This window comes from Salvelinus namaycush, chromosome 8 (genome assembly GCF_016432855.1).
Source record: "Salvelinus namaycush isolate Seneca chromosome 8, SaNama_1.0, whole genome shotgun sequence".
Taxonomy (NCBI): domain Eukaryota; kingdom Metazoa; phylum Chordata; class Actinopteri; order Salmoniformes; family Salmonidae; genus Salvelinus; species Salvelinus namaycush.
In genome coordinates, this window is record NC_052314.1 from 43,794,507 (window position 1) to 43,866,595 (window position 72,089).

The 72,089-nt window shown below is 45.1% G+C and overlaps 1 protein-coding gene across 1 annotated transcript; it reads right to left on the reverse strand.

The window, feature by feature from the left end:
• Positions 1 to 9,769: 9,769 nt before the first annotated feature.
• Positions 9,770 to 40,521, reverse strand: LOC120052137 (rho guanine nucleotide exchange factor 18-like). Its single transcript, XM_038998976.1, has 16 exons — positions 40,100 to 40,521; positions 39,153 to 39,265; positions 38,360 to 38,500; positions 37,804 to 38,054; positions 31,046 to 31,168; positions 30,719 to 30,836; positions 23,918 to 24,172; positions 23,728 to 23,804; positions 20,053 to 20,231; positions 15,278 to 15,348; positions 14,886 to 15,071; positions 12,544 to 12,681; positions 12,087 to 12,205; positions 10,747 to 10,794; positions 10,214 to 10,399; positions 9,770 to 9,985 (listed from the first exon to the last, which is right to left on the reverse strand). The coding sequence occupies exons 1-16, from the start codon at positions 40,519 to 40,521 to the stop codon at positions 9,770 to 9,772; spliced, it is 2,643 nt and encodes an 880-aa protein (XP_038854904.1).
• Between the last annotated feature and the right edge of the window lie 31,568 nt (positions 40,522 to 72,089).

Consider the following 72,089-nt stretch of genomic DNA (forward strand, 5'->3'; position numbering starts at 1 on the left):
GCCTTTATTCAGATTACAATCACTCACTTTCGTTTTTTAGAAAACAAAATAACCTCCAAAATATCGTTATAAATTATCAAGTTGATGGCACAGTCATATAGCCTGGCACCTACATAAAGCTGAGTGACTCACTCATTAATGGCTTTGGATCAAAATAAATAAGTACCAACATTCTTTCTGATAGTCTTTAATAAATACATGTTTTGGTTATCCTGACCTGGACACCATGTACAGTACTACAGTACAGGACAATATACCTTTACCAACACCTCTCTGTATTTTGATACTTTGTGGATGGGGCCTCCCCAGTGGTACAAAATGTGTTGCTACAGATTCAGGTTCAATACCCGTGCCGGCCGCCACCGGGAGACCCATGAGGCGGATTTTGGTTTTAATTTAGAATCATCCAATCCTCTATATGTAATTATTGGCGGAGAGACACGTCATATTTTTCTATATAATGTAGGCGACATGAGTCTCACTAGTGTTGAGTAATGTGCTGTCAAAAGTGGTGTAGGTCTTATTTATTTAAATAGCATATTGAAGTTAGAAGCAATAGGATTTGAAGCAACAGCCTACAACTATTTTAGCACCGTTTCGCGCTGCTCTGAGACAAACATGGGGACTGGTCTTGATAAATCAATGAGATTTTTTTTTTTCACTGAATCTCCGTTTGGGTATTGGTTAGACTACAATTATTCAATTAGGGTGTGTTTAAACTAGACAAGTTAGGGTGTGTTTAAACTAGACAAGTCAGTTAAGAACAAATTCTAATTTACAAGGACAGCCTACTCCTTCCTCCCCATTGGGGAATTCAACCCCGGTCTCCTGCGTGCCCGCACGACACGGGGATTCTTTAGCTAAATAGCCCAGTACTGTAGTCTACTCCCGACCATCACGTTGTACAGCACCATATTTTAAGTTCCATGCTAACGGAAATACAAAGGGTTTTTCTTTTTTCTTAGAATAGAAACACCATAATATTAATCAAATAAATTAAGCAACCTTTCTTAAAATCAGTCCCATATACTATGTTCTTACAAAATAGGTTTAACATTTTCTAGTACAGTCACTATTGAAGGCTATGAAATGCTTTTCAAAGATACCCTCTGGTGGTCAAACTAGCACTAACTAGCATTAATGGTAACAGTCGTAGACACTTAAATAACGTGGCATAGAATTCTGCGACACTATGCAAGCTGTCCTGCAATACACTGTAAATTGTAAAGGACAAACCACTGTAAGAATGCTGCTCATTACTATAGCTCAGCATTCAACACCATAGTACCCTCCAAGCTCAATATTAAGCTCAAGGCCCTGGGTCTGAACCCCGCCCTGTGCAACTGGGTCCTTCCTGACGGGCCGCCTCCAGGTGATTAAGGTAGGAAATAACACCTCCACTTCGCTGATCCTTAACACTGGGGTCCCACAAGGATGCGTGCTCAGCCCCCTCCTGTACTCCCTGTTCACCCATGACTGCGTGGCAACGCACGTCTCCAACTCAATTATCAAGTTTGGAGACGACACAACAGCAGTAGGCCTGATTACCAACAATGACAAGACAGACTACAGGGAGGAGGAGGGTGAGGGACCAGGAAGTGTGGTGCCTGGAAAATAACCTCTCACCCAATGTCAACAAAGAGCTGATCGTGGACTTCAGGAAACAGCAGAGAGAGCTAGAAACACAAGCATTTCGTTACACCCGCAATAACATCTGCTAAACACGTGTATGTGACAAATACATTTGATTTGATCCAGTCGTGTAAGACACACTGGAACTCGGTCTGTGACATGTTTGAGAGGTTGGTGGTGCAGTGGTCGGCAGTGACAGACGTGCTGTCCAACCGGACCGTCACCAAGCTGCATGAGACCAGTACTCTTGAGCTCCCAAAAAAACACTAGCAAATAATGACAGAGATCAAGTATGTCTTGGCAACCCTAAAATGAGCAACCACCACCATGTAATCTGAAAGGTGTCCATCTTCAACATATATCCCATCACATTCAGGCTCCTGCAAACACATCTCCTCTGCGGAAAGGATGACAGTCCCTCGGAAAATACATGCAGGTATTAATGTAGATTAAAATTAGGCTATATTGTATGTAGGTTAATACAGTGTTGTTAAAATTAGCATATATTGTAGGATAATAGTAGCCAAATGTTGTTCCTGTCATTGAGAGTATTAGAATAAACAAAACCATAAATTTTTTGCATATTTATGAAAAATCTTTTTGAAGAACAGGATATGCAAAATTGTATAATATTTCTTTCAAAAATCCTTTAATATCGAATTGAAATAGCAAATGTTTTAATTTGGAAAATGAAATGAAAGGTTTTACAATTGGCGTCTTCTCAATGAAAATGTCTGTTCTTCGTACGCATGCAATTCACACAGGAGTAGGTTATCAGGGGAACCATTATTTTATTTAGTCAAGTTAATCTGCCAGGGTGCTAAAAAGGAGTAAAAATTTGCATTTGAATTTACGAAATGTCTGATCAATTTTATTCAAATCGTCAAAGAAAATTGTCCCTCAATTACAACAAAATTCTATGTTGATAAATCAAATGCATCAAAGGAATCAAAACCATAGCCTTAATAATATGTAGGCCCAATTGAAGCTAATTGAAATATAGGTTATCATTTCACAAAGCCGTTTCGAATGCCAACATCAGCGAATGCAATGCCGAACCTGGGCCGGGATTCATCACCTTGGAATCGACAGCGCCTCAAATGCAACGCCAAAGATAATCCGAAACAGGTATAGTCAGCGGAGCTCCGTGGTGAATGGAATGAACGGAAAGCGCCTCCATCTTTTATTTCGTATAGGTCATGTCATTTTACTCTGTGGAAAAAAAGAAACAGTTAATGAGGGTCGGTTAGTCGGCAGCAAAATTTACAGAAATTTGCATCCCTATTGTCTCATCTTTCAATGTAAACTGTAAATGATTTTGTCTGTAATGTTATTTAAATTGCGCGTCGAACCCCAGGAAGACTAAAATCAAATCATATTTGTCACATGCGCCAAATACAATTGATGTAGACCTTACCGCTTACTTACAAGCCCTTAACCAACAAGGCAGTTAAGAAAATATTTATTAAATAAACTAAAGTAAAACATATATTTTTTTAAATAACATTAAAATAACAATGAGGCTATATACAGGGGGTACTGATACCAAGTCAAGGCCTTCTGACACCGCCTAGTATATAGGTCCTGGATGGAAGGAATTTTCACGCCAGTGATGTACTGGGCTGTAAAGCACTACCCTCTGTAGCGCCTTACGGTCGGATGCCGAGCAGTTGCAATACCAGGCAGTGATGCAACCGGTCAACTTTTTGAGGATCTGGGGACCCATTCCAAATCTTTTCAGTCTCCTGATGGGGAAAGGGAGTTGTACTGCCCTTTTCATGACTTTCTTGGTGTGTTTGGACCATGATAGTTTGTTGGTGATGTGGACACCAAGGAATTTGAAACTTTCGACCTGCTCCACTACAGCCACATCGATGTGAATGGTGGCGTGTTCGTCCCTCCTTTTCCTGTAGTCCACAATCATCTCATTTGTCTTGCTCATTTTGAGTGAGAGGTTGTTGTCCTGGCACCACACTGCCAGGTCTCTCTGACCTCTTCCCTTTAGGCTGTCTCATCGTTGTCGGTGATCAGGCCTACCACCGTTGTATCGTCAGCAAACTTAGTGTTGGATTCGTGCCTGGCCATGCAGTCGTGGGTGAACAGAGAGTACAGGAGGAGACTGAGCACACACCCCTGAGGGGCCCCGTGTTGAGGATCAGCGTGGCAGATGTGTTGTTGCCTACCCTTACCACCTGGTCGATGAATACGGCTGCACAGTAATGTCTCTTATCGATGGCGGTTATGATATCGTTTAGGACCTTGAGCGTGGCAAAGGTGCACCCATGACCAGCTCTGAAACCAGATTGCATAGCGGAGAAGGTACGTTGCGATTCAAAATGGTCAGTAATCTGTTTGTTAACTTGGCTTTCAAAGACTTTAGAAAGGCAGGGTAAGATAGATATAGGTCTGTAGCAGTTTGGGTCGAGAGTGTCTCCCCCTTTGAAGAGGGGGATAACCGCGGTAGCTTTCCAATCTTTGGGAATCTCAGATGATACAAAAGAGGTTGACCAGGCTAGTAATAGGGGTTGCAACAATTTTGGCAGATCATTTTAGAAAGAGAGGATCCAGATTGCCTGGCTGATTTGTAGGAGTCCATATTTTGCAGCTCTTTCAGAACATCAGCTATCTGGATTTGGGTGAAGGAGAAATGGGGGAGGCTTGGGCGAGTTGCTGTGAGGGGTGCAGGGCAGTTGACCGGGGTAGGGGTAGCAAAGCATGGCCAGCCATAGAAAAATGCTTATTGAAATTCTCAATTATAGTGGATTTATTGGTGGTGACAGTGTTTCCTAGCCTCAGTGCAGTGGGCAGCTGGGAGGAGGTCCTCTTATTCTCCATGGACTTTACAGTGTCCCAGAACTTTGAGTTTGTGCTACAGGATGCAAATTTCTGTTTGAAAAAGCTAGCCTTAGCTTTCCTAACTGCCTGTGTATATTGGTTCCTAACTTCCCTGAAAAGTTTCATATCACGGGGACTATTCGATGCTAATGCAGTACGCCACAGGATGTTTTTGTACTGGTCAAGGGCAGTCAAGTCTGGAGTGAACCAAGGGCTATATCTGTTCCTGGTTCTTAATGTATTAATTTATTTAAGATGGTGAGGAAGGCACTTTTAAAGAATAACCAGGCATCCTCTACTGCCAGGATGAGGTCAATATCCTTCCAGGATAACCGGGCCAGGTCAATTAGAAAGGACATGCTCTGAGTACACGTCCTGGTAATTTGTCTGGCCCTGCGGCCTTGTGAATGTTGACCTGTTTAAAGGTCTTGCTCACATTGGATATGGAGAGCGTGATCACAAAGTCGTCCGGAACAGCTGGTGCTCTCATGCATGCTTCAGTGTTGCTTGCCTCGAAGCGATCATAAAAGGCATTTAGCCCGTCTGGTAGGCTCACACCACTGGGCAGCTCGCGGCTGGGTTTCCCCTTTGTAGTCCGTAATAGTTTGCAATAGTTTCCAGCCACATCCGACGAGTGTCAGAGCCGGTGTGGTAGGATTCAATCTTAGCCCTGTATTGACGCTTTGCCTGATGGTTTGTCTGAGGGCATAGCGGGATTTCTTATAAGCGTTCTTATAGTGTCCCGCTCCTTGAAACGGCAACTCTAACCTTTAGCTCAGAGCGGATGTTGCCTGTAATCCATGGCTTCTGGTTGGGATATGTACGGTCACTGTGGGGACGATGACATCAATGCACTTACTGATGAAGCAGGTGACTGAGGTGGATTGTATGAATCCGGGAATATATTTCAGTCTGTGCTAGCAAAACAGTCCTGTAGCGTAGCATCCGCGTCATCTGACCACTTCCGTATTGAGCAAGTCACTGATACTTCCTGCTTTAAAAAAAAAAAAAAAAAATTTTTTTTTTATTTAACCGTTTATTTAACCAGGAAGGGCAGACAGACAATTTAACAGACATAAGCCCATCAAATTGAGTACACTGAGTTCTATCAGACAGATAGTTAGCAAACCATGCAACTGCATGCTCTGAAAGACATACACTCGACAATCTCTGCCTTAGTATAGCATGATCAACTGTATCAAAAGCCTTAGAGAGATCAATAAAAAGTGAGACACAGTGCTGTTTTTTGTCAAGGGCTTCAGTGATATCATTTAAAACCTTCATGGCTGCTGTAATTGTGCTGTGCTTCTTCCTGAAGCCCGATTGGTACATTGATAAAATAGAGTTAGTAAATAAAAACTATTTTAGCTGTTCACTCACATGGGTTTCAAGTATTTTCACCAGGGGTGACAGCTTTGAGATTGGCCTATAATTAATTAAGAGTTGGATCTCCCCCTTTTAAAAATGGTAGCAAAAATGCTGATTTCCAGATTTTTGGAATTTCATTACATTCCAGGGTTAGATTGAACAGATATGTAAGTGGTTCAGCTATGAAATCAGCTGCCAGATTTAAAAAGCGGGGATCCAAAAGATCAGGACCTGCAGGCTTTCTCTGATCTAAGGATTTCAGGGCTTTATGTACCACCTGCACTGAGAATGGTAAAAATCTAAAAGTTTGACCAGCTCTCACTGGTTCATCCACACAGGGTTGTACAGAGACAGAGGACACTGAATCAAACAGCCTACCAGATGATACAAAGTGCTCATTGAAACAATTCAGCATTTCAGTTTTGTCATATACAGCAACAGAGTCCTTCAAAACACATGACGGTAATTCATTAACATAATTTAGTTTTTGCTTGTAAGCAGGAATCAGGAGGATAGAATTATGGTCAGATTATCCAACTGGATTGCGAGGGAGAGCTTTGTACGCGTCTCTGTGTGTGGAGTAAAGTTGGTGTAGAGTTTTTTCCCCTCTGGTTGTGACATGCTGGTAGAAATGAGGTAAAACGGATTTAAGTTTGCCTGCATTAAAGTCCACGGCCACTAGGAGTGCCGCTTCTGGATGAGCATTTACTTGTTTGCTTTTGGTCTTACACAGCTCGTTGAGTGTCGTCTTAGTGCCAGCATCGGTTTGTGGTGGTAAATATATGGTAAATATATGGCTATAAAAATAGGTAGATAGTGTTGGTAGATAGTGTTGCCTACAGCTTTTTATTTTATTTATTTAACTAGGTAAGTCAGTTAAGTACAAATTCTTATTTACAATGACTGCCTACCAAAAGGCAAAAGGCCTCCTGCGGGGACGGGGGATTAAAAATACAAATAAATAAAAATATAGGACAAAACACACATCACGACAAGAGAGACAACACAACACTACATAAAGAGAGAACTAAGACACCAACATAGCATGGCAGCAACACAACATTACAACAGCATGGTAGCAACATAACATGGCAGCAGCACAACATGGTAGATGGTAACTTGGTTGCTTATCATGAGTTACTCTACCTCAGGCGAGCAATACCTCTAGAATACCTTAATATTAGACATCGCGCACCAGCTGTTGTTGACAAATAGACACACCCCTACCCCTCGTCTTACCGGACGTAGCTGTTCTGTCCAGCCGATGCACAGAAAACCCAGCCAACTGTATATTATCCGTGTTGTTGTTCAGTAACAACTTGGTGAAACGTAAGATATTACAGTTTTTAATGTCCCGTTGGTAGGATAGTCTCGAACAAAGCTCATCCAGTTTATTCTCCAGTGATTGCACGTTGGCCAATAGAACGGATGGTAGAGGCGGGTTACCTACTCGCCCACGAATTCTCACAAGGCACCCTGATCTCCGCCCCCTGTATTACCCTTATTTTCTTCATGCGAATGACGGGGATTTGGGCCTTGTCTGGAAGCATTATTATATCCTTCGCGTCACCCTCATTATAGAAAAAAATCTTCTTCCAGTTCGAGGTGAGTAATTGCTGTTCTGATATCCAGAAGCTCTTTCGGTCATAAGAGACGGTAGCATCAACATTATGTACAAAATAAGTTACAAACAATGCGAAAAAACACACAAAAATAGCAGAATTGGTTAGGAGCCGTAAAACACCAGCCATCCCCTCCGGCGCCATTCCTACCTAGCTGTCATCATGGCATCAGCTAATGGGGGATCCTAATAAAATAAAATAATTAAATCACTTTAGACTGCTGTCTATCTGGTGGTTCAGAACATTACAGAGCCTGTATGGTGTCCAATCAAATACGCATCTTTCGATGTCAATTGTGTAGATAATCCTCGAAGAAAACCAATGGTCCAAACCTCTTATCATAATCCGTTCAAAAGTTATGAATTTTTACCCTTGTAGGATGGCCAGAATTAGAGTGACTAAATCAATAGAGGCCAGAAGAAAAAAAAGTGTTCAAAACAAATTCTGAAAATTGCATCACGTCAGCTAGGCTGGATTCTGTGAAAGAATGAAAACTACTGGTTACCTGACACACTCACTTTCCACTTGAACTCATGTTTCTTCTCGAATCCGCAGGACATAAAACAATATAGAGGTAAGATGGATATCGATTTTGAGACATGACATGTAGTATTTTCAGATTTTAGTATACACTTTTCATATTCATTCGAAATTCATGTTTGTTTTTTTTCAAATATAAAAAAAAGCATATTTCTGTTAAATGTCAACGGAGCACTGAGCGTATACCAAGCTTTTATTTTAATTTTAAATGCCTTTTAGATTTAATTCAGCTCATATCATGCTAATTTAGCTTTTTGCAATCAGTCGGAGTGACAAGTGTTCAGTCAAAAAAGGAGGGCCAGACTGGGAATTTACCCAAGACACAGGGGTTAACACCCCTCCTCTTATGATAAGTGCCATGGGATCTTTAGTGACTACAGAGAGTCAGGACACCCGTTTAACGTCCCAAACCGAAAGAAGGCACCATACACAGGGCAATGTCCCCAATCACTGCCCTGGGGCATTGGGATATTTTTTTGACCAGAGAAAAAAACACCTCCTACAGGCCTTCCATCACCACTTCCAGCAGCATCTGGTCTCCCATCCAGGGACCGACCAGGACCAATCCTGCTTAGCTTCAAAGGCAAGCCAGCACTGGGATGCCGGGTGGTATGCTGCTATCTGAACTTGCAGTAATCATGGTCGAATTACCAACCGGGGGCCCCCATTGACTTTGTTAGTCACTCTCTCTGATATCATATTAAAAACTGGAAAAAAATTCTACGCCCTATGGCAAAATGTGTATAATTGCAGGAAATGACCAGTAAAACTGCTAATTATTCTCTTCGACCCAGAGCAAAATGAGTAGAATTGCATGAAATTAGTTATGAAATTGCTAAATCTTCGATCCACCCCATGACAAAATGTGTCGAATTGCAGCAAACTTCCTTTAAAACTGCAACATTTACGGACGATGACACAATTCGACTTACGGTGATTCTGATTCTTTGTAGCCCCCATCCCCATCAATGTTGCCTATACTATCAGATCCTGGAAGTGAGGGAGGAGACGGAGGGAGGCCAGGAAGGAGGTGAGGGAGGAGACGGAGGGAGGGCCAGGGGATGAGGGCAGGGAGGGAGGGAGTCAGGGAAGGCAGGGGTGTGAGGGAGGGAAGGAGGAGCATGGTAATGGCTGAAGCTCTTTAACCTGTCCCTCTCGTACCACAGCAGTTTGGACATGCCTTATCTTGCCCAGGCATGAAATACACATTCACAACCACAATATCTGTGTGCCCTGTTCTGCTGTTGGTAAAGTGAACACTGAAACACAGAAGAAGTGTTTTCTTTGCTGGATGGGGTAAGAGGTGAGGGGGAAGAGAGAATCGGGAGTGTGAACTTCCAAAATGGCAGATCAGGGCCAACCACTCTTTTTAGGTTATGGCTTGATGAATTTGGTTTTGTTCACTTGGTAGGTCACCAGACAACTCCAAAAGTTTTCATTGGGAACCACCATTGAGTTGTAGGGTTGGGCCATGTAAGCCATGTGCAGGTATGGATAGCACAGCGATTCACATGGATCTAGGGTATAAGTGTGTGTATGCGTGTGATTGCGTGTGTGTATACGTGTGATTGTGTGTGTATGTTTTAGGGGCGGCAGGTGAGAGCATTGGGCCAGTAACCAAAAGGTTGCTGGATCGAATCCCCAAGCTGACAAGGTAAAAATCTGTTGTTCTGCCCCTGAACAAGGCAGTTAACCCACTGTTCTCCGGTAGGCTGGCATTGTAAATAAGATTTCTTAACTGACTTGCCAGGTTAAATAAAATAAAAACATCGTCACCCACCTCGATTGTCTTGCTCCAGGTGTTCCTTCTTCACGTTGCGGGTCGACTCCCTCAGTCTCTCCAGATCCTGTTGGTACATCTCCCTCTGTCTCTCTAGCTCCTCTCTCTTCTCCTCCAGCCTCCTGCACTCCTCCTCTCTCTGCCTCAGCCTGTCCTCTGCGGCCTCTGCCTGCAACCGGTGGCGCTCCCGCTCCCTCTCCCAACGATCCTGGGTAGAAACAAGATTCAACTTGACTAAATGCAGACTGGAATAATACTGCATTAAGTAAAAGTCATAGGGTGAGTTTGAGGTCGTCTTGTTTTGTCGGGAATTATCATGATCGTATTAATGTGGTTCCCTTTTACTAGTACTATGAGATTTAATGATCTACATAGTGCAATTGTAATGAAGACGACCTGGAGGGCGACCATAAATCTAATTTTGACTGTGTCTCACCTGCTCCTGTCGGTGCAGTAATTTCAACTTGTGGAAGCTGGCCAGCTCCTCCCTCTGCAGGGCCAGCGTCCTCTGTTTCTCCTGCTTCAGGAGCACATTGCCGCGGTGACGGCCGGGGAAGGAGGCATGCTCAGTGAGGGAGGTGCGCTGCAGCTTGATGTGGCTGTCTTGCTGGGTGATAATGGCCTAAAGGGGGAGGGGAGACCGGTGGAGAGGAGGAGATACGTGGGTCAAATTCTGGAAAGCATGAGGCTTGTGGTCACGGACCATAAGCAACCAAAAGCCTAGTCTAGTAGTCTCCATATGATGTCATTTGATCATTTTCATTGACATGCAGACAGACGGGGTCTGGCGTCTCGCATTGGTAAGTGTGGAAGACCGCAGTCCGATTGATTGTTCATGGCCCAGTCACGCACAGACACACAAAGGGTTGGAGCAGAGCCACATGCTGGAATGAGCATGGAAGTGGATGTGGAGAGGTTGTTACTGAGGGTATCTAGGGAAACGCGAGTGAGCAGTGTTGTTTTGTTCACCTGCAGGCTGTAGAGTCTCTGAGACAGCATCAACACCAGGTCAAAGAACTAGGGAGACCGAGACAGGAACGGAAAGAGAAGATCAAAATACAACTCTAGGTTTGGACACTATGGGATTGTACACCTGTGAGAGTATGCAGGTCATGGAAGAACTGGGACATTTCCAGCTTCCAGGAATTGTGTACAGATCCTTGCGACATGGGGCCGTGCATTATCAAGCTGAAACATGAGGTGAAGGCAGCGGTGAATGGCACGACAATGGGAGGGCCAGGGGATCTCGTCACAGTATCTCTGTGCATTCAAATTGCCATCGATAAAATGCAATTGTGTTTGTTGTCCGTAGCTTATGCCTGCTTATACCATAACCCCACCATGACATCAGCAAACCACTCGCCCACAGGACGCCATACACGCTGTCTGCCATCTGCCCGGTACAGTTTAAACCGGGATTCGGCCGTTAAGAGCACACTTCTCCAGCGTGCCAGTGGCCACCAACGCCAAACTGCAGTCAGGTAAAGACCCTGGTGAGGACGCCGAGCACGCACGCCGAGCACGCTAAACGTTTTCTGACAGTTTGTGCAGAAATTCTTTGGTTGTGCAAACCCACAGTTTCATCAGCTGTCCGGGTGGCTGGTCTCAGATGATCCCGCAGCCGGATGTGGAGATCCTGGGCTAAGGTGGTTACACGTGGTCTGCGGTTGTGAGGCTGGTTGGACTTACTGCCAAATTCTCAAAAATGACGTTGGATGCAGGTTATGGTGAGAAATTAACATTTAATTTACTGGCAACAGCTCTGCTGGACATTCCTGGAGTCAGTATGCCAATTGCACGCTCCCCCAAAACTTGAGACATCTGTGGCATTGTGTTGTGTGACCAAACTGCACATTTTAGAGTGGTATTTTATTGTCCCCAGCACAAGGTGCACCTGTGTAATGATCATGCTGTTTAATCAGCTTCTTGATATGCCACACATGTCAGGTGGATGGATTACTCTTTCATTACTAAGTAATGACAGCGTAAAGTCGCTTTTGTTCTGTCCCCATTTGGAATACTGGGTCATCTAATCTATTTATCTGGAAATACTGGTACAGTTCGCTACCTAACTAACAGTTCAGGTTGAGAGTAGCCCTGAAGAACATTTCTGAACGACCTGGTGTGATGCTCTTATCACTGTTTACTCAATATAAGCTACACTGCTGGCCCTGTTGTGGGGACAGGGAGTGTGTTGCCCTGGTCACCCTGGAACTTAAGTTGTGGCTCAGTCTGTCCTTTCAAGACATTTTCTCATCCATTTTTGCTGTGTTTGTTAACGTGAGTGAGTGTGTGTCTGTGTGACCCACCGGTGGCTGCTCCAGGGCCTGGCTGGCCTGAATCTCCTTAAGCTGGGTGTCAGAGCAGGCTCTCTGGCTCCTGTCTCTGGCCTTGTCACCTCCACTGTAGTTCTTCTTCTTCACACTGCCTTCTAACACACACACACACACACACACACACACACACACACACACACACACACACACACACACACACACACGTTTGAATACACTATGGGAATTAGGGCTGGGACGATACCAGTATTGCAATACTCGTTAGTATCGTGCCTAGGAAACAAAACACAAAGCGGACTCAACTTCTTTAGGAAAACAGCCCTAATGTTGGAAACAAACATCCTTATGATGACATCCCAAGTCACATTTAAGCTATAGCACACAATGTTTTCTGGTATTGCATCAGCCCTAATGGGAATACAATGGTGATAGAGCACATGTAGACCAGGGCAGGCAGGTGGAGGGGACTTACTCTTGTTGAGGATGTTGGGGCTGCTGTCGTAGCCCTCGAAGGTGTCTGCCCTCCTGGGCATAGCCCCGGACTCTAACCCCTCCTCTGGACGTGGCGCTAGCTCTGTCACACCAGACAACAGGTTCTGAAGGTTCTCCACTGGAGAGCGCGAGGGAGATGAAGGCAGGTAGAAAGAAAGAAATATTAATAATAATGTTTTAAGAAAGAACAAGAGTAGTGAGGACGGAGCTAACCTTACTATTTTTACAGTTGGGTAAAGTTGTAGTTTTTTTTTGGGGGGGGGTGATGCCTGTTTTGCATGTTATTTTGGCATTAATACGTGTCACATATCAGTTTGCAAACAACGTACATTTTGGGGGGGGGGGGGGGGGGGGTTAATAAAGCTGCACAAATGCTCCAAAATGCAGGTGTTTCAGCCTAGCTCAGTGCTTTCTGTGGTGATGGGGCAAGCAAGCGGAAAATACGGAGCGTAGAGGTTGGTAATGTTCTCTAGTTACGCTGTGATTGGCTCCGTGTTCTGTTACTCATGGGGACACTACGTCACCAACAAATCTAAGGGTAGAGCTCGAAAATTCAAGCACCTTGGGTGCTGCCATAGAGTTACATTAGATGTGGCCAACCACGAAGGCTCAAGGTCATTGGCCACACATAAAATGATGTCACATCACATATCTAGAGCAGCTTTGACTGGGCTGATCATGTCAACAACATATTTCAAAATCTTAGCTAGCAAGCTAGCAGTCATCATGAATCAGGTCGACAATCTACTGGCAAATCCTTTTTAATCCTTATCATATGAAGAGAAATAATGAAGAGAAATTATAGATAAAACGTATCGGTACTCATCGGACACTGGACAAACATTGCACAACAAGTTGGAAATTGCAAATTCAACAATGATTGGTTTGGAAGGAATCAGTGGCTAACTGCAAGCATTGCAAAGCAATCACTAGCCTGCTATTCAGTGGAGTGGGTGTGTGGTCCCAAGTCTTGGTTTAAGGGTCTCTTTTCCAAGCTTATAGGGATAAACATTCAACATTGGCCATGGTGTCAATCCAGCATGACTTCTGTCGGGCTCAAAAGAAATGGAAACTCAGAACTGGAAAATCTGATTTCAGTGAGTTCAAGACAACTGGGAACTCGGAAAAAACGGGCTCCGACTGGGAAAATACGTTTTGAACGGTCATCCAACTTGGAATTGCAAGTCAGGAACTAGGCCTCTTTCTAGAGCTCCGACCTGAAGATCACTGACGTCATTCATGATTCAACCTTGTTTTTTCCCCCAGAGTTCCCAGTTGTCTTGAACGCACCATAAATCCAGAGAATGGCAGACTTTGATAACAAAGTTTGAGGACAAAATTTGCCCACGTAGGACTGCCGCGCCACCTTCCTGAGTCCAAAAATGTCTTGTATGCTGCTGCATAAATTATGTAATATGCCAGGGATATATGTATACTGTAGCTAAGAAAGTAATACTAAGTGTATGTTGTGTAGTAAGCTGTTAGTAGCCCATGTGCCCCACCCTAATAATTTGGTCCAGTTTCCCCTCCTAATTTCACCTACTGTTTTGACTTGGTGGTGCACATGTAGCCTATAGCCTGTTTTAGAGAAATGTAATCATTGAATATTGTAAGAGCTTTCATTGTCTGCTTATATGCCCCCTTTATTTATCATACGGTTCTGGCTTGGTGTACAGGGAGAATACTGTAAGAACGGCCCATGTTCTTGAATTCTGTCGCTGTACATTTCAAAAGTGCTGAACAAATAGTTATATTGACTACATCCGTCCTAGCTCGCTCATTAATGTCTTAATCGAAATTACGGATTGCCTCTTATCTGCTCGTCGTACCCTTAAGCCATAGTTTGTAAATCTCAATTGTCAGTAGAAACCACATTTCTTTAAGCAGGTCAGCCATATCAGCAGTTTTTTTAAAGGCAGTAAATGAGGCTGAATTAACTGTTTTGCTGCCAGACAAGGCTCTGCTGATAGCCAGGTGTAGCAGTGGTAAGGTGTTGGGACAGCTTTACTTAGGTCCTAACAGTGTGTGGCCACTGTTTGTCACCGTTATAGTGTAATTAATGTATTGTTTAGTGTTGTGTTTTGTAGTGGGTTTGCGGGCATGCATCTCAAAAGTTTATATTTTTTTGTTTGCCCCACCAAGTTTTACATGCTAAAATCGCCCCTGGTTGAGTGTCTGTCAGTATGTAACACAAACTAATCTAATCAGTCTGAATGTGAATTACATTAATAATTTGTTGTCTTGTGTTGGATCAAAAACCTATACACTATAACAAAAGCCATTGTATTGTATTCTGTACTGCACGTGTTGTGTCTGTTGTACCTTCAGTGATGGCTCCCTTGAGCAGCGTCTCCCCCTGGTGGAGGTCTGAGGCATCACCACGCAGCAGCAGATGGGCCCGTGAGGCCATATCCTCAAGACCAGCCACGGACTCTGCCATGTCTGCAAACAGCTGCAGCTTCTCTGTCAGACCTGCCACTTTCTGGCCATCCTTCTGGCTCAGACTATCTGGGAGAGGAGAGAGGGACAGAAGAATAGAGTTCTCAATGATCAGATTCTCCTAAATAAATGGAATACAAGGAAGAGAAACATTGAGCAAATGTAATTGTTGTTGACTGGTGCATGAGCAAACCCTTATGGCCTAGCATCGACATTACACTACTTTACAAAGATAGGTGGTCTGTCTGACTGTCTGTCGTTCCGTCTTTAGTTACCTTGGAGCTCTTTGAATTTGCCGGCTCGAGCGTCCTCCTCCTCACTGAAGAGCCTCTCTGTGTGTTGACAACTAAGAGAGAGAGAGAAGAGAGAGGAGAGCGAAGAAAGGAGAATAGAGAGAGGAAAGGAGAGTTAGCAAAAGAAAGAGCGAGTAAGAGTGAGAGCAAGAGGGAGCGAGAGAGAATGAAAAAGAGAGCAAGACACAGACATACACTGAGAGTAAAAAACATTAGGAACACCTTCCTAATATTGAGTATCCCTTTGCCCACAGAACAGCCTCAATTCACAGGGGCATGGACTACTAAGTGATGAAAGTGTTCAACATGGATGATGGCCCATGGTGACTCTAATGCCTCCCACAGTTGTGTCAAGTTAGCTGGATGTCCTTTGAGTGGGGGACCATTCTTGATACTCACAGGAAAATGTTGAGTGTGAAAAACCCGGCAGCGTTGCAGTTCTTGACACAAACCGGTGTGCCTGGCACCTACTACCATACAACGTTCAAAGGCATTTACAGTTGAAGTCGGAAGTTCACATACACCTTTGCCAAATACATTTAAACTCAGTTTCACAGTTCCTGACATTTAATCCTAGTAAAAATTCCCTGTCTTAGGTCAGTTAGGATCACCACTTTATTTTAAGAATGTAAAATGTCACAATAATATTAGAGAGAATGATTTATTTCAGCTTTATTTCTATCGTCACATTCCCAGTGGGTCAGAAGTTCACACACTCAATTAGTATTTGGTAGCATTGCCTTTAAATTGTTTAACTTGGGTCAAACGTTTTGGGTAGCTTCCCACAAGCTTCCCACAATAAGTTGGTTGAATTTTGGCCCATTCCTCCTGACAGAGCTGGTGTAACTGAGTCAGGTTTGTAGGACTCCTTGCTCGCACACACTTTTTCAGTTCTGCCCACAAATTTTCTATAAGATTGAGGTCAAGGCTTTGTGATGGCCATTCCAATGCCTTGACTTTGTTGTCCTTAAGCCATTTTGCCACAACTTTGGAAGTATGCTTGGGGTCGTTGTCCATTTGGAAGACCCATTTGCGACCAAGCTTTAACTTCCTGACTGATGTCTTGAGATGCTGCTTCAATATATCCACATACTTTTCCTCCCTCATGATGCCATCTATTTTGTGAAGTGCACCAGTCCCTCATGCAGCAAAGCACCCCCACAACATGATGTTGCCATCCCGGTGCCTCACGGTTGGGATGGTGTTCTTAGGCTTGCAAGCCTCCCCCTTTTTCCTCCAAACATAATGATGGTCATTATGGCCAAACAGTTCAATTTTTCTTTCATCAGACCAGAGGACAATTCTCCAAAAAGTACGATCTTTATCCCCATGTGCAGTTGCAAACCGTAGTCTGGCTTTTTTTTATGGCCGTTTTGGAGCAGTGGCTTCTTCCTTGCTGAGCGGCCTTTCAGGTTATGTCGATATGGGACTCATTTTACTTTGGATATAGATACTTTTGTACCTGTTTCCTCCAGCATCTTCACAAGGTCCTTTGCTGTTGTTCCAGGATTGATTTGCACTTTTCGCACCAAAGAACGTTCATCTCTAGGAGACAGAATGCGTCTCCTTCCTAAGCGGTATGACGGCTGTGTGGTCCCATGGTGTTCATACTTGCATACTATTGTTTGTACAGATGAACGTGGTACCTTCATGCGTTTGGAAATTGCTCCCAAGGATGAAACAGACTTGTGGAGGTCTACAATTTTCTTTCTGAGGTTTTGGCTCATGTATTTAGATTTTCCCATGATGTCAAGCAAAGAGGCACTGAGTTTGAAGGTAGGCCTTGAAATACATCCACAGGTACACCTCCAATTGACTCAAATTATGCCAATTAGCCTATCAGAAGCATCTAAAGCCATGACATAATTTTCTGGAATTTTCCAAGCTGTTTAAAGGCACAGTCAACTTAGTGTATGTAAACGTCTGACCCACTGGAATTGTGATACAGTGAATTATAAGTGAAATAATCTGTCTGTAAACAATTGTTGGAAAAATTACTTGTGTCATGCACAAAGTAGATGTCCTAACCGACTTGCCAAAACTATGGTCTGTTAACAAGAAATTTGTGGAGTGGTTGTAAAACAAGTTTTAATGACTCCAACCTAAGTGTATGTAAACTTCCGACTTCAACTGTATATGTTTCAAGCAGACCACCATCCCTGTGCCAAGGAAAGCGAAGGGGACCTGCCTAAATGGCTACTGCCCCGTAGCACTCATATCGTTGGCCATGAAGTGCTTTGAAAGGCTGGTCATGGCTCACATCAACACCATAATCCCGCAAACCCTAGGCCCACTCCAATTTGCATACCACCCCAACAGCTACACAGATGACGCAATCTGAATCGCACTCCACACTGCTTTTTCCCACCTGGACAAAAGGAACACCGATGTGAGAATTCTGTTAATTGACTACAGCTCAGTATTCAACGCCATAGTGCCCACAAATCTCGTCACTAAGCTAAGGACCCTGAGACTAAACACTGCCCTTTGCAACTGTATCCTGGACTTCCTGACAGGCTGCCTCCAGGTGGTAAAGGTAGGCAACAACACTTCTGCCACGCTGATCCTCAACACGGGGGCCCATCAATGGTGTGTGCTTAGTCCCCTCCTGTACTCCCTGTTTACCCACGACTGCGTAGCCAAGCACTACTCCAACACCGTCATTAAGTTTTCTGATGACACAACAGTGGTAGGCCTGATTACCGACAACGATGAGATAGCCTATAGGGAGGAGGTCAGAGAATTGGCAGTGTGGTGTCAGGACAACAATCTCTCCCTCGACGTAAGCAAGACAATGGAGCTGCATTGTTGGTTAAGGGCTTGTAAGTAAGCATTTCACGGTAAGGTCTAAAGCTGTTTTATTCGGTGCAAGTGACAAAATTTGATCCCGATGTCAATGGCCACTGACACGCTGGAGAAGTGTGCTCTTAACCAGCTGAATCCCTGTTTAAACTGTACTGGGCAGACGGCTGACAGCATGTATGGCGTCGTATTCGAACGGTTTGCTGATGTCAATGGTGGGGTTATGGTATGGGCAGGCATAAGCTACGGACAACAAACACAATTGCATTTCATCGATGGCAATTTGAATGCACAGAGATACTGTGACGAGATCCTGAGGCCCATTATCATGCCAGTCATCCCTTGCCATCACCTCATGTTTCAGCTTAATAACGCACAGCCCAATGTCACAAGGATCTGTACAGAATTTTTGGCAGCTGAAAATGTCCCAGTTCTTCCAAGGCCTGCATACTCACCAGACATCTCACCCATTGAGCATGTTTGAGATGCTCTGGATTGACGTGTTTGACAGCGTTTTTCAATTCCCGCCAACATCCAGCAACTTCGCACAGCCATTGAAGAGGAGTGGGACAACATTCCACAGACCACAATCAACAGCCTGATCAACTCTATGCAAAGGAGATGTGTCTCGCTGCATAAGGCAAAAATGGTGGTCACACTAGATGCTGACTGGTTTTCTGATCTGTGACCAACAGATGCATATCTGTATTCCCAGTCATGTGAAATCCATAGATTAGGTTCTGATGAATTTATTTCAATTGGCTGATTTCCTTTTATGAACTGTAACTCAGTAAAACCTTTGAAATTGTTGCATGTTGCGTTTATATTTCTGTTCAGTATAATACCCTTTCCACACAACTCTGCCAACCTGATCCAAACCGTACTGACTGAGATATATATATATTTTTTACACATTGTGCTTTTCAGCACAGTTCTAGCCACTATGGTGGATGCGTAACAGTCCAGCTCAGTACAGCTTGGCTCAGCTTGGTTACTCTCAGCAGTGAGAAAAGCCCTTTGAGTGTTTAACACTGCAGAGAAACAGTGAAGGAGAAGGACGAAAGGAGACAGTAAATTATACAGTGTGTGTAAGACAAAGACATTATGAGTGATACCGTGTGTGTGTGTGTGACCCGTGTTCTGAAGGATGATGCCGCTAATGTCAGAAGTGACTTTTCGCAGCAGATAGAGAATTAACATAGCAGGTTAGGAAAAATTCTCCCCAACAGGACTCGAATATGCAAGTTTTGACATCACATTGACATTAAGTGCATTCCTTCTAGACATGACCCATCTCACCAACCATCCAATAACACTGCGGACACATCCCCTCTCCTGCCAACTCACCACACCTGAACTCATTCTACTAATCACCCTTCCTCTCCCATTTCTCTGTCCAGCTTGTTTTACCTCTGTGTTTGTGGTGGGATGGGGCAGCACAATTCCTTTGCCTTTTGTTGGGAGTGAGATGACTAAAGTAAGTACATAATATTGTGTAGCAGTAATTGTACTGTAGAACCGATGTATATTTATGTTGTTTGCAAACTCATAGTTTGACCTAATGTCTGCACTGGCCTAGTATGTTTTCTGTAGCATAGCCTTTGTTAATCCTAACTTGAGTATTGGTGTATTGCTGGTGTAGCCTACTTTATATACTAATGTTATTAGTATATAATAACACATAGCACTGGTCAGTCACTTATGGTAATGTAGTCTCCCCTTTCGTATTAATTTCAGACCTACCACTTGTATCACCCATTCCATAGCTCTATCCTCTCCTGTGTCCTTGTGCTATGCCTTGTTAGTTTAGTAATAAAAGAACCAGAACTGGGAAACCTTACCTTTGACCGTCATTCCTGCATTCTTATAGATGCACCATAGTGCCAATATCACTCCTCAACCTAGCTTAAGATACAGTCCACCCCAGTCCTTTTCTTTAACCTGTGTGTGTGTACCTCTCCACTGCCTGGCGGAGGTGTGTCATCCAGGTTTTGCGCTCCTCCTTGGAGGCGGTGTGGATCTCGTACATCTCAGGCTCATTGGGGGAGGCACAGATTAGGAACATGGCCTTCTCTTCGTGGGCCACCTCCCTCACAATCAACTTCTGGAGGGAGATCACTGACGGCTTGTTGTCCTGGGGGAGATACGGAAGGCAGCTAGAAGTCAAATTGAAAGAAAATGACACCAGAAAGTGATAAGGGAATTTATATGCTTAAAGGTAATGATTAAAGAATTCCACCCTGAAACGTAACTATTAGTGATTATTAGTTTATGTAGCATGTATAATGAATAATTAAAGTACTAAACGTAAGTCCAATGAGGTTCAGTAGAGACATGTGAGGGAGAGAAATGTGTGTGTGTGTGTCTAAGAAAATACCGACAACAATTCAACTGTGTTTGACCCGACCTGGCTAGAACTCTGAGAAACTTACGATAGGACAGAGAGTCCTTTCAAGGTTCCTCTAATCTCGGGGGAATGGAACTGTCGGCTTGGTAGTGATAAACAGTGGATACAACTCACCTACTGTTCGTGTGTATGTATGTGCGTAGGATATCTACTGTTTGTGTGAAGGTATGTGTGTAAATAGGGAGGGAGTTATAAAATGGATGTCTTTGTATTATGGACTTCAGAGCGCTCTCGTGAATAAACTGTACAAACCTTTTGCATAAGATGAGTCTTTGCCTAATTATTATTAAACCCAGGGTTTTACAAACCTCGGGGATTGGTCAAAGCTTATTGATTGTTAGTTATTATCATTGGGATCGAAAATTCTCATGACAGAAAGCAAAATGGAGACACTATTCATAGTTCTAGACCAGGGATGGGTATCTCCAGTCCTCGGGGGACTGATTTGGTATCACACCTTTGACCCAGCTAAGGGAAAGGGGGATACCTAGTCAGTTGTACAACTGAATGCCTTCAACTGAAATGTGTCTATGCATTTAACCCAACCCCTCATTCAGAGAGGTGCGGGGGCTGCCTTAATCGACATCCACGTCTTCGGGGAACAATGGGTTAACTGCCTTGCTCAGGGGCAGAACGACAGATTTTTACCTTGTCAGCTTGGGGATTTGATCCAAACACACCTGACTCCAATAATAAACGAATCATGATCTTCAGTTTAGAATGCAATTAGTTTAATCAGCTGTGTTTGCTAGGGATGGGGGGGAAGTATGACACCACTCTGGCCCGCGAAGACTGGAGTTGCCCATCCCTCTTTCTAGACAGATATGCAGACGACTACTGTATCTATACTGAACAAAAGTATAAACGCAACATGTAAAGTGTTGATCCCATGTTTCATGAGCTGATATAAAATATCCTAGGAATGTTTCATATGCACAAAAAGCTTATTTATTTAAAGAAATTGCACATTTGTTTACATCCATGTTAGTGAGCATTTCTCCTTTGCCAAGATAATCCATCCACCTGACATTTGTGGCATATCAAGAAGCTGACTAAACAGCATGATCATTACACAGGTGCAGCTTGTGCTGGGGACAATAGAAGGCCACTCTAAAATGTGCAGTTTTGTCATACAACACAATGCCACAGATGTCTCAAGTTGAGGGAGCGTGCAATCAGCATGCTGACTGCAGGAATGTCCACCAGAGCTGTTGCCAGAGATTGAACTTCTTAAGGCTAGGCGTCCCGCTAATTGAACAACTTCCGGGGGAAACCGGAGGGCGTGCAATTCAAATAAATTATGGATATTAAACATTTTGGTACATACAAGTGTCTTATCGGTTGAAAGCTTAAATTCTTGTTAATAATCTACCTGCACTGTTCGATTTGCAGTAGACTTTACAGCGAAAGCATGCGATTGTTTGAGGATGGCGCCTCACATCAAAATATTTTTCCACCGGCACAGGTTTCATAAATTAACAAATAGCGATTAAATATTCTCTTACTTTTTGAAAATCTTCCTCTGATTTGTCATCCAAAGGGTCCCAGCTATAACATGTAGTGTCGTTTTGTTAGGTAAAATCCTTCTTCATATCCCAAAAAGTCTGTTTAGTTGGCGCCATTGATTTTGAGTAATCCACTCATTCAACATGCCAAGATAGGAATCTGAAAATCTACCCCTAAACTTTGTTTCAACAAGTCAAAATATGTTCCTAATCAATACTCAGATACCCTAAAATGTAATTAAACTATAATATTTCATACGGAAAGAAGTATGTTCAATAGGAAAATGGTATTAGCAGGTGCGTGTCTTCTTCATCGCGCGCACACATACACAAATTTCCAAGTCTGTGTTCCTTTAGTAAAACTCATTATTCTTACTCGTTTTGGAAGAAACAAGCCTGAAACCTTGACCAAATACTACGGACACCCAGTGGAAGCCATAGGAATTGCATACTGGGAGATAGATCTAATAATTTCCCTATACGTTCCATTGTAAGAGCATGGGCTCTCAAAAAAAAAAAAATTCTGGTTGGTTTTTCTTTGGATTTTCTCCTCCCATATCTATTGTGTTATAGTCTCCTACATTATTTTAACATTTCTACAAACTTCAAAGTGTTTTCCAATGGTACCAATTATATGCATTTCCTGGCTTCAGGGCCTGAGCAACAGGTGGTTTACTTTGGGCACGTCAGTCAGGTGGACATTGAGAGAAAAAAAGGACCCTAGCCTGAAGAAGTTCTCTACCATAACCAGCCTCCGTCATTTTAGAGAATTTGGCAGTACGTCCAACTGGCCTCAGAACCGCAGACCACATGTAACCACCCCAGCCCAGGACCTCCACATTCGGCTTCTTCACCTGCGGGATCGTTTGAGACCAGCCACCCGGACTGATAATGAAACTGTAGGTTTGCACAACCAAAGAAATTCTGCACAAACTGTCTTGGGGAAGCTCATCTGCGTGCTCGTCGTCCTCACCAGAGTCTTGACCTGACTGCAGTTTGGTATCGTAACCGACTTCAGTGAGCAAATGCTCACCTTCGATGGCCACTGGCACGCTGGAGAAGTGTGCTCTTCATGGATGAATCCAGGTTTCAACTGTACCGGGCAGATGACAGCCAGCGTGTATGGCGTTATGTGGGTGAGCGGTTTTCTGATGTCAACGCTGTGAACAGAGTGCCCCATGGTGGCAGTAGGGACAAGGAACACAGTTGCATTTTACCAATGGCAATTTGAATGCACAGAGAAACCATGACGAGATCCTGAGTTCCTGCTCTGGATTGATGTATACGTCAGCCTGTTCCAGTTCTAGCCAATATCCAGCAACTTCGCACAGCCATTGAAGAAGAGTGGAACGACCTTCCACAGACCACAATCAACAGCCTGATCAGCTCTATGCGAAGGAGATGTGTCGCAATGCATGAGACAAATGGTGGTCATACCAGATACTTACTGGTTTTCTGATCTGTGACCAACAGATGCATATCTGTATTCCCAGTCATGTGATATCCATAGATTAGGGCCTGATGAATTTACTTAAATTGACTGATTTCTTTATATGAACTGTAACTCAGTAAAACCTTTGAAATTGTTGCGTTTATTTTTGTTCAGTATAACTTTCTGTTGAGTTAGTATGCCAGATTTGTCAGTGTTTTCCAGAGTGGCAAAGCTCAAGTTAGTTATGTTACATGGTGGAATTAACTGACAAAAATTATTGACTCACCACAGTAGAGAAGACATATCTCTGGTCTTTCTCTTGGAGTAACAACAGGACATCTGACAGCAGCACAGCGAGAATATCTGAAATGAAAGGAGTTTCATTTTTAGACCTGTGTGAGATCAATGCAGACAGAAGAGAGAAGAGGTCACTTCAGACTACGGAGATGCAGCCTGAGGAGAGGTAATCCTATTACCTTTGAGTCTGCCAGAGGCAGCCTTGTGGTTGACGGTCCCATCGTGCAGCAGCCTGCGTCTGCCCAGGGCCAGGTCCTCTCCGCGGAACACATGGCCATCTTTGATCTTGCCCAGAGACTTGGGCTCTATCTTGTGGGCGATGTCTCGGAGACGCGAGGCCTTCTGATGGAGGTTGACCTGGGCATCAACCTGGACGATGCAGTCTTTGATCAGACCCAGAGACCTCGTCAGCTCCTCATGCTCCTCTGTGCCCACTGGAGGGAGGAAAGAAAAGACCCAGGTCAACTTCAGACACACTGGGTCGATTGCAAAGAACGGGCAAAACTTAACATGGTTGAGGCTGTTCTGAGGGCAGAAGGCGGTTCAACTCAATAATAGGAAGGTGCTCCTAATGTTTTTTTACTGTCAGTGTGTGTGTGTCTTGCTCGCTCTTCTCTCCGCTCTCTCTCTCTCTCTCTCTCTCTTCTCTATACCCTTTCTCTGTTTTCCACACACAAGCTCTTTGGGGGGTGGGGGGCGCGTGGAGCAACTGTATTAGGAAGGTATTCCTAATGTTTGGTATACTCAGTGCTAAAAATTCTCTCCTCATGAACCATGCGTCAGATTCACTCCAGATTTTGTATTTTGACTTATGACTGCACATAAAGGAAGATACTGTAGTTCCTAAATGCTTGCTTTGTTATCCAACTGATATTGTGTCCTGTCATCCTGTGATCACCGTTCATTGCTGCTCGCAGCTATATTTGTATTACTTATTGTTAATACTGTCTTTGGTGTGATTATCAATGCCCAAGCACCTTTTAACCCACTCCTATCCGCGGAGGATCCGCAGAGGAGGAAGTGGAGGACCATCCTCCTCAGTGAATCTCAGAAATGAAAAGTCAAACGTCTCAAAAGTTCTCCTTTTTAGGAAAAAACTATACTAAATATATTCACGTCACCAAATAATTGATTAAAATGCACTGTTTTGCAAGGAAGGTCTAGAGTAGCCTCACCAGCACTCTGTAGGGAAGCACCATGGTATAGCCGGAGGACAGCTAGTTTCCGTCCTCCTCTTGGTACACTGCCTTCAATACAAAACCTAAGAGGCTCGTGGTTCTCAGCCCCTTCTATAGACTTACAAAGTAATTATCCTCTTCAGGATCGGACCCGTGTTTTCAATTTTAGCCTAAAAGTACATACCCAAATCTAACTGCCTGTAACTTAGGCCCTGAAGCAAGGATATGCATATTCTTGGTACCATTTGAAAGGAAACACTTTGAAGTTTGTGGAAATGTGAAAGGAATGTAGGAGAACACAATAGACCTGGTAAAAGATAATACAAGAAAAAAACAACCGTTAGTTTTTTTGTTTTTTTTCTACCATCTTTGAAATGCAAGAGGAAGTCCATGTATTTTTTCCAGTGCAGCTGCAATTTAGATTTTGGCCACTAGATGGAGGCAGTGTATGTGTAAAGTTTTAGACTAAACCATTGCATTTCTGTTCAAAATGTTGTATCAAGACTGCCCAAATGTGCCTAATATGTTTATTAATAACTTTTCATGTTCAAAACTGTGCACTCTCCTCAAACAATAGCATGGTATTATTTCACTGTAATAGCTACTGTAAATGGGACAGTGCAGTTAGATTAACAAGAATTTAAGCTTTCTGCCAATATCAGATATGTCTGTCCTGGGACATTTTCTTGTTACTTACAAGCTCATGCTAATCGCATTAGCCTACGTTAGCTCAACGTCCCCTGGGGACCCACCGATCCTGAAGAAGTTATGACAGGTTGGAGGATGTCCTCCAACCTATCAGAGCTTTTGCAGCATGAACTGACATGTTGTCCACCCAATTAAAGGATCAGAATGAATCTAGTATTGACAGCATAAGCTGCAGCTATCTAGTACTCAGAGAGTGAAAGACAATAGTTTTGAACAAATTAATTTCTTCAAAAATGAAGAAGTAAGAGAGAGAGAGAGAGAAATCTAGCTATTTTTTTTCACTTACTTAGCTAGCGAACGCAGTTAGCTAGTTTAGTCTACTCAAACACCCGGTTCAAACAGAGATGGATGAATGCTATGTGGATGCTATGGATGCTATGTTAGCTAGCTGGCTATGGCCATCCAGCACTGGAACTTTTCCAAGTTAATGTAAGCTTTAAGGTTTTAAAAATGTATTGCCACCAGGGCCCGCCGGTGTAACTACTTGCTGACTGTACTGCATGATTATAGCGGGTTTACTAACGCGTTAGTTCTAGTAGATATGTTGACTATGACATTATATGGTGACAACCGCTACACACAGCCTACATCGTTATGATATGAAGTTTTTTTTTTTTGCCTGGCCAGACAGCTGCTCTGTTGTGCACTGAAGTCCACAAGCGAAGGGAAAAGGTGAGAGGAGGAGTGCGAAGATGCTAGAAGGAATTCTACAACGATCAAAGGGATCGTGCTGTATGTTTGTGGCAGCTATGAAAGTTAACTGTGTTTGCATGTGATCAGGGGTGTATTCATTCCACCGATTCTGTTGAAAGGTTTCTTAAACGGAAGCAAATGGAACGAAACTGGGATAAACATACCTGAATTTGTCCAATAGAAGCTCTCGTTTGCAACTGTTGGACTAATGGTATTGAATGTGTCAATGTCTGTCACCTTGATTACTAAAAATTTTCTCTACCTGTGTACCTACATTGTAAACTTTAATTCATAGGCTAGGTTGTAGCAACCTCATGTGGGTAAATTTGAGTATCATGTAGTAGCCTAAACATATCAATGCTACATTGAGCTGTGTGAATGGAATATGAATAACAATCATCCAATATGTTGTAATGGAAATAAGGCCATGCTCATAAAAAAAATAATTGCATCCTCCCTCATCTTAAACGGCACCGACCGCCACTGACTATCGATAAAACAATTGTATTAAGTCATATAAAAGTTTTACTGTGTGTAAAGGTTTCAAATGCATCCTGTCATTACTGTGATAGTTTTTTTTGTATATTAAATACCTTTAATTAATAAAATATTGAATCAGTCTTCCTCAAATGATGACGCAATCTTTATGAGGGAGGGATTCTGACTTCATTGGTCCTCAACTCACAGATCAGACACTTAATTCAGGATAAATGGAGTTATCCCTGAGTTAGCCTGCCCAGGAGCAGGTTAGTTCTGAAGGATTTGTTGCCATATAAATGTACCTGGCTAAATGGTGAGCCACTTTCATGGTACCGATTTATCCAGAGTTGAACTCAGAGTTGGCCAGTTACCTCGCTAACTCCTCTAACAACTTAAGTTGTATAGGGTTCAGGTCTAAAAGAACCTCGACATCCACTTTAACCCTCTAGAGTCTGTCGGGGAAGAGGGTCCTAAGCTAACATATGGACATTTTATTTTTTAAAGATGGTCATACCAAGAACCATTTAGCTATTTGATATTTTAAGACCCCTTAAGTTATCAAAAAATGTATTAAATTATTGGATGAAACATTGAATTTGGCATCATGCTATTAGTCAATAGAAACGCATTGAATAACAGATTCACTACATGGAACAACAGTCCCATATCTGAGAGCTATAGTTATTTTTTGTACATGTATTTATCCCCTTATTTTGGGCACTAAACTATACTATACTTCCATTCATTTAAAAAATTTTTTTTTTACTGGTACCGGGGACCTTCAGACGAGGCTTGTGGGCGTCCTAGAGCAAAACGGAGAACGCCATCCTGTACTTTATAGGCCAAACCGTTTGGACACTACAGGCGTTTTTGTGAGAAGACCAGATTTTTGGGATGTCTCATGGTCTGACAAACACCGCTCTAGCACTACCATCGGCAGATGCGGTGGATTGAGACGCAACCCATATAAAAAAACGTAGTTTAAATGGATGGAAAAAAAAAAAACTTTTTTAATTAAATTCACACTGGGGTGTGGAAATCGTAGTCTAAGAGTTATGGAGTGGAAAATCAGTGGCCCGTGATGGTTGCAACTGAGATCAGCTGTGCGGGTGATATTTTTTTATTTATTGAAGGTTTAATGAGAGATTACCTTATTAGTACGCTGGCCAATGTTCATTGCAATAGGCCATCTCTGAATGTTAGGGAGAAATAATGTTATTCTTTCTATTCCAACAGTCTTTCAAGTTCCTGTCACAAAGTCCTGAACAAAAAGTTGGGCCTCAACCTTCAAGAGCTAGCAGAGGGGAAAGACATGGGGCCCCGATTCCGACCCGAGTCAAGCGCACGGAAAAGGAACTTTATGCACTTTTCTCTCTATGACCTTGAACTTAAGCATGAGAATAGCATGCTTATTCACCTGCTATTCGTTTTGGGTAGAGATCGAATGAAGGTGTGGCGGTGGTGTCTATAGATATGCCGTATTCTGACCGTGACTTCATTCCACCACCTTTACAAGTGAAGAAACCAAGAAGAAGGTTCAGCGAACCTACCAGTTCTTATTTTTTTCCCAATAGAAATAACAGCATTCGCCATGCACTGTAATTTAAAAATGGAGAAGAGCTATTGATAGGCGCTAGGTAAATGAGTAATACATTTGGAGAAGGATAGTAAATACACATAGGAATTGTTTTAGATGAGTTTTCCTTATGATCCCCGGAGATGAATGTGAAACAAGTCATATGGAAGCAAACTGAAAATCATATCAACAGGACATGTATTATGGCCCCTTTTCCACAGTGAAATAGGCTATAAAAAGCTGTGCTGTTATTACATTTTTTTATTGTGAGCCCTCCTAATTTGCGTGGATGAAATTTGGACATCCAAGCTATAGGCTTCTGTAAAGCTTAACCTGCCGAGTTGATGTATGGGCTTTAGAAAGTTCAATTAAAGTCTATGCCTGGGCTTTTCTCCATTTTATTTTACAATTTGTATCATGTTAAATATTAGCCAACGTCAGTAATATCCACATACATTTATCACTGTCACTTTAGTGTTCATTTTCTTCAATTTGAAGCTTAGATTTTTGCATAATTCCATGCCGTTTACCTTTCATTCCTCTGTCACATCCGTGTAAGTTGTTCCTGAGGGTCGCTAGCATTAGTGGATCATATTAGGCTAATGAAACGTTGTGCAATAATTGGAACTGGAACTGAGAACACACGTAGCAGGTCAAACCTGGAGCATGGTTCACAACGACTGTACCGTTGTCATACAGTTCCATGATAAGTGAGAATTAGGTTAGATTTATAGGACTATTGTTCAACCCCTAATGTACACTTTCCCCCCCACCTTCCAATATTTTAATGGATTGAATTTGAAATTGACAACTTTTAGGTTGAATCAAACCACAATTTTTTTTGTTTATTAATATTTTGTGTGTAAAGGCTCTAACCCTATTTTATGATTCATACATACAGTTGAAGTCGTAAGTTTACATACACCTTAGCCAAATACATTTAGACTCAGTTTTTCACAATTCCTGAAATTTAATCCTATGTTCCCTGTTTTAGGTCAGTTAGGATCACCACTTTATTTTAAGAATGTGAAATGTCACAATAATAGTAGAGAGAATGATTTATTTCAGCTTTATTTCTTTCGTCACATTCCTAGTGAGACAGAAGTTTACATACACTCATTAAGCATTTGGTAGCATTGACCTTTAAATTGTTTAACTTGGGTCAAACGTTTCGGGTAGCCTTCCACAAGTTTCCCACAATAAGTTGGTTGAATTTTGGCCCATTCCTCCTGACAGAGCTGGTGTAACTGCGTCAGGTTTGTAGGCCTCCTTGCTCACACACGCTTTTTCAGTTCTGCCCACACATTTTCTATAGGATTGAGGTCAGGCCTTTGTGATGGCCACTCCAATACCTTGACTTTGTTGTCCTTAAGCCATTTTGCCACAACTTTTGAAGTATTCTTGTTGTCATCGTCCATTTGGAAGACCCACTTGCGACCAAGCTTTCACTTCCTGACTGATGTCTTGAGATGTTGCTTCAATATATCCACGTAATTTTCCTCCCTCATGATGCCATCTATTTTGTGAAGTTCACCAGTCCCTTATGCAGCAAAGCACCCCCACAACATGATGCTGCTTGTTTGAAGGTAGGCCTTGAAATACATCCACAGGTACACCTCCAATTGACTCAAATTATGTCAATTAGCCTATCAGAAGCTTCTAAAGCCATGACATAATTTTCTAGAATTTTCCAAGCTGTTTAAAGGCACAGTCAACTTAGTGTATGTAAACTTCTGACCCACTGGGATTGTGATAGACTGAAATAATCTGTCTGTAAACAATTGTTCGAAAAATTACTTGCCATGCACAAAGTAGATGTCCTAACCGACTTGCCAAAACTATAGTTTGTTAACAATACATTTGTGGAGTGGTTGAAAAACGAGTTTAAATGACTCCAACCTAAGTGTATGTAAACTTCCGACTTCAACTGTACTTTCCTTAACCCTAAAATATGCCTAAATAATATAAGATCAGAGTATTATATTTATTTTATTTAAATATACAAGCTGGTGCTGAAACGGAGACGAAGAGATGGCATTCTTTCATTGACCCATATATTCTGAACTAGTTCTCTCGTTGTATTCTATTGAGTCTGTCGACAAAATCCAAATTCAAGCTACACCATATTTAAAGGGATGGCTTAAGACAAATGTACTGAAAACCACAAGAAAATCTGTTGGCCAGCAAGTGGGAGGGGGGGGTTCAGCGGTTGAATGTATTCAGAGCGCAAGGTAGCCACACCTGCAGAGCACGTTATGCGACTGAATAAGGTAAGTCTGAATACCAAATACTGAGAAGTGGGTAGGAAAGACATAAATTACTAAGTCAGGATCGGGTCTCCTTACCTTCTGTGTTCTGCACAATGCGTTCCACCAGCACTGGGTACTTCGTGATGCGCTGTGTCACCAGGAGAATACACTCTGTCACTCCTAATCTTCTCACAATTGACAAATTGTTGATTTTCTGGAAGAAAAAGCTACATATTTTATACACAGTTCATAGACCATGTAGTGTAATCTATAAATATTTCTGGTTACACACAATAGCTGAATGTGGAAAAAGTATCATATCTTCTTAAATGGCCCACTGTCATTAATGTTCCTTTAAGTTAGCACATGGTGGATTGGACAGGATTTGTCAATGTCTCTATTATTGTAGAACCAAAAACTTACCCGTATGAGGTTTTGGAACTTCTTGTTGTGCAGCTGCTCCTTGTAGTAGCTGACAGCCTCTGTGTGGCGGCTACAGAAATCACCATAGCTCTCCTTCATCCGCTCCCCTATCTCACCTGAAAACTGGAGAGGAGACAAGGATGAGAACAGTCTCAGTATTGTTGGTCTTCCAGGGCTCCTCTGATCACCTTTCACTGCCAAGTTTTTAATTGTAGGGATTTTTTATAGAGAGGGAGACAGATAGTAGGGGCATAGACTGAGTGGCTGAGACGGGGCTCGAACCCCCATCGCCAGGGGAGCAAATGCGATCCGGAGTTGGCAGCTCAGGCTTTGCTTACACAGGCAGCCAATTCTGATATTTTGCCACCAATTGGTCTTTGACAAATGATCAGACAACTTGCACATAATTGGGAAAAAGATCAGAATTGGGTACCTGTGTCAACATAGCCTTTGACCACTACACCAGACTCTGGCACTTTCTGACAGGTTCACTGAGTGCACAAAACATTAGGAACACCTTCCTAATATTAAATTGCCCTTAGAACAGCCTCAATTGCCCTTAGAACAGCCTCAATTTGTCGGGGCATAGACTAGAGGTATTGAAAGCGTTCCACAGGGATTGTGGCCCATGTTGACTCCAATGCTTCCCACAGTTGTGTGAAGTTGACTGGATGTCCTTTGGGCGGTGGACTATTATTGATACACACAGGTAACTGTGCATGAAAAACACAGCAGCGTTGCAGTTCTTGGTATCCTCAAACCGGTGAGCCTGGCACCTACTACCATAACCCATTCAAAGGCACTTAATTCTATTGTGTTGTCCATTCACCCTCAAATGGCACACATACACAATCCATGTCTCAATTGTCTCAAGGCTTAAAAATCCTTCTTTAATCTGTCTCCTCCCCTTCATCTACACTGACTGAAGTGGATTTAACAAGTGATATCAATAAGGGATCATAGCTTTAACCTGGATTCACCTGGTCAGTCTGTCATTTAAAGAGGTGTTTTTAATGTTTTGTATACTCCAGTGTATATCTTATTTTCACTTATAAAAGGGAAGGGGGCAGAGAGCGGAAGACAGTTATGTGGGAAAATTACAAACTTTGTTCTGCACATAGGCTGTATGAGCCTTAAACCTGCACATTTCCACTGTCTGTTTCTCATGTTAGAAGAAGCCAGAGTTTTTCCTCTTGTTTCTGAGTAACTTAGTCACGCAGCCAAAGACAGTGCTATGTGAGAGTGACCCGTTTTTGGTCCATCCTGTTCCTTTCGTATCTTTCAAGGGCACAGCTGTGTGGAGATATTAAGAGAACAGAGGCTAGCTTGAGAAGCAGCGACAATTCTATCAGCAGAAAGGAGTAACAAAACTGGCGTTATGACTTGTTTGTAGGCTCTCTCACACCTGCTAAACTGCCACGTAGACAAAGGTTATAGAAGTTGAGACCCAACTCTTGTTCGTTGGGCTCTTAACGCTGCACTGTTGAGTGGACTGTTATCTGCTCCAGATTTGCAAATAGTATTATAAAAAGTTGTTATTTTGAAGAATCTGCAGTCTCTTCCTTTCTGGTTAGAATTTCCACGACAATTCTTGATGACAAGGATGGGATGGCTAACTCCGCTTGCTGATCGTTCCCGGAGACACAGAGGTTAACTGTGCACAGGGGCTACGTTAGGTGTGGCTGAGGGAGCTCACACTCCACTCAAAGGAGCAGAAGGGACCCCGCCTCGGACCCGGCAGAGAGCATCAGTGGACGGATACGCCATCCCGAACAGACAAAATACATTTAAGGGTAAGACAGATTTTCTTTCAAACATCATAGAAAATCCTGTTCTGGGAACAGGTTGTGCACATGAGGTCTTTGTTGGAGCAAAGACACCCCTAGCTATAAACTTTGTTGTAGAGTTATTTCTGATAGGGGAAGTCCTAGAATATTTAATTAGGAACTCTGTTGGAACAGATATCATTAATTAAAGGAGAAATTCTGGGACGAGTTGCCCTGTTGGAGCAGGGACATCCTTGTAGGAGCAGGGATAACCTGGTCAGAGATGAGTGAGTTTTCACTGTGTGTGACGAAGACCTTGTCTTAGTGACAAGGATGGCTCTACTGTGTGTGGAGAAAGCCCTGTTTTATAAGAGGTATTCCCGGGTAAATGAGCATTAGTTGGCAAAGTACTTAATTAATATTAATTGATATGCCATGGTTTGCAATCATCAGATGTAAATGCATGAGTTATGTGGTTCCAGGACAGGGAAAGTAGCCACCCTTTGCCTTGATGACAGCTTTGCACACTCTTGGCATTCTCTCAACCATCTTCACTGGGAATGCTTTTCCAACAGTCTTGAAGGAGATCCCACATATGCTGAGCACTTGTTGGCTGCTTTTCCTTCACTCTGTGGTCCGACTCATCCCAAACCATCTCAATTTGGTTGAGGTCGGGATTGTGGAGGCCAGGTCATCTGATGCAGCACTCCATCACTCTCCTCCTTGGTAAATAGCCCTTTACACAGCCTGGAGGTGTGTTGGGTCATTGCCCTGTTGAAAAACAAATGATAGTCTCAAAGACACAGCGGTTGGAACCAAAAATCTCAAATTTGGAGATAATGTCCATTGCCAGTTTAATGTCTTGGCCCAAGCAAGTCTCTTCTTCTTATTGGTGTCCTTTGGTAGTGGTTTCTTTGCAGCAATTTGACCATGAAGGCCTGATTCACACAGTCTCCTCTGAACAGTTGATGTTGAGATGTCTGTTACTTGAACTCTGAATAATTTATTTGGGCTGCAATTTCTGAGGATGGTAACTCTAATGAACTTTCCTTATGAGAGCCTGTTTCATCATAGCACTGAATGGTTTTTGCGACTGGATTGACTGGCCTTCGTGTCTTAAAGTAGTGATGGACTGTTGTTTCTCTTTGCTTATTTGAGATGTTCTTGCCATAATATGAACTTAGCCGTATTTGGCAAAAGACCATCTTCTGTATACCCCCACCTACCTTGTCACAACACAACTGATTGGCTCAAACGCATTAAGAAATAAAGTAATTCCACAAATTAACTTTTAAGAAGGCACACCTGTTAATTGAATTGCATTCCAGGTGACTACCTCATGAAACTGGTTGAGAGAATACCAAGAGTGTGCAAAGCTGTCATCAAGGCAAAGGGTGACTACTTGGAAGAATCTCGAATATAAACAAATCAAAATACATTTGAACACTTCTGTTACTACATGATTCCATGTGTTTTTTCATAGTTTTGATGTTTTCACTATTATTCTACAATGTAGAAAATAGTAAACATAAAGAAAAACCCTTTAATGAGTAGGTGTTCTAAAACTTTTGACCGGTAGTGTACTTGGGGAAATAATTGCTTATGTGCATAAAACACATACACCATTTTGTATAGGGGGAAATACTATATGGGTACAGAATTCTAAATGACATAAAGACATAAACAAATATTTTGATGGTGAAGAAATGCCCCCTTTTGAGTTAACCCATAATGCATTTTAAGAAAGGAAGAAGTTCCTAACTAAATATGATTTGTTTTGTGTTTGTATAGACAGAGTTTCACAATGGGAGCCAAGAGCAGCAGGGGAGAAACTTGTCTGCCTGACCCGCTGACCGGACCGGTGAAGGTAATGGTGGATAAGTGGGGCAGAGACATTCTGGAACAGGTACCGCTCTGGCACAAGCTAGCAGGCTTTCCCTTGAAAGGTACATTTAAGTGAAGTTTTACTAGCACAATGTAGAAAGAAGTTACAGGACTTAGAAGAAACCAAGAAAGGCAAGGCAAGTAGAATAGACTGGGTAGATTTTAGGAAATGGGAAAGAGAAGCAGAGAAGGGCAGACGAGAAAATGAAAGGAATAATGGTGAATGATAAAAGGAGAAACAAGGACTTTCCACCTCCCTATTATACCTCTGTATCCACTGCACCAGCACCCGCCCTGGTTGTCCAACAGCAGCCTGCTTAGCCGCCTCCCCCACCGCAGCTCTACCCCGAAACAAGACCTGATACAACTGAAGGACTGTCAGACCCCTACGAGGCAGCCCCAGAGCAGTAGGAACCTGTTCTGCACACCACCTACAATGACTCCCGTTTCACTAGAGGACAACAGGCATAGATTGGAGAACTGTTTCCGCAAACACAGTGGCATCAGAACAGCAACCGATGACTACAACAGCCTCTTGAAGGCTGCCCTAATGAATGGAATTTTGCCAGCCCTTGGTGAACAGGTTAAGACGACCTGCATTGGCTGGGAAACTACAACCCTACAGACGGTCATTGAACACTGTAAACACGCTGAGAGGCAGCAACTGTCTCAAGAAGATAAGACGATACAGAGAATGGAAAAGGAGGAGTGCACAGCTGGCATTCTCAAAAATAGGGCCAACAGGCTCAGGGACAACCTCCAAAAAGATTGACAGAGAGGAAAAGGAAGAGGTAGAAGAGGAGGGGGGGACGGTGCGGACTGGCTGGACGACAGCAACCATAATGCTATAATTGTGGAAAGAGTGGACATTTTGCAAAAGACTGCAAGAACGGATTGGGAGGGGGAGGTAACTGGAGAACAGGACCGCCACCGAAAACGACCCTTTACAACCCACACAGAGACTAACGCGAGGATGAGACAGTTGACTAGAGGTCGACCGATTATGATTTTTCAACGCTGACACCGATTTATTGGCGCACCAAAAAAGATGATACCGATTTTTAATAATAATGACAATTACAACAATACTGAATTAACTTTTATTTTAACTTAATATAATACATAAATAAAATCAATTTAGTCTCAAATAAATAATGAAACCTGTTCAATTTGGTTTAAATAATACAAAAACACAGTGTTGGAGAAGAAAGTAAAAGTGCAATATGTGCCATGTAAAAGAAAGCTAACGTTTAAGTTCCTTGCTCAGAACATGAGAACATATGAAAGCTGGTGGTTCCTTTTAACATGAGTCTTCAATATTCCCAGTTAAGAAGTTTTAGGTTGTAGTTATTATAGGAATTATAGGACTATTTCTCTCTATACCATTTGTATTTCATATACCTTTTGACTATTGGATGTTCTCATAGGCACTATAGTATTGCCAGCCTAATCTCGGGAGTTCATAGGCTTGAAGTCATAAACAGCGCTGAGCTTCAAGCATTGCAAAGAGCTGCTGGCAAACGCAGGAAAGTGCTGTTTGAATGAATGCTTATGAGCCTGCTGCTGCCTACCACCGCTCAGTCAGACTGCTCTATCAAATCATAGACTTAATTATAGTACAAAACACACAGAAATACGAGCATTAGGTCATTAATATGGTCAAATCCGGAAACTATCATTTCGAAAACAAAACATTTATTCTTCCAGTGACAGACGGAACTGTTCTGTATTTTATCTAATGGGTGGCATCCCTAAGTTTAAGTATTGCTGTTACATTGCACAACCTTCAATGTTATGTCATAATTATGTAAAATTCCGTCAAATTAATTACGGTCCTTGTTAGGAAGAATTGGTCTTCATACAGTTTACAACGAGCCAGGCGGCCCAAACTGCTGCATATACCCTGACTCTGCTTGCACAGAACGCAGAACGCAGAACGCATGTTAGCAGGCAATATTAACTAAATATGCAGGTTCCAAAAAATATACTTGTGTATTGATTTTAAGAAAGGCATTGATGTTCATGGTTAGGTACACATTGCTTTTTTTCCCGCGAATGCGCTTGTTAAATCATCACCCGTTTGGCGAAGTAGGCTGTGATTCGATGATAAATTAACAGGCACCGCATTGATTATATGCAACGCATGACAAGCTAGATAACTACACTTGGTTGATGATATTACTAGTTTAACTAGTGATTATATTAAGATTGTTTTTATAAGTTTAATGCTAGCTAGCCACTTACCTTGGCTCCTTGCTGCACTCGCGTAACAGGTGGTCAGCCTGCCACGCAGTCTCCTCGTGGAGTGCAATGTAATCGGTGTCCAAAAATGCCGATTTACCGATTGTTATGAAAACTTGAAATCGGCCCTAATTAAATCGGCCATGCCAATGAATCGGTCGACCTCTACAGTTGACATCCCTGGACAGCATTTAAAGATTATTTCAAGCCCCCGTAAGGAGCCAATGGTTCGTCTCTTCGTCAATGGTGAGTCAATTGAATTTCTAGTAGAAACTGGTGCTGCAATGTCTGTCTTAAATTCTAAAACTATGTCCAATCCTCCCATGTCAAATGAATCACTCTTGTTTCTGAGTAACTTGGTCATGCGGCCAAAGACAAAGGGCCATCTGAGAGTGACCAGTTCTTGGTCCATCCTGTTCTTTTCGTATCTTTCAAGGGCACAGCTGTGTGAAGATATTAAGAGAACAGAGGCTAGCTTGAGCAGCAGCACCTAGATATCAGCTAGAAAGGAGTAACAAAACTGCGCGTAATGTTCCCATCACGCTCTCAAACACCTGCTAAACTGCCACGTAGACAAACGTTATAAAAGCTGAGACCCAACTCTTGTTCGTTGGGCTTTTAACGCTGCAACATTGGGTGGATTGTTAATTGCTCCAGATGAGCAAATCTTGTAATAAAGTTGTTGTTTGAATAATCTAGTCTTTCTCTTCCTTTTAAATAGAAGTTCCAGTCAAGGTAATTGGGATACAGCATCTACATTTATTTTTCTTTACCTGCAAATACGGGAAAAATACAAGTCATTGTGTATGTAAGAGAGACTGAATTAGAGAAAGTGTGTGTAACACTGTGTGTGTGGTGTCTCTCTACCTGTGCGGTGAGGATGTCAGCGAGTCTCTGTATGTTGTAGTTCTTGTCGCTGCCGGGCTGCGTGGCTTCTCGGCGCCGCTCTTTGAGGTGGGACAGGAAGTGTGTGTGTAGCTCCAGTAGGCTCTCCAGGCGCGGGAACAGACAGTCCAGACACCGCTCATCCATCTGCAGGTGCTCTTTCAGCTCCCTCACGTACACACGCAACATGATCTTCAGGGTCCGTACGTGATGCATCTCTGTCTGCATCAACTCTGTTGGGATAAATAGACAGAATGACTGACAGGACCTGAAAGAGGGGGTTCAACATCTAATTAGCCTTTTACAGGAATTTGCTTTTCCTCCACCGGACTCCTTTATTGATTGTAGAGCCAGACAGAGATAGATGGAACAATTGACATTCAAAAAGAGTTGAGCTTCTCATAATTCACCTTCTAATCCTCAACTTAACCACAGATATAACTAGAAAATCACATTGAAAGCCTACATAAAACACGACAAATATAACAAGATGTATAAGACATCAAAAGACAACAAAGATAGTGTATGACAAACTGACCGTAGATGACGTCCTGTCTCTTGACCATCTCCTTGGTGTGTTTCTTCAGGTACTGTTGGTCCACAGCCAGGCTCCATGACTCCACATCCAAGTCCTGGGCATCTGACTCCAGATCAGCTTGAACCGCAGAGTAGTATGCGTCTGGGGGAGGGGAGGGGCATGGAACAGGTTGAGGCTGGCTGCAGCAGTGTGACTGTATGCTTGTGTAGCACAACTCCAATGTATTTCTAATGCATTCAGTAGGTGATGTTCGTTAAAGTCACATCACATGATTTAGCAATATGTGCAACTAAATGCTAAAATAATAATCCTACGCTATGACCACTAACACATACTGATCTCCCATAGTCGGGGTGGATGACTGTTTCTGTCTTGCTACTGTAGCAGCACTAGCTACATCACTGCTAGACAACCTGGGATAATCATGCAGTCTCTTCCACACACTCCAGCTTAATGAAACTGGGTGAGGTCCCATCTCTCTCCCAACAGCCCACGCTCTCTATATGCCAGCCACATAACCCGTCTCATAACCTAGGATAACAAATAGGGTTGCACAACCTTCCTCCTGGAGAGCTACCCTCCTGAAGGCTTTCTCTCCAACCCTAATCTATCTAGCACACCTGATTCTACTAATTGGCTGCTCAATAGAACTTTGATTAGCTGAATCGTGTTAGTTACAACAGGGTTGGAGCAAAAGCCTGGACACTCAGTAGTGGTTGTCCACTGCGGCTGTACGGTACTCACTCTCATGTATCTAAGCTCTAAAGAGCAGCTCCCTCTCTAACCCACTCACCCTCTACGATGATGGAGTCAGTGGTGGAAGGGGTCAGGGACACCGCATACTCGTTGAAGCGCTTGATCCCGAAGCGGAGGCTGTCCATCTCGTCCATGTCCCCTGGGAGGGATCTGAAAGAGGAGCGCCACAGGTCCAGAGTGGCATACATACTGAGAGACTACAAGACTACTATACACTAACACTACAGACACAGCTACAATACAGACGTCCTGAATGACATGCTGGACTGAGATGTTACAACTACAACAAGACACACTAACACCAACACCCCCCCCCCCCTGGCATAGGAGAAAGATACAGCTACACTACACTAAAATGACATACATACTGTACATGCTGAGATACTACACAGACACTACTCAACCACAGGAGACAAAGACACAGCTACACTACAGCTAGACTGTCATATATGCTGAGAGAGACTATACTACCACAGATGGCAAAGACACAGCTACACACCTCCCGCAACCTGCCTGCCTGCCTGCAAGATGCCCTGTCTACGACAGCACTATGATAGCACTGGCTGTTTTAAGCTCTGTCTCAACTCAAATCAAAGAACTGCAAAATTCACTTGACAGTTAGCTGCAGCATGTCACCTATTAATAACACATCACAGACATGTAGAAAAAGTTAAAGCCAAAACCAGCTTTTTAGCTGGAAGGAAATAATGTATAAATAGCCTAGATTTACATGCACCACAACCACCAGAAAGGTCAAATTAATTTGCTTAAAAACTAACATTAAATTCACAAATTAAATTATATAGAGCAGTGGTATAGAGTCTATACAGACGATATAGGGCAGTGGTATAGTCTATAACTACAGTCTATTATGACAATGGTATAGCCTACATAGTGGCGGTCAATACACTGCTATTGACCAGCGGCTAGCTTATGTAGCCTGCTGACTGATTGGTCAGGTGGCTAGCTGTTGTTAGTACTAACCCAGAGCTGCTGTTGTGGCTGTGGTTGAGGTTGAGGCTGGCTGCAGCAGTGTGACTGTTGCTGGAGGAAGAGCTGCTGGAGGCAGCAGGCTGAGCACTGGGTCTCCGTGGGCTGAGGGTCATGTCTGGGACTTGCGGCGAGCCGGAGGGGCCCTCAGGAGCCAGCGAGGACTTGTCCCGCTCCCTCGGGGCTGGGAAAAGACGAGAGAAGGATGAGAGATGGCAAAAGCGCTGCTTGCCCCAGTAACGCTGCAGCCAGAAGCGAGGCAGAGAACCCTGCAGGAAGTGACAGGTGAGGTGGTCTCTGTGCATCAGCACCCGGACCCCCAGATGGCCAGACAGACCCCAGGAGGGCCCCCAGACATTGACCCTACTCCGGGCAGGTCTGGCCCGACCAACCCCCTTGTTAACCTCTAGCTCCATAGTGTCGGTCTGTCTCGCAGGAGTAGAGGTGATGCTGCTGCTCGCACTATAGTCACGGAGACCGATACACACATGGCTTTATATGCCCACCCGACTCTTGATTAAGTACATTCTAGAGAGCACACATGCCCGTTTCCTTTTCTCTCTCTCGTTTTTTCTACATCTCTCTCGCTCTCTCTTCTCTTCCCTTCCCCTCTCCCTCCTCCACCTCTGTTTCCAGCGGGGGCTGGGGTGGGCTGTGTGATAATAGGCAGAGATCAACAAGTAGGAGGGGAGATGAGAACACAGGCGTCTGTCAGTCAGAGTCCTGCTGCTCTTCAGATGACTACCGCTACTGAGGATGAGCAACGTGGACTCAACCCTCACCTGCTAGACTGCTGCTACTGAGGATGAGCAGTGTAGCTTCAGCCATCACCCACCAGACTGCTGCTACTGAGGATGGGCAGTGTAGCTTCAGCACTTATCCACCAGGCTGCTACTAATGAGGTTGAGCAGTGTAGCTTCGGCACTTATCCACCAGGCTGCTACTAATGAGGATGAGCAGTGTAGCTTCAGCCCTCATCCACCAGACTGCTGCGACTGAGGATGAGCAGTTTAACATCTGGGTGATTCTCATGAAACTGGCATTTGACAAAAAAGAAACATTTTCCACCATAATTCCTCTTGGATCACTAAGATTAGGATCTGCATGTATCTATTTCATAATTATTATGTAGTATATTAATCAGATATTATGCATTTGACCAACATTTCTACAACTACCAATGCAAAAAATATAATTACCACAGTTTTTGAAGTCCAAAAAAGTTAGAAACAAATAATGTATAATTTTTTTTTTTAACATTGCTCACCTAATGAAAAGGGCTGAGTTACACATAACACTGAAACAAATATATACTGAACCAAAATATAAATGCAACATGAAACAATTTCAAAGATTTCACTGAGTTACAGTTAATAAAAAGACATCAGTCAATTGACATAAATTAATTAGGCCCTAATCTATGGATTTCACATGACTTGAAATGCAGAAATGAATCTGTTGGTCACAGATACCTTTAGAAAAAAGTAGGAGCGTGGATCAGAAAACCACTCAGTATCTGGTGTGATCCCCATTTGCCTAGCGCGACTCATCTCCTTCACATAGAATTGAACAGCCTGTTGATTGTGGCCTGTGGAATGTTGATTGTGGCCCACTCTCCTTCAATGGCTGTGCAAAGTTCCTGGATATCCAGAGCATTCCAAACGTGCTCAATGGTTGGCGTGGTTACACGTGGTCTGTGGTTGTGAGGCCGGTTGGAAATACTGCCAAATTCTCTAAAATGACGTAGAGAAATTAACATTAAATTCTGGCAACATCTCTGGTGGACATTCCTGCAGTCAGCATGCCAATTGCATGCTCCTTCAACTTGAGGCATCTGAGGCATTGTGTTGTGTGACAAAACTGCACATTTTAGAGTGGCCTTTTATTGCCCCCAGCACAAGGTGCACCTGTGTAATGATCATGCTGTTAGGTGGATGGATTATCTTGGCAAAGGAGAAATGCTCACGAACAAGGATGTAAAACTTGCTAAATAAGCTTTTTGTGCATCCTCATTCTGAAGGCATACAGTGCATTCGGAAAGAATTCAGACCACCTTCCTGATCAACGTTCTTCTCCCCAGATCGCTCTGTTTGGCCGGGCGGCCATCTCTAGGAGAGTTTTGATGGTTCCAAACTTCTTCCATTTAAGAATGATGGAGGTTACTGTGTTCTTGGGGACCTTTAATGCTGCATAAATGTTTTGGTACCATTCCCTAGATCTGTGCCTCAACACAATCCTCTCGGAGCTCTACGGGACATTCTTTCGACCTCCTGGCTTGGTTTTTGCTCTGACATGCACTGTCAACTGTGGTATCTTATGTAGACAGGTGTGGCTTTCCAAATCATGTCCAATCAACTGAATTTACCACAAGTGGACCCTAGAAATATCTCAAGGATGATCAATGGAAACAGGATGTACCTGAGCTCAATTTCTAATCTAATAGCGAAGGGTCTGAATACTCATGTAAATAAGGTATCTGTTTTTTTTCTTCTTTTTTTTCTCTTCTAAAAAACTGTTTTCGCTTTGTCATTATGGAGTATTGTGTGTGTAGATTGATGAGGAAAACATTTATTTAATACATTTTAGCATAAGGATATAACGTAACAAATTGTGGAAAAAGGGAAGGGGTCTGAATACTTTCCGAATGCACTGAATATGTGAAGAAATTATATTAACTTGTGCTCATCTAAGGACTTCTCTCGGTGTTGCATCATGAGTAGGCTTGCACATTTTGGGGAATATTCAGAGGTGGAAACTTTTCGTGGGAATTAACGGAAATATATGGGAATATATGGGAATTAACGGAAATATATGCAAAGTAATAATACCATTCAAATGTAGATGTTTTTTGCATTGGATATATTTACCAAATCATATGGAGACAGAAACATAAACCTTTTACTTTATCATAAGTAGACATAATTGCAAATTATTAAATCCTTCCAATAGAAATAAAAATAAAAATGTAGTTACGAATTGAACTTTAAATAAATGAGTTGACTCTTCACATGGGATGATTTCTCTGAACAACAAAAGAAAGGAAATATTGAATGATCCCAATGATCCATCGTATCTCCCAAAAACGTTTTCAACATACATCTGTAAAATGATAGTCTAGAAACTAAAGCTTTGGTTTTCTTCCTCTCAGGCTTCCATGTCTTCCCCCTGGACCTCCTCAATGTTCACCTCTTGAACATCAGACTCTGAGGCCTCATCTTCAGTGTCACTTTCCAATCTTGTTGAGGATGGCTCGTTGTCAGGCTCAAAAAGCCTCAGATTTGCCCGGATGGCCACCAATTTTTCAACCCTTGTGTTGGTCAGCCTGTTGCATGCTTTGATGTGTGTGTTCCCAAGTTGTGCTCTGAGGCGGCTGATGTTGGTGGGATTTGGAGGATGATGGAGGCAACAGGGGAAAGAGCCTCAGATCCACAAAATCTATTCCACCAGGTGGCTGATGAGATATGTTGGCACAACTGCCATATTGAATCTCCATCCCAAAGCCCTTGCTTGGAAGTGTACTTCGCCAGACTGCTAAGAACCTTGCCCTCATCCAGGCTAAGGTGGCGAGACACGGTAGTGATGACACCATAGGCCTTGTTGATCTCTGCACCAGACAGGATGCTCTTGCCAGCATAATTGGGGTCCAACATGTACGCTGCGGCGTGTATGGGCTTCAGGTAAAAGTACTAACGCTTTTTGATGTATTCAGAACTGCAGTTTTCTCTGCTTGCACCAATAGTGAAGTGGGCAGGGCAGTACGGATTTCTTCTCTTACATCTGCAAGCAGAGTCTGAACATCAGACAGGATGGCATTGACTCCATCAATCCGTGCAATGGCTACTGCTATAGGTTTCAGGAGTTTCAGGCTGCTTACCACTCTCTCCCAAAATACATCATCCAGGAGGATCCTCTTGATGGGGCTGTCCATATTGGCAGACTGTGATATGGGCATTTTTTGGAGAGACTCCTTCCCCTCCAGGAGACTGTCAAACACGATGACAACACCACCCCGATGGGTGTTGCTGGGCAGCTTCAATGTGGTGCTCTTATTCTTCTCACTTTGCTTGGTGAGGTAGATTGCTGCTATATGACCCTTCACATATGACCCTTCACATACCTAACCATTGCCTTGGCTCGCTTGTCGTGTATCCATTGTTTTCAGTGCCATGATGTCCTTAATGAGCACATTCAATGCATGAGCAGCACAGCCAATGGATGTGATGTGAGGGTAGGACTCCTCCACTTTAGACAAAGCAGCCTTCAAGTTCGCAGCATTGTCTGTCACCAGTGCAAATACCTTCTGTGGTCCAAGGTCATTGACGACTGCCTTCAGCTCATCTGCAATGTAGAGACCGGTGTGTCTGTTGTCCCTTGTGTCTGTGCTCTTGTAGAATACTGGTTGAGGGGTGGAGATGATGTAGTTAATTATTCCTTTCCCACAAACATTCGACCACCCATCAGAGATGATTGCAACACAGTCTGCTTTCTCTATGATTTGCTTGACCTTCATTTGAACTCTGTTGAACTCTGCATCCAGCAAATTAGTAGATAAAGCATGTCAGGTTGGAGGGGTGTATGCTGGGAGAAGAACATTCATAAATGTCTTCCAATACACATTGCCTGTGAGCATCAGAGGTGAACCAGTTGCATACACAGCTCGAGTAAGACAATCAGCATTTCTCTGACTGTCACGATCGTCTTGAGGATAATGAGTGGACCAAGGCGCAGCGTGTGAAAAATACATTCTCTTTTATTAGAGATGAGTGAAACACGAAACGAACACTTAAAACAAAACTAAACAAAGCTACAAACGTAAGTGCAATACAAAAGCTACAAACGTTCTACATAGACAATTACCCACAAACGCATAATGCCTATGGCTGCCTTAAATATGGCTCCCAATCAGAGACAAATGAAAGACAGCTGTCTCTGATTGAGAACCACTCAGGCAACCATAGACATACCTAGACACATTCACTAAACACAACCCCATACACTAAACCCAACACCCCCTTTACCATATAACCACCCAAGACGAGACAAAACACAAACATTCCCCATGTCACACCCTGACCTAACTAAAAAAATAAAGAAAACAAAGAATACTAAGGCCAGGGCGTGACACTGACTACGTTCCTCCTCCATTGAGTGAAAAAAGCTTCTGATTCCAGGAGGACCATGAGTTGTTGCTATCAATAAGGTGAATGATTCATCATTTTCACCTCAAATAGAAGTAGCACTTTCAGTAAAAATATAAAAAGTGTGATGCAAAACACATCATCACACTTGTGCTCCATCTTGAAAATGTAACTGCTGACATGCACACTTTTAAGGACCATATCAACCGAGGCCAAATACTAATAAAGAAAACAACAAAACAAAAAATATATAGTCTTTAATATCATTTGGTTTTCTCAATTGACTGCCTAACCTGGTTTACCAACTACTTCTCTGATAGAGTTCAGTGGGTCAAATCGGAGGGCCTGTTGTCCGGACCTCTGGCAGTCTCTATGGGGGTGCCACAGGGTTCAATCCTCGGGCCGACTCTCTTCTCTATATACATCAATGATGTTGCTCTTGCTGCTGGTGATTCTCTGATACACCTCTACGCAGACGACACCATTCTGTATACTTCTGGCCCCTCCTTGGACACTGTGTTAACTAACCTCCAGACGAGCTTCAATGCCATACAACTCTCCTTCCGTGGCCTACAACTGCTCTTAAACGCAAGTAAAACTAAATGCATGCTATTCAACCGATCACTGCCCGCACCTGCTCGCCCGTCCAGCATCACTACTCTGGACGGCTCTGACTTAGAATACGTGGACAACTACAAATACCTAGGTGTCTGGTTAGACTGTAAACTCTCCTTCCAGACTCACATTAAGCATCTCCAATCCAAAATTAAATCTAGAATCGGCTTCCTATATCGCAACAAAGCATCCTTCACTCATGCTGCCAAATATACCCTCGTAAAACTAACCATCCTACCGATCCTCGACTTCGGTGATGTCATCTATGTCACGAATCCCGTTTCCTGAGTCTGTTTTTTGCCTGTGTTCTGTCCTGGAGTGTTTTTTCCGGCGTCCTGGAACGCACCCTGTCTGGTTGCCGGGCAATGTAGCCAGTTGGGAGAGTTCTGATTACCCGCACCTGTATCCCATCAGCTATCTGCACACCTGGTCCTGATCATCATCTCTCCTCTTCTTAAGCCCGGACCTGACATCCATTCCCTGCCGGATCGTTAGCCATGAACAGTATGTTGTGCCCCCGAACCAGCCTCCAGTTGATAGAGTTTGTTTTGTTTTGTTGTTTTGTACGTCTTGCTTGCCTTTAACTTACCTCCGTTTGTTCTGTCTACAGCCATTCACCCAGAACCCATATCCCATCCCTGTCTGCTCGTCGCCAGTTTTTGTTTATCCCTTGGATCTGCCTATCCAATCCCATCAACACACCTCCGCTGCCCGCTCCACCACCTGGAACTATCTACCTCCACGTTCTCATTTATTAATAAATACTCACCATCTTCATACTCACCTTGTCCTGGTCTGCTTCTGGGTCCAATTTTGGTAAACCCTGACAGAACGATCCGGCCAGCGATGAACCCAGCGGACCTGGACTCCGTTTGCCATGCAATTACCCAGCAGGAGAAGATGTTGGGACAACACAACACGGCGCTACACGAGATAGCGGGTTCAATCCGGAACTTATCGGCTAGCTTAACGAGTATCCAGGATCAGCTCAGTTTGCCGGCGGATCATCCACCACCTGTTTCACCCATTTCACCTGTCGATTCGGGAGCGGGTTCCTTCCGTGAGCCCAAGGTTCCGACACCGGATAAGTACGAGGGCGATTTGGGAGGATGCCGTTCATTTCTTTTGCAGTGTGGGTTAGTTTTTGATCTGCAGCCCTACTCTTACGCCACAGATAAGGCTAGGATAGCTTTTGTTATTGAGCTGCTGCGTGGTAGAGCTCTGGAATGGGCTTCAGCCGTTTGGGAACGACGGGACACCTGCATGACGTCATACCAGGGTTTCACGGCAGAGATGAGAAAGCTTTTTGACCATCCAGTCCGAGGTAAGGACGCAGCTAAACGTTTGTTCTCTCTTCGCCAAGGAGCTCGCAGTGTGGCAGACTTTGTGATTGAATTCAGGACATTGGCTGTGGAGAGTGGTTGGAATGAGGAATCACTACAAGCGGCTTTTTACCAGGGGTTGTCGGAGCAACTCAAGGACGAGCTGATCTCCTATCCAGAGCCTAGTGACCTAGACAGTTTGGTCACCTTAGCTATTCGGGTAGATAATAGAGTCCGAGAGAGAAGGAGGGAGAAGCAGTGGGGTCCGTCTAAGCAATCTGAGACTCGGTTACCATTCGGGTCAGGAAGTGGACCAGAACGTGTTGATCATTATTCCCCACACAGGATTAGTGGAGGGGTCTTGCCGTCAGATCCTGAACCCATGCTTATAGGGCGACACGGGTTAACTAAGGTGGAGCGCCAACGTAGACGTGAGACCAACAGCTGCTTCTACTGTGGTAGCTCGGGACATTACATCTCCGCTTGTCCTCAGCGCCCGTTAAACTGCCCGGCTCGCTAGTTTTGGGAGGTCTTTTAGCGAGCCAGTTTCAACCTCTCAAGAACCCTGTCAGACCCTGTTTTCCTGCGACCCTCATGAATAAGAATCAGAGTTTAGCGATGAACGCTTTTATCGATTCAGGTGCCGATGGCAGCTTTATTGATGCCGATTTGGTGGAACAGCTGGGGCTTTCCAAGGAGCAATTGCCGAAAGCCATTGAAGCTACCACTCTGAACGGCAGTAGTCTGGCACGGATCACTATGAGGACTGAACCGGTTAAGATGTTGTTGTCGGGGAATCATTCAGAGGTTATCTCCTTCTTCATTTTGTCCTCGCCCCATGTTCCCCTGGTTCTTGGTTACCCCTGGCTGAGAGAACACAATCCCTCGGTTGATTGGGTGACGGGTAGGGTAACTAGTTGGAGCATTGAGTGTCATGCTAACTGCCTTAGGACTGCCTGTTCTCATGCTATCCCCAGTCAGGGCAGTGAGTCTGCTCCCCCTGATTTGTCCCTGGTTCCAAAAATATATCACGATTTGGGTGAAGTATTCAGTAAGCAGAAGGCTCTGTCACTTCCTCCCCACCGACCTTATGACTGTGCGATTAAGCTGTTCCCTGGAGCTGCCTTTCCCAAGGGACGATTATACAGTATCTCTCGACCTGAGCGTGAGGCCTTGGAGACCTACATCAAGGAGTCTCTAGCTGCAGGTCTCATTCGCCCCTCGTCATCACCTCTGGGAGCAGGATTCTTTTTTGTGAGCAAGAAGGATGGCTCACTTCGACCGTGTATTGATTATCGGGGTTTGAATGATATTACGGTCAAAAACAAGTATCCCCTGCCCTTGATGAGCTCTGCGTTCGACTCATTACAGGGTGCTACGGTGTTTACGAAGCTTGACCTACGCAATGCTTATCATTTGGTTCGGATCAAAGAGGGGGACGAGTGGTTGACTGGGTTCAATACACCTATGGGACATTTCGAGTACCAGGTGATGCCGTTTGGACTGACCAACGCTCCTGCTGTGTTCCAAAGTATGGTGAATGACGTGCTGAGAGATATGATTGGTATTTTTGTGTTCGTTTACCTGGATGATATCCTCATCTTCTCGAGGGAGCTTTCTAGCCACGTCCAGCATGTCAAGCAGGTCCTGCAGCGGTTATTGGAGAACCGTCTGTTCGTGAAGGCTGAGAAGTGTGATTTTCACGCCCACACTACGTCCTTCCTCGGGTACATCATCTCCAGGGGAGAGATCAAGATGGACCAAGAGAAGGTTCGGGCGGTTCGGGATTGGGGCCAGCCCGGTACGAGATTGCAGCTCCAGAGATTCCTGGGATTTGCGAACTTCTATCGGAGGTTTATCCGGGATTACAGCCGGGTGGCCGCTCCTCTTACTGCCTTGACGTCTTGTACCAGGAATTTCTGTTGGACTCCTGAGGCAGACCGAGCATTTCTGGACTTGAAGAGCCGATTCACCAACGCCCCGATTCTCTCTCAACCTGACACTTCCCGTCAGTTTGTTGTTGAGGTGGACGCGTCTGATGTGGGGGTGGGCGCCATCCTGTCCCAGCGTAGCTCTACTGACGGTAAACTCCATCCCTGCGCCTTCTACTCTTGTCGTCTTTCACCAGCTGAGAGAAACTACGATGTGGGTAACCGGGAGCTTCTCGCTGTGAAGCTTGCCTTGGAGGAGTGGCGTCACTGGTTGGAGGGAGCGGAGCAACCGTTTGTGGTCTGGACGGACCACAAGAATCTGGCTTACGTGCAATCGGCTAAACGTCTCAACTCCCGTCAGGCCAGGTGGGCGTTGTTTTTTGGACGTTTCAATTTTTCCCTGACGTTCCGACCTGGGTCGAAGAACGGCAAAGCGGACGCCTTGTCCCGGATGTTCTCCAAGACGGATGAGAGTGGGGCCAAGACTGAGACGATTCTTCCCCAGAACCTTGTCGTGGGAGCCGTTACATGGAGGATTGAGGAGGATGTGATGGCGGCCCTTCGGACGCAGCCCGGTCCCGGTAACGGTCCACCCGGTCGGTTGTTCGTGCCTGAGTCGGTCCGTTCTGCTGTCCTTCAGTGGTCCCACGCCAGCAAGATAGCTTGTCACCCTGGCGTTGCTCGGACTATGGCGCTACTGCGCAGACGATTTTGGTGGCCTGCCATGGGAGAAGATACCCGGAGGTTTGTTGCCGCATGTCCTGTTTGTGCGCAGAACAAGAGTACCAATCGGCCCAGCTCTGGGCTTCTTCACCCCCTACCTATTCCTCGGCGACCTTGGTCGCATCTGGCCCTGGATTTTGTCACGGGATTGCCCTCTTCTGTTGGGAACACGGTCATTCTGACCATTGTGGACAGATTCAGCAAGTTTGCTCATTTTGTCCCTCTCTCCAAGCTTCCATCTGCCACGGAGACGTCCGAGATCCTTGTTAGGGAGGTTTTCAGGGTCCACGGATTGCCCAGTGACATTGTTTCTGACCGTGGTCCTCAGTTTACCTCTGCTGTCTGGAGATCCTTCTGTTTGGCCATTGGAGCTACAGTCAGTCTCACTTCTGGATTTCACCCACAATCTAATGGTCAGGCGGAGAGAGCCAACCAGAAGATGGAGTCTACGCTACGTTGTCTTGTCTCCTCTGATCCCACCTCTTGGTCATCTCAATTACCCTGGGTCGAGTATGCCCATAATACCCTTCCTTCATCTGCCACTGGGATGTCCCCCTTCCAATGCCTGTACGGATACCAACCTCCCTTGTTTCCTTCTCAGGAGAGGGATCTCTCGGTTCCTTCTGTCCAGGCCCACATTCGTCATTGCCACCGGACCTGGCATCGGGCCAGGAAGGTCCTCCTTAGAGTTTCTGACCGGTATCAGATCCAGGCAAATCGTCGCCGTATTCCTGCTCCCGCTTATACCATCGGAGATAAGGTTTGGTTGGCTACACGGGATCTTCCTCTACGGACTGAGTCGAGGAAACTGTCACCAAGGTTCATTGGTCCGTTTGTGGTGGAGAGAATCATTAACCCTGTTGTGGTCCGACTCAAATTGCCGGCAACGCTTAGAGTACACCCCACCTTTCATGTCTCCTGCCTCAAGCCGGTTCTTCTCAGTCCTCTGTTGCCCCCTCCTCCTCGTCCTCCTCCTCCTCGGATGATCGGAGGTGGTCCTGCCTACACGGTGCGCCGTATCATGGACTCCAGACGGCGGGGTCGAGGGTTCCAGTATTTAGTGGATTGGGAAGGATATGGTCCAGAGGAGAGGAGTTGGATTCCTCGGCGTCAGATCCTTGACGATGACCTGCTTCGTGACTTTTACCGCCTCCACCCTGGCGCTCCGGGTAGTCCGCCCGGTGGCGTTCGTCGGAGGGGGGGTACTGTCACGAATCCCGTTTCCTGAGTCTGTTTTTTGCCTGTGTTCTGTCCTGGAGTGTTTTTTCCGGCGTCCTGGAACGCACCCTGTCTGGTTGCCGGGCAATGTAGCCAGTTGGGAGAGTTCTGATTACCCGCACCTGTATCCCATCAGCTATCTGCACACCTGGTCCTGATCATCATCTCTCCTCTTCTTAAGCCCGGACCTGACATCCATTCCCTGCCGGATCGTTAGCCATGAACAGTATGTTGTGCCCCCGAACCAGCCTCCAGTTGATAGAGTTTGTTTTGTTTTGTTTTGTTGTTTTGTACGTCTTGCTTGCCTTTAACTTACCTCCGTTTGTTCTGTCTACAGCCATTCACCCGGAACCCATATCCCATCCCTGTCTGCTCGTCGCCAGTTTTTGTTTATCCCTTGGATCTGCCTATCCAATCCCATCAACACACCTCCGCTGCCCGCTCCACCACCTGGAACTATCTACCTCCACGTTCTCATTTATTAATAAATACTCACCATCTTCATACTCACCTTGTCCTGGTCTGCTTCTGGGTCCAATTTTGGTAAACCCTGACAGAACGATCCGGCCAGCGATGAACCCAGCGGACCTGGACTCCGTTTGCCATGCAATTACCCAGCAGGAGAAGATGTTGGGACAACACAACACGGCGCTACACGAGATAGCGGGTTCAATCCGGAACTTATCGGCTAGCTTAACGAGTATCCAGGATCAGCTCAGTTTGCCGGCGGATCATCCACCACCTGTTTCACCCATTTCACCTGTCGATTCGGGAGCGGGTTCCTTCCGTGAGCCCAAGGTTCCGACACCGGATAAGTACGAGGGCGATTTGGGAGGATGCCGTTCATTTCTTTTGCAGTGTGGGTTAGTTTTTGATCTGCAGCCCTACTCTTACGCCACAGATAAGGCTAGGATAGCTTTTGTTATTGAGCTGCTGCGTGGTAGAGCTCTGGAATGGGCTTCAGCCGTTTGGGAACGACGGGACACCTGCATGACGTCATACCAGGGTTTCACGGCAGAGATGAGAAAGCTTTTTGACCATCCAGTCCGAGGTAAGGACGCAGCTAAACGTTTGTTCTCTCTTCGCCAAGGAGCTCGCAGTGTGGCAGACTTTGTGATTGAATTCAGGACATTGGCTGTGGAGAGTGGTTGGAATGAGGAATCACTACAAGCGGCTTTTTACCAGGGGTTGTCGGAGCAACTCAAGGACGAGCTGATCTCCTATCCAGAGCCTAGTGACCTAGACAGTTTGGTCACCTTAGCTATTCGGGTAGATAATAGAGTCCGAGAGAGAAGGAGGGAGAAGCAGTGGGGTCCGTCTAAGCAATCTGAGACTCGGTTACCATTCGGGTCAGGAAGTGGACCAGAACGTGTTGATCATTATTCCCCACACAGGATTAGTGGAGGGGTCTTGCCGTCAGATCCTGAACCCATGCTTATAGGGCGACACGGGTTAACTAAGGTGGAGCGCCAACGTAGACGTGAGACCAACAGCTGCTTCTACTGTGGTAGCTCGGGACATTACATCTCCGCTTGTCCTCAGCGCCCGTTAAACTGCCCGGCTCGCTAGTTTTGGGAGGTCTTTTAGCGAGCCAGTTTCAACCTCTCAAGAACCCTGTCAGACCCTGTTTTCCTGCGACCCTCATGAATAAGAATCAGAGTTTAGCGATGAACGCTTTTATCGATTCAGGTGCCGATGGCAGCTTTATTGATGCCGATTTGGTGGAACAGCTGGGGCTTTCCAAGGAGCAATTGCCGAAAGCCATTGAAGCTACCACTCTGAACGGCAGTAGTCTGGCACGGATCACTATGAGGACTGAACCGGTTAAGATGTTGTTGTCGGGGAATCATTCAGAGGTTATCTCCTTCTTCATTTTGTCCTCGCCCCATGTTCCCCTGGTTCTTGGTTACCCCTGGCTGAGAGAACACAATCCCTCGGTTGATTGGGTGACGGGTAGGGTAACTAGTTGGAGCATTGAGTGTCATGCTAACTGCCTTAGGACTGCCTGTTCTCATGCTATCCCCAGTCAGGGCAGTGAGTCTGCTCCCCCTGATTTGTCCCTGGTTCCAGAAATATATCACGATTTGGGTGAAGTATTCAGTAAGCAGAAGGCTCTGTCACTTCCTCCCCACCGACCTTATGACTGTGCGATTAAGCTGTTCCCTGGAGCTGCCTTTCCCAAGGGACGATTATACAGTATCTCTCGACCTGAGCGTGAGGCCTTGGAGACCTACATCAAGGAGTCTCTAGCTGCAGGTCTCATTCGCCCCTCGTCATCACCTCTGGGAGCAGGATTCTTTTTTGTGAGCAAGAAGGATGGCTCACTTCGACCGTGTATTGATTATCGGGGTTTGAATGATATTACGGTCAAAAACAAGTATCCCCTGCCCTTGATGAGCTCTGCGTTCGACTCATTACAGGGTGCTACGGTGTTTACGAAGCTTGACCTACGCAATGCTTATCATTTGGTTCGGATCAAAGAGGGGGACGAGTGGTTGACTGGGTTCAATACACCTATGGGACATTTCGAGTACCAGGTGATGCCGTTTGGACTGACCAACGCTCCTGCTGTGTTCCAAAGTATGGTGAATGACGTGCTGAGAGATATGATTGGTATTTTTGTGTTCGTTTACCTGGATGATATCCTCATCTTCTCGAGGGAGCTTTCTAGCCACGTCCAGCATGTCAAGCAGGTCCTGCAGCGGTTATTGGAGAACCGTCTGTTCGTGAAGGCTGAGAAGTGTGATTTTCACGCCCACACTACGTCCTTCCTCGGGTACATCATCTCCAGGGGAGAGATCAAGATGGACCAAGAGAAGGTTCGGGCGGTTCGGGATTGGGGCCAGCCCGGTACGAGATTGCAGCTCCAGAGATTCCTGGGATTTGCGAACTTCTATCGGAGGTTTATCCGGGATTACAGCCGGGTGGCCGCTCCTCTTACTGCCTTGACGTCTTGTACCAGGAATTTCTGTTGGACTCCTGAGGCAGACCGAGCATTTCTGGACTTGAAGAGCCGATTCACCAACGCCCCGATTCTCTCTCAACCTGACACTTCCCGTCAGTTTGTTGTTGAGGTGGACGCGTCTGATGTGGGGGTGGGCGCCATCCTGTCCCAGCGTAGCTCTACTGACGGTAAACTCCATCCCTGCGCCTTCTACTCTTGTCGTCTTTCACCAGCTGAGAGAAACTACGATGTGGGTAACCGGGAGCTTCTCGCTGTGAAGCTTGCCTTGGAGGAGTGGCGTCACTGGTTGGAGGGAGCGGAGCAACCGTTTGTGGTCTGGACGGACCACAAGAATCTGGCTTACGTGCAATCGGCTAAACGTCTCAACTCCCGTCAGGCCAGGTGGGCGTTGTTTTTTGGACGTTTCAATTTTTCCCTGACGTTCCGACCTGGGTCGAAGAACGGCAAAGCGGACGCCTTGTCCCGGATGTTCTCCAAGACGGATGAGAGTGGGGCCAAGACTGAGACGATTCTTCCCCAGAACCTTGTCGTGGGAGCCGTTACATGGAGGATTGAGGAGGATGTGATGGCGGCCCTTCGGACGCAGCCCGGTCCCGGTAACGGTCCACCCGGTCGGTTGTTCGTGCCTGAGTCGGTCCGTTCTGCTGTCCTTCAGTGGTCCCACGCCAGCAAGATAGCTTGTCACCCTGGCGTTGCTCGGACTATGGCGCTACTGCGCAGACGATTTTGGTGGCCTGCCATGGGAGAAGATACCCGGAGGTTTGTTGCCGCATGTCCTGTTTGTGCGCAGAACAAGAGTACCAATCGGCCCAGCTCTGGGCTTCTTCACCCCCTACCTATTCCTCGGCGACCTTGGTCGCATCTGGCCCTGGATTTTGTCACGGGATTGCCCTCTTCTGTTGGGAACACGGTCATTCTGACCATTGTGGACAGATTCAGCAAGTTTGCTCATTTTGTCCCTCTCTCCAAGCTTCCATCTGCCACGGAGACGTCCGAGATCCTTGTTAGGGAGGTTTTCAGGGTCCACGGATTGCCCAGTGACATTGTTTCTGACCGTGGTCCTCAGTTTACCTCTGCTGTCTGGAGATCCTTCTGTTTGGCCATTGGAGCTACAGTCAGTCTCACTTCTGGATTTCACCCACAATCTAATGGTCAGGCGGAGAGAGCCAACCAGAAGATGGAGTCTACGCTACGTTGTCTTGTCTCCTCTGATCCCACCTCTTGGTCATCTCAATTACCCTGGGTCGAGTATGCCCATAATACCCTTCCTTCATCTGCCACTGGGATGTCCCCCTTCCAATGCCTGTACGGATACCAACCTCCCTTGTTTCCTTCTCAGGAGAGGGATCTCTCGGTTCCTTCTGTCCAGGCCCACATTCGTCATTGCCACCGGACCTGGCATCGGGCCAGGAAGGTCCTCCTTAGAGTTTCTGACCGGTATCAGATCCAGGCAAATCGTCGCCGTATTCCTGCTCCCGCTTATACCATCGGAGATAAGGTTTGGTTGGCTACACGGGATCTTCCTCTACGGACTGAGTCGAGGAAACTGTCACCAAGGTTCATTGGTCCGTTTGTGGTGGAGAGAATCATTAACCCTGTTGTGGTCCGACTCAAATTGCCGGCAACGCTTAGAGTACACCCCACCTTTCATGTCTCCTGCCTCAAGCCGGTTCTTCTCAGTCCTCTGTTGCCCCCTCCTCCTCGTCCTCCTCCTCCTCGGATGATCGGAGGTGGTCCTGCCTACACGGTGCGCCGTATCATGGACTCCAGACGGCGGGGTCGAGGGTTCCAGTATTTAGTGGATTGGGAAGGATATGGTCCAGAGGAGAGGAGTTGGATTCCTCGGCGTCAGATCCTTGACGATGACCTGCTTCGTGACTTTTACCGCCTCCACCCTGGCGCTCCGGGTAGTCCGCCCGGTGGCGTTCGTCGGAGGGGGGGTACTGTCACGAATCCCGTTTCCTGAGTCTGTTTTTTGCCTGTGTTCTGTCCTGGAGTGTTTTTTCCGGCGTCCTGGAACGCACCCTGTCTGGTTGCCGGGCAATGTAGCCAGTTGGGAGAGTTCTGATTACCCGCACCTGTATCCCATCAGCTATCTGCACACCTGGTCCTGATCATCATCTCTCCTCTTCTTAAGCCCGGACCTGACATCCATTCCCTGCCGGATCGTTAGCCATGAACAGTATGTTGTGCCCCCGAACCAGCCTCCAGTTGATAGAGTTTGTTTTGTTTTGTTTTGTTGTTTTGTACGTCTTGCTTGCCTTTAACTTACCTCCGTTTGTTCTGTCTACAGCCATTCACCCGGAACCCATATCCCATCCCTGTCTGCTCGTCGCCAGTTTTTGTTTATCCCTTGGATCTGCCTATCCAATCCCATCAACACACCTCCGCTGCCCGCTCCACCACCTGGAACTATCTACCTCCACGTTCTCATTTATTAATAAATACTCACCATCTTCATACTCACCTTGTCCTGGTCTGCTTCTGGGTCCAATTTTGGTAAACCCTGACAGAACGATCCGGCCAGCGATGAACCCAGCGGACCTGGACTCCGTTTGCCATGCAATTACCCAGCAGGAGAAGATGTTGGGACAACACAACACGGCGCTACACGAGATAGCGGGTTCAATCCGGAACTTATCGGCTAGCTTAACGAGTATCCAGGATCAGCTCAGTTTGCCGGCGGATCATCCACCACCTGTTTCACCCATTTCACCTGTCGATTCGGGAGCGGGTTCCTTCCGTGAGCCCAAGGTTCCGACACCGGATAAGTACGAGGGCGATTTGGGAGGATGCCGTTCATTTCTTTTGCAGTGTGGGTTAGTTTTTGATCTGCAGCCCTACTCTTACGCCACAGATAAGGCTAGGATAGCTTTTGTTATTGAGCTGCTGCGTGGTAGAGCTCTGGAATGGGCTTCAGCCGTTTGGGAACGACGGGACACCTGCATGACGTCATACCAGGGTTTCACGGCAGAGATGAGAAAGCTTTTTGACCATCCAGTCCGAGGTAAGGACGCAGCTAAACGTTTGTTCTCTCTTCGCCAAGGAGCTCGCAGTGTGGCAGACTTTGTGATTGAATTCAGGACATTGGCTGTGGAGAGTGGTTGGAATGAGGAATCACTACAAGCGGCTTTTTACCAGGGGTTGTCGGAGCAACTCAAGGACGAGCTGATCTCCTATCCAGAGCCTAGTGACCTAGACAGTTTGGTCACCTTAGCTATTCGGGTAGATAATAGAGTCCGAGAGAGAAGGAGGGAGAAGCAGTGGGGTCCGTCTAAGCAATCTGAGACTCGGTTACCATTCGGGTCAGGAAGTGGACCAGAACGTGTTGATCATTATTCCCCACACAGGATTAGTGGAGGGGTCTTGCCGTCAGATCCTGAACCCATGCTTATAGGGCGACACGGGTTAACTAAGGTGGAGCGCCAACGTAGACGTGAGACCAACAGCTGCTTCTACTGTGGTAGCTCGGGACATTACATCTCCGCTTGTCCTCAGCGCCCGTTAAACTGCCCGGCTCGCTAGTTTTGGGAGGTCTTTTAGCGAGCCAGTTTCAACCTCTCAAGAACCCTGTCAGACCCTGTTTTCCTGCGACCCTCATGAATAAGAATCAGAGTTTAGCGATGAACGCTTTTATCGATTCAGGTGCCGATGGCAGCTTTATTGATGCCGATTTGGTGGAACAGCTGGGGCTTTCCAAGGAGCAATTGCCGAAAGCCATTGAAGCTACCACTCTGAACGGCAGTAGTCTGGCACGGATCACTATGAGGACTGAACCGGTTAAGATGTTGTTGTCGGGGAATCATTCAGAGGTTATCTCCTTCTTCATTTTGTCCTCGCCCCATGTTCCCCTGGTTCTTGGTTACCCCTGGCTGAGAGAACACAATCCCTCGGTTGATTGGGTGACGGGTAGGGTAACTAGTTGGAGCATTGAGTGTCATGCTAACTGCCTTAGGACTGCCTGTTCTCATGCTATCCCCAGTCAGGGCAGTGAGTCTGCTCCCCCTGATTTGTCCCTGGTTCCAGAAATATATCACGATTTGGGTGAAGTATTCAGTAAGCAGAAGGCTCTGTCACTTCCTCCCCACCGACCTTATGACTGTGCGATTAAGCTGTTCCCTGGAGCTGCCTTTCCCAAGGGACGATTATACAGTATCTCTCGACCTGAGCGTGAGGCCTTGGAGACCTACATCAAGGAGTCTCTAGCTGCAGGTCTCATTCGCCCCTCGTCATCACCTCTGGGAGCAGGATTCTTTTTTGTGAGCAAGAAGGATGGCTCACTTCGACCGTGTATTGATTATCGGGGTTTGAATGATATTACGGTCAAAAACAAGTATCCCCTGCCCTTGATGAGCTCTGCGTTCGACTCATTACAGGGTGCTACGGTGTTTACGAAGCTTGACCTACGCAATGCTTATCATTTGGTTCGGATCAAAGAGGGGGACGAGTGGTTGACTGGGTTCAATACACCTATGGGACATTTCGAGTACCAGGTGATGCCGTTTGGACTGACCAACGCTCCTGCTGTGTTCCAAAGTATGGTGAATGACGTGCTGAGATATGATTGGTATTTTTGTGTTCGTTTACCTGGATGATATCCTCATCTTCTCGAGGGAGCTTTCTAGCCACGTCCAGCATGTCAAGCAGGTCCTGCAGCGGTTATTGGAGAACCGTCTGTTCGTGAAGGCTGAGAAGTGTGATTTTCACGCCCACACTACGTCCTTCCTCGGGTACATCATCTCCAGGGGAGAGATCAAGATGGACCAAGAGAAGGTTCGGGCGGTTCGGGATTGGGGCCAGCCCGGTACGAGATTGCAGCTCCAGAGATTCCTGGGATTTGCGAACTTCTATCGGAGGTTTATCCGGGATTACAGCCGGGTGGCCGCTCCTCTTACTGCCTTGACGTCTTGTACCAGGAATTTCTGTTGGACTCCTGAGGCAGACCGAGCATTTCTGGACTTGAAGAGCCGATTCACCAACGCCCCGATTCTCTCTCAACCTGACACTTCCCGTCAGTTTGTTGTTGAGGTGGACGCGTCTGATGTGGGGGTGGGCGCCATCCTGTCCCAGCGTAGCTCTACTGACGGTAAACTCCATCCCTGCGCCTTCTACTCTTGTCGTCTTTCACCAGCTGAGAGAAACTACGATGTGGGTAACCGGGAGCTTCTCGCTGTGAAGCTTGCCTTGGAGGAGTGGCGTCACTGGTTGGAGGGAGCGGAGCAACCGTTTGTGGTCTGGACGGACCACAAGAATCTGGCTTACGTGCAATCGGCTAAACGTCTCAACTCCCGTCAGGCCAGGTGGGCGTTGTTTTTTGGACGTTTCAATTTTTCCCTGACGTTCCGACCTGGGTCGAAGAACGGCAAAGCGGACGCCTTGTCCCGGATGTTCTCCAAGACGGATGAGAGTGGGGCCAAGACTGAGACGATTCTTCCCCAGAACCTTGTCGTGGGAGCCGTTACATGGAGGATTGAGGAGGATGTGATGGCGGCCCTTCGGACGCAGCCCGGTCCCGGTAACGGTCCACCCGGTCGGTTGTTCGTGCCTGAGTCGGTCCGTTCTGCTGTCCTTCAGTGGTCCCACGCCAGCAAGATAGCTTGTCACCCTGGCGTTGCTCGGACTATGGCGCTACTGCGCAGACGATTTTGGTGGCCTGCCATGGGAGAAGATACCCGGAGGTTTGTTGCCGCATGTCCTGTTTGTGCGCAGAACAAGAGTACCAATCGGCCCAGCTCTGGGCTTCTTCACCCCCTACCTATTCCTCGGCGACCTTGGTCGCATCTGGCCCTGGATTTTGTCACGGGATTGCCCTCTTCTGTTGGGAACACGGTCATTCTGACCATTGTGGACAGATTCAGCAAGTTTGCTCATTTTGTCCCTCTCTCCAAGCTTCCATCTGCCACGGAGACGTCCGAGATCCTTGTTAGGGAGGTTTTCAGGGTCCACGGATTGCCCAGTGACATTGTTTCTGACCGTGGTCCTCAGTTTACCTCTGCTGTCTGGAGATCCTTCTGTTTGGCCATTGGAGCTACAGTCAGTCTCATTTCTGGATTTCACCCACAATCTAATGGTCAGGCGGAGAGAGCCAACCAGAAGATGGAGTCTACGCTACGTTGTCTTGTCTCCTCTGATCCCACCTCTTGGTCATCTCAATTACCCTGGGTCGAGTATGCCCATAATACCCTTCCTTCATCTGCCACTGGGATGTCCCCCTTCCAATGCCTGTACGGATACCAACCTCCCTTGTTTCCTTCTCAGGAGAGGGATCTCTCGGTTCCTTCTGTCCAGGCCCACATTCGTCATTGCCACCGGACCTGGCATCGGGCCAGGAAGGTCCTCCTTAGAGTTTCTGACCGGTATCAGATCCAGGCAAATCGTCGCCGTATTCCTGCTCCCGCTTATACCATCGGAGATAAGGTTTGGTTGGCTACACGGGATCTTCCTCTACGGACTGAGTCGAGGAAACTGTCACCAAGGTTCATTGGTCCGTTTGTGGTGGAGAGAATCATTAACCCTGTTGTGGTCCGACTCAAATTGCCGGCAACGCTTAGAGTACACCCCACCTTTCATGTCTCCTGCCTCAAGCCGGTTCTTCTCAGTCCTCTGTTGCCCCCTCCTCCTCGTCCTCCTCCTCCTCGGATGATCGGAGGTGGTCCTGCCTACACGGTGCGCCGTATCATGGACTCCAGACGGCGGGGTCGAGGGTTCCAGTATTTAGTGGATTGGGAAGGATATGGTCCAGAGGAGAGGAGTTGGATTCCTCGGCGTCAGATCCTTGACGATGACCTGCTTCGTGACTTTTACCGCCTCCACCCTGGCGCTCCGGGTAGTCCGCCCGGTGGCGTTCGTCGGAGGGGGGGGTACTGTCACGAATCCCGTTTCCTGAGTCTGTTTTTTGCCTGTGTTCTGTCCTGGAGTGTTTTTTCCGGCGTCCTGGAACGCACCCTGTCTGGTTGCCGGGCAATGTAGCCAGTTGGGAGAGTTCTGATTACCCGCACCTGTATCCCATCAGCTATCTGCACACCTGGTCCTGATCATCATCTCTCCTCTTCTTAAGCCCGGACCTGACATCCATTCCCTGCCGGATCGTTAGCCATGAACAGTATGTTGTGCCCCCGAACCAGCCTCCAGTTGATAGAGTTTGTTTTGTTTTGTTGTTTTGTACGTCTTGCTTGCCTTTAACTTACCTCCGTTTGTTCTGTCTACAGCCATTCACCCGGAACCCATATCCCATCCCTGTCTGCTCGTCGCCAGTTTTTGTTTATCCCTTGGATCTGCCTATCCAATCCCATCAACACACCTCCGCTGCCCGCTCCACCACCTGGAACTATCTACCTCCACGTTCTCATTTATTAATAAATACTCACCATCTTCATACTCACCTTGTCCTGGTCTACTTCTGGGTCCAATTTTGGTAAACCCTGACAATCTATAAAATAGCCTCCAACACTACTCAACAAATTGGATGCAGTCTATCACAGTGCCATCCGTTTTGTCACCAAAGCCCCATACACTACCCACTATTGCGACCTGTACGCTCTCGTTGGTTGGCCCTCGCTTCATACTCGTCACCAAACCCACTGGCTACAGGTTATCTACAAGTCTCTGCTAGGTAAAGCCCTGCCTTATCTCAGCTCACTGGTCACCATAGCAGCACCCACTCGTAGCACGCGCTCCAGCAGGTATATCTCACTGGTCACACCCAAAGCCAATTCCTCCTTTGGTCATCTTTCCTTCCAGTTCTCTGCTGCCAATGACTGGAACGAACTACAAAAATCTCTGAAGCTGGAGACTCTTATCTCCCTCACTAGCTTTAAGCACCAGCTGTCAGAGCAGCTCACAGATCACTGCACCTGCACATAGCCCATCTGTAAACAGCCCATCTATCTACCTACCTCATCCCCATAATGTATTTATTTATTTATCTTGCTCCTTTGCACCCCAGTATCTCTACTTGCACATTCATCTTCTGTACATCTACCATTCCAGTGTTGAATTGCTATATTGTAATTAGTTCGCCACCATGGCTTATTTATTGCCTTAACTCCCTTATCTTACCTCATTTGCACTCACTGTATATAGACTTTTTGTTTTCTTTTGTTCTACTGTATTATTGACTGTATGTTTTGTTTATTCCATGTGTAACTCTGTGTTGTTGTATGTGTCGAATTGCTATGCTTTATCTTGGCCAGGTTGCAGTTGCAAATGAGAACTTGTTCTCAACTAGCCTACCTGGTTAAATAAAGGTTAAATAAAAAAAATAAAAAAATAAAGAAATAATAAAGTGATCCTTTAAGGGACAAAAAAAGAAACATTTCAACTCATCAACTAAACATGATGACTAAACGTGTAACTGTCATGCAATATTTCATGGGAGGTCCTTCCAAACAAAAAGGAGTAAACAACACTAGCCCTGTGGCAACTAGAAGGTTCCAGGTTTAATGGGAATGGTCTAATATACTGTAGATGCCTGGTTCCCTGGAGACGTGATCTTCACTTCCTTATCACCTCTAGAGACTGTCGGCTTGCTTGCTTGCTCATTGGTCACACACACACCTTCTCTATCTCACTCTCACAAACTGTGGCTTGTATTTTCCTCACTTTGCAGGTAGAAAAGAAAACTGACTCATTAGCTAGGTTTCCATCCAATTGGCGACAGATTTTCATTCAATATTAAAAAATCTGCACAAAAGCAATATGCACATTTTCACACCTGAGATGTCTTTCCATCAAATTGATTTATTGCGGATAAAAGTTGTGCGTGATAAAAGTTGTGCACATAAACATAATTTTGCGATAAAATTCCCATGCACCGAATACAAAATACAAGTTAAATGGGTTTCTATCGCATTCAACTCTACTGATGGTTTTGTCACAAAAAATGTTACTTTATACAGCGAATGTGCCCATTCTCGAATTGGCACATGGGCTCCAGCCAACAGCTCGCAGATACAGTGCGGATATAGACTACATGATGAGATTATTTTGGTCAAAAGAGCAAATATTTTTTACTTATCAAACGGCAGCCAAGCATCGATCATCATTTCACCATAAATAAGACCCTCGATATTTATTGGAAAGGAGTATCAAGCTCATTACTTTGTACTTTCGCCACCCTGTGAAGTTCATGATAACATATTTCATCTCTAGCCTAATAAACTGCATGCTTTCCCGAGTCGTAGTGCGAGGACCACACAACATAGTTTGGTTTGATAATTAATTTTAAAGACAAAAAGATCCGACCTTGTCTAGCGTATTTTGTTTTGTCAACATTTGGTAAGTTTACAGACAAATTAGCTGTTTCCATCAGGCCTGTCGTGACATGTACTTTACTCGCACAAAAAGGTTGGATGGAAACCTGGTTTGTGTCCCAATTACCTTGACCATCTTCCTCTTCCTCCTTCCGGGGTTTTAAAAAGGATAGTGCGGGCATTGAAGAAAACACCAGAGCCTTCCACTGCAAAGAGAGAAGATTTATAAAAGTGCTAATATGATCTAGACCTATTAATAAATGTTACCTTTATTTTACCAACAATAATTGACAGCGGTAACTTGCCTATGTAGTCTGAACGTTTAACCTAATGACTCCAGAACCAATACAATTTAATCAGAATTCCTTCTGGGGTTTAGTGATTTACTGTTTTCCCCCATTTCTTTAAAAGTTTCTGTTTTAAGGTTTTCTTCCGACAAGGATTCAAGAACTCCCACTTTTGTAATCTCGAATATGAAGGAAAACTTGAAGCTTTATTAACTTTTACTTCAGTGAAAAAAGCCCCTGCCTGGCTGCCTGTCATTAGCGGTCACCATAACAACCTTGGCACTCCACTAATCCACCTCCCACTGGAGCCTGGATGAGGAGCTGCAGGACACCTTTAATTTGACTCTCAGGGACCAGTAACATCCTTATCCAATCAATCAATCAAGTTTATTTTATATAGCCCTTCGTACATCAGCTAATATCTCGAAGTGCTGTACAGAAACCCAGCCTAAAACCCCAAACAGCAAGCAATGCAGGTGTAGAAGCACGGTGGCTAGGAAAAACTCCCTAGAAAGGCCAAAACCTAGGAAGAAACCTAGAGAGGAACCAGGCTATGAGGGGTGGCCAGTCCTCTTCTGGCTGTGCCGGGTGGAGATTATGACAGAACTATGCCAAGATGTTCAAAATGTTCATAAGTGACAAGCATGGTCAAATAATAATCATGAATAATTTTCAGTTGGCTTTTCATAGCCGATCATTAAGAGTTGAAAACAGCAGGTCTGGGACAGGTGGCGGTTCCATAACCGCAGGCAGAACAGTTGAAACTGGAATAGCATCAAGGCCAGGCGGACTGGGGACAGCAAGGAGTCATCATGCCCGGTAGTCCTGACGTATGGTCCTAGGGCTCAGGTCCTCCGAGAGAGAGAAAGAAAGAGAGAAGGAGAGAATTAGAGAGAGCCAAGATTTTCAAAATGTTCATAAATGACAAGCATGGTCAAATAATAATCAGGAATAAAAGTCAGTTGGCTTTTCATAGCCGATCATTAAGAGTTGAAAGCAGCAGGTCTGGGACAGGTAGGGGTTCCATAACCGCAGGCAGAGCAGTTGAAACTGAAACAGCAGCAAGGCCAGGTGGACTGGGGACAGCAAGGAGTCATCATGCCTGGTTTGCCGTGACGTATGGTCCTAGGGCTCAGGTTCTCAGAGAGAGAGAAAGAAAGAGAGAACGAGAGAATTAGAGAGAGCATACTTAAATTCACACAGGACACTGGATAAGACAGGAGAAGTACTCCAGGTATAACCAACTGACCCTAGCCCCCCGACACATAAACTACTGCTGCATAAATACTGGAGGCTGAGACAGGAGCGGTCAGGAGACACTGTGGTCCCATCCGAAGATACCCCCGGACAGGGCCAAACAGGAAGGATATAACCCCACCCACTTTGCCAAAGCACAGCCCCCGCACCACTAGAGGGATATCTTCAACCACCAACTTACAATCCTGAGACAAGGCCGAGTATAGCCCACAAAGATCTCCACCACAGCACAAACCAAGGGGGGGCGCCAACCCAGACAGGAAGATCACGTCAGTAACTCAACCCACTCAAGTGACGCACCCCTCCTAGGGACGGCATGAAAGAGCACCAGTAAGCCAGTGACTCAGCCCCTGTAATAGGGTTAGAGGCAGAGAATCCCAGTGGAGAGAGGGGAACCGGCCAGGCAGAGACAGCAAGGGCGGTTCGTTGCTCCAGAGCCTTTCCGTTCACCTTCACACTCCTGGGCCAGACTACACTCAATCATATGACCTACTGAAGAGATGAGTCTTCAAAAAAGACTTAAAGGTTGAGACCGAGTCTGCGTCTCTCACATGGGTAGGCAGACCGTTCCATAAAAATGGAGATCTATAGGAGAAAGCCCTGCCTCCCGCTGTTTGCTTAGAAATTCTAGGGACAATTAGGAGGCCTGCGTCTTGTGACCGTAGCGTACGTATAGGTATGTACGGCAGGACCAAATCGGAAAGATAGGTAGGAGCAAGCCCATGTAACGCTTTATAGGTTAACAGTAAAACCTTGAAATCAGCCCTTGCCTTAACAGGAAGCCAGTGTAGGGAAGCTAGCACTGGAGTAATATGATCAAATTTCTTGGTTCTAGTCAGGATTCTAGCAGCCGTATTTAGCACTAACTGAAGTTTATTTAGTGCTTTATCCGGGTAGCCGGAAAGTAGAGCATTGCAGTAGTCTAACCTAGAAGTAACAAATGCATGGATTAATTTTTCTGCATCATTTTTGGACAGAAAATTTCTGATTTTTGCAATGTTACGTAGATGGAAAAAAGCTGTCCTTGAAACAGTCTTGATATGTTCGTCAAAAGAGAGATCAGGGTCAAGAGTAACGCCGAGGTCCTTCACAGTTTTATTTGAGACGATTTTACAACCATCAAGATTAATTGTCAGATTTAACAGAAGATCTCTTTGTTTCTTGGGACCTAGAACAAGCATCTCTGTTTTGTCCGAGTTTAAAAGTAGAAAGTTTTCAGCCATCCACTTCCTTATGTCTGAAACACAGGCTTCTAGCGAGGGCAATTTTGGGGCTTCACCATGTTTCATTGAAATGTACAGCTGTGTGTCATCCGCATAGCAGTGAAAGTTAACATTATGTTTTCGAATAACATCCCCAAGAGGTAAAATATATAGTGAAAACAATAGTGGTCCTAAAACGGAACCTTGAGGAACACCGAAATGTACAGTTGATTTGTCAGAGGACAAACCATTCACAGAGACAAACTGATATCTTTCCGACAGGTAAGATCTAAACCAGGCCAGAACTTGTCCGTGTAGACCAATTTGGGTTTTCAGTCTCTCCAAAAGAATGTGGTGATCGATGGTGTCAAAGGCAGCACTAAGGTCTAGTAGCACGAGGACAGATGCAGAGCCTCGGTCTGACGCCATTAAAAGGTCATTTACCACCTTCACAAGTGCAGTCTCAGTGCTATGATGGGGTCTAAAACCAGACTGAAGCATTTCGTATACATTGTTTGTCTTCAGGAAGGCAGTGAGTTGCTGCGCAACAGCTTTTTCAATTTTTTTTGAGAGGAATGGAAGATTCGATATAGGCCGATAGTTTTTTATATTTTCCGGGTCAAGGTTTGGCTTTTTCAAGAGAGGCTTTATTACTGCCACTTTTAGTGAGTTTGGTACACATCCGGTGGATAGAGAGCTGTTTATTATGTTCAACATAGGAGGGCCAAGCACAGGAAGCAGCTCTTTCAGTAGTTTAGTAGGAATAGGATCCAGTATGCAGCTTGAAGGTTTAGAGGCCATGATTATTTTCATCATTGTGTCAAGAGATATAGTACTAAAACACTTAAGAGTCTCTCCCGATCCCAGGCCCTGGCAGAGCTGTGCAGATCCAGGACAGCTAAGCCCTGGAGGAATACGCAGATTTAAAGAGGAGTCCGTAATTTGCTTTCTAATGGTCATGATCTTTTCCTCAAAGAAGTTCATGAATTTATTACTGCTGAAGTGAAAGCCATCCTCTCTTGGGGAATGCTGCTTTTTAGTTAGCTTTGCAACAGTATCAAAAATAAATTTTGGATTGTTCTTATTTTCCTCGATTAAGTTGGAAAAGTAGGATGATCGAGCAGCAGTGAGGGCTCTTCGGTACTGCACGGTACTGTCTTTCCAAGCTAGTCGGAAGACTTCCAGTTTGGTGTGACGCCATTTCCGTTCCAATTTTCTGGAAGCTTGCTTCAAAGCTCGGGTATTTTCTGTATACCAGGGAGCTAGTTTCTTATGACAAATGTTTTTCCTTTTTAGGGGTGCAACTGCATCTAGGGTATTGTGCAAGGTTAAATTGAGTTCCTCAGTTAAGTGGTTAACTGATTTTTGTCCTCTGACGTCCTTGGGTAGGCAGAGGGAGTCTGGAAGGGCATCAAGGAATTTTTGTGTTGTCTGAGAATTTATAGCACGACTTTTGATGCTCCTTGGTTGGGGTCTGAGCAGATTATTTGTTGCGATTGCAAACGTAATAAAATGGTGGTCCGATAGTCCAGGATTATGTGGAAAAACATTAAGATCTACAACATTTATTCCATGGGACAAAACTAGGTCCAGAGTATGACTGTGGCAGTGAGTAGGTCCAGAGACATGTTGGACAAAACCCACTGAGTCGATGATGGCTCCGAAAGACTTTTGGAGTGGGTCTGTGGACTTCTCCATATGAATATTAAAATCACCAAAAATTAGAATATGATCTGCTATGACTACAAGGTCTGATAGGAATTCAGGGAACTCAGAGAGGAACGCTGTATATGGCCCAGGAGGCCTGTAAACAGTAGCTATAAAAAGTGATTGAGTAGGCTGCATAGATTTCATGACTAGAAGCTCAAAAGACGAAAACGTCATTTTTTTTTTTGTAAATTGAAATTTGCTATCGTAAATGTTAGCAACACCTCCGCCTTTGCGGGATGTACGGGGGATATGGTCACTAGTGTAACCAGGAGGTGAGGCCTCATTTAACACAGTAAATTCATCAGGCTTAAGCCATGTTTCAGTCAGGCCAATCACATCAAGATTATGATCAGTGATTAGTTCATTGACTATGACTGCCTTTGAAGTGAGGGATCTAACATTAAGTAACCCTATTTTGAGATGTGAGGTATCACGATCTCTTTCAATAATGGCAGGAATGGAGGAGGTCTTTATCCTAATGAGATTGCTAAGGCGAACACCGCCATGTTTAGTTTTGCCCAACCTAGGTCGAGGCACAGACACAGTCTCAATGGGGATGGCTGAGCTGACTACACTGACTGTGCTATTGGCAGACTCCACTAAGCTGGCAGGTTGGCTAACAGCCTGCTGCCTGGCCTGCACCCTATTTCATTGTGGAGCTAGAGGAGTTAGAGCCCTATCTATGTTAGTAGATAAGATGAGAGCACCCCTCCAGCTAGGATGGAGTCCGTCACTCCTCAGCAGGTCAGGCTTGGTCCTGTTTGTGGGTGAGTCCCAGAAAGAGGGCCAATTATCTACAAAATCTATCTTTTAGGAGGGGCAGAAAACAGTTTTCAACCAGCGATTGAGTTGTGAGACTCTGCTGTAGAGCTCGTCACTCCCCCTAACTGGGAGGGGGCCAGAGACAATTACTCGATGCCGACACATCTTTCTAGCTGATTTACACGCTGAAGCTATGTTGCACTTGGTGACCTCTGACTGTTTCATCCTAACATTGTTGGTGCCGACGTGGATAACAATATCTCTATACTCTCTACACTCGCCAGATTTAGCTTTAGCCAGCACCATCTTTAGATTAGCCTTAACGTCGGTAGCCCTGCCCCCTGATAAACAGTGTATGATCGCTGGGTGATTCGTTTTAAGTCTAATACTGCGGGTAATGGAGTCGCCAATGACTAGGGTTTTCAATTTGTCAGAGCTAATGGTTGGAGCCTTCGGCGTCTCAGACCCCGTAGCGGGAGGAGTAGAGACAAGAGAAGACTCAGCCTCAGACTCCGACTCGCTACATAATGGGGAAAACCGGTTGAAAGTTTCTGTCGGCTGAATGAGCGACACCAGTTGAGCATTCCAACAGCATTTCCCTCCAGAAGCCATGAGAAAGTTGTCCGGCTGCGGGGACTGTGCGGGGGGGTTTATACTAACGTTAGTATCTGTACTTACTGGTGGCACAGACGCTGTTTCTTCCTTTCCTACACTGAAATTACCCTTGCCTAACGATTGCGTCTGAAGCTGGGCTTGCAGCACAGCTATCCTCGCCGTAAGGCGATCGTTCTCCTGTATATTATGAGTACAGCGACTGCAATTAGAAGACATCATGTTAATGTTACTACTTAGCTTCGGCTGTTGAAGGTGCTGACGAACCATGTCCAGATAAAGCGTCCGGAGTGAAAAAGTTGAATGAGGGAAAAAAGTTGCGATGGAAAAACTAAAAATATAAACGGTAATTAAAAAGAAAAAAAAAACGTAAAGTTGTCAGCTAGCAAAGTAAAGTTGGCAACAAAACGCACAGCAACAAAACGCACAGCAACACGTCTGCAAATCCACTCCTTCTTTACTCCATCTCTTTTCCTTCTTCCTTGTCCATCTCCTCTCTTCCCTCTTACCCTCTTTTCCTCCTTGTTGTTGTCACCCCTGAGTCCTCCTTCATCACTTACTACCCTGTCCCTTCCCTCCTCCTCCTCTCCCTGGCATCCATAGACAAAAACAGGGATCGGCTCGACTGACCAATCACAGGGCAGCATGGTGGAGGTAAGCAAACAGAGACTAACTGTCTGCATCCGAACCAGTATAAGACATGTCCTGGAGACCACACATTTGCCATGTCGAGGAGGAGAGATAATGGGGAGATGGGGAAGAGGGTATGGGGGCTGAAGGCTTTGATGTCCCATTTAGATCACACTTGACAGGCTATATAAGGACTGAAGTAAAGATAGAGACAGTGGAGGGTATGGAATAAGACCATGAGATAGAGATCATGTTGATGAGTTTCTCTGTCTATTAAAGATGGAACATCTACATTATGTGTGTGATCATTCCAGTGTTTCACCTGTGAAGGTCAAAGTGTGTGTGTGTCAATTTTGCTCACCTAGGTTATGTGATGCTGTTGCAGAGGTCCAATGCAGATAATCTTTCTACGAGGAGAAAAACATGGGATTATCCAACAGTGGAAAAAAACGACCAGGATAAATTGGAGAGAGAGTGAGAACATTTTTACTGATTGCAAAGCACATGATATTGGCCAAATCAGTTCAATAATTGTCTCTAGTCTAGACACATTGGTTTATTGGTTAGAAGTGCTCTGTGACTCTGTAGGGTGAGCATGCATGCGGGCAGAGATCATTAGAACACATACCGTGGGGAATAGCACAAGGACGCTGTCATTGGCGCCCATTGAAAAAACCTTGTTTAAGAAAGTGGATATTTGTCTAATCGGTCATAATTTATGTGTTCTAACAAGCCCACAATGTGGTTACTAAAATCTGAATTTTATAGATTGGCCTGTTTTTGCTGCATAATATTTAGAAGTGGTCCTTTTTCGGGTTTAGATTTTCTTTTTGTTAACCCGCTAACTCCCATTCAGATAAGATGGTAGCATAGCTAGCCTGAAATTGGTGTTGGAAGTTAGGTGTAAACCAGTTGATTGGTGAAGATGACATGAACATGTATTGGGGATGACATCCATATAAGCATTATACTCTGTTTTTTTATCCCAACATAGTGTAAAATACCCTGGCTACACTGCTCGCTCCACGTGCACTTCGCGTTGCAAAATAAATTCAAAAATCTATGTTATTCAATTATTGCACCCACAATGCTCGCACGCATCACTGAGCGTCTGCGATGCCAAGGGCTAAAATAGAACTCCTTTCTATTTCTGACGCAGATCGTGCTGCAAGTCCTGCCTCTCCCATCTCCTCATTGGTTTATAGAAGCAGGTACCCACGTGCCATCTCCTCATTGGTTATACCCACGTGGGTGATTGAAAGACGAACTGTGTTGCCGGTTGTCGTGGTAATACTATGAAAGTTTAGATGCCAATCACAATATAAATTCAAAGATGAAAAAGCCTGGAAGGAGAGATGACTAGAAACGATTCGGTTGACCGTTTTATGTGTGGATTAATTGTCGGAGTAGAGGACCTTGTGCATTTCAGGTAAAATATCAACCTACTGTTTATATCCCAGGACAAATTAACTAGCAACAGCAAGCTAGCTAAATAGGACAAATTAGCTAGCAAGTGCAAGCTAACTAGCTAAATTGCCATACATGTTTAATGCTTTTCGACCTGTCCCCAAATGAATATAATTGGTTCAGAGTTTGTTTTGATACTTTAACCTGCGTGTCGTGATCTCGTTTGGTGTAGGGGGACAAAATATATGATTTGGGTTCCGTGTAGTCAGCTATAGTTAACTATCGAGATAGCTAATTCAAAACACAATATGGGGCATGATAAGGGAAATATATAAGCCTAGGCAACCGTACCACCTGACATGATAAGATACCAACGCCTTGTTAACGTCTGCGTGACTCCTGCGTTACGTGTCTGACTGACATGACATGATACCAACGCCTTACACGGAACCCAAACAGCTGCGTGCGTGCGCCATCATGCGCTATCGTGCATAAATGTATTTTGTCCCCCCCACACCAAACGCGATCATGACACGCAGGTTAAAAGATCAAAACAAACTCTGAACCAATGACATTAATTTGGGGACAGGTTGAAAAGCATTAAACATGTATGGCAATTTAGCTAGTTAGCTTGCACTTGCTAGCTAATTTGTCCTATTTAGCTAGCTTGCTGTTGCTAGCTAATTTGTCCTGGGATATAAACATTGAGTTGTTATTTTACCTGAATAATTGAATAACATGGATTTCTAAATTTATTTTGTGACGTGTCCGGTCTGGTCAGCATGTTACTTATGTCTGCGTGACGCCTGCATCGGGTGTTAATGAAAGTCATAATGTGCATAGTTTATATTTATATTCATTAAATCTCAACCATACAGACATTCCGATGTAGCCATCTTGAGCTATAACGTAGCCTACGGTTTGTATATTTCCTTTTATCGTAAATGGCCAAGA

Coding starts and splice junctions, on each gene's coding strand:
- LOC120052137 (XM_038998976.1), bottom strand. CDS start 40,521: ATGGAGCTAGAGGTTAACAAGGGGGTTGGTCGGGCCAGACCTGCCCGG. Junction 24,173..30,718: donor CATTGTGCAGAACACAGAAG/GTAAGGAGACCC, acceptor TCCTCCCTCCAG/TGGGCACAGAGGAGCATGAG. Junction 15,072..15,277: donor CAAATTCAAAGAGCTCCAAG/GTAACTAAAGAC, acceptor CTCCTCTCCCAG/ATAGTCTGAGCCAGAAGGAT.